This window comes from Elephas maximus, chromosome 4 (assembly GCF_024166365.1).
Source record: "Elephas maximus indicus isolate mEleMax1 chromosome 4, mEleMax1 primary haplotype, whole genome shotgun sequence".
Classification (NCBI taxonomy): domain Eukaryota; kingdom Metazoa; phylum Chordata; class Mammalia; order Proboscidea; family Elephantidae; genus Elephas; species Elephas maximus.
In genome coordinates this window covers 183,317,223-183,388,481 of record NC_064822.1, presented here as the reverse complement: position 1 = coordinate 183,388,481, position 71,259 = coordinate 183,317,223, and the positions used below count along the sequence as shown (strand labels likewise).

At 49.2% G+C, this 71,259-nt stretch overlaps 1 protein-coding gene across 2 annotated transcripts; it reads right to left on the bottom strand.

The window, feature by feature from the left end:
* Positions 1-12,518: 12,518 nt before the first annotated feature.
* TAB1 (TGF-beta activated kinase 1 (MAP3K7) binding protein 1) lies at positions 12,519-50,185 on the bottom strand. Of its 2 annotated transcripts, none has more exons than XM_049885196.1 (11): positions 50,130-50,185; positions 27,703-27,839; positions 27,228-27,381; positions 26,177-26,263; positions 25,526-25,664; positions 24,407-24,520; positions 23,227-23,338; positions 21,314-21,458; positions 18,627-18,849; positions 16,449-16,611; positions 12,519-14,328 (listed from the first exon to the last, which is right to left on the bottom strand). In XM_049885196.1, the coding sequence occupies exons 1-11, from the start codon at positions 50,160-50,162 to the stop codon at positions 14,121-14,123; spliced, it is 1,515 nt and encodes a 504-aa protein (XP_049741153.1). In that variant the 5' UTR covers positions 50,163-50,185; the 3' UTR covers positions 12,519-14,120. The 2 variants fall into 2 exon arrangements, with proteins under 2 accessions (XP_049741153.1, XP_049741154.1); XM_049885197.1 differs by having other exon boundaries at positions 16,449-16,605.
* Between the last annotated feature and the right edge of the window lie 21,074 nt (positions 50,186-71,259).

Here is a 71,259-nt window from a genome sequence, read left to right as displayed (position 1 = left end):
CGTTGGTGGTCACTTGGCAGACCCCCAAAGCTGCAGGAGGGGCGTCTGTATAGGGCTCACGGCTCTGGGAGATCCGATGGGACAGGGCGCCACTGGACCTGGCTACATTTGTGTTTGCAAACAACTGTGGGCCGCTGGTGTTGCCAGTCCTGTTCCCCTGTCCCTAAGCCTCCAGGCTGTCTGCAGACACTGTTCTCACCATCAGCCCCAGGGCTGAGCCCATTCCACAAGTAGAGAAACTGAGGCTCAGAACTGGCAAGTGGCCTTCCCAGACGGCACAACCATATAATATGATGGGCGAGTGGGTCAGAGAAGTGGGTCCCAGCCCCAGCCCACCCCCAAGCTGTGCTACCGTGGCCAGCCACCTCCCCCTGAGCCTCTTTCCCCATCTGCAGAAGGCAGCCAAGCCAGAGGCCACTCTGAGTTCAAGCTTTTCCTGCTGCTGCTGGGGCCCTCGCTGGGGGCCGGGGGGCTGGGTGCAGACCTCCGCATACATAGCCCTGGATGGCCTGACCAAGGCCCTCTGAGAGGCCGGGGCTAGACCAAAGCGGGGATCCCGAGAGAGCACGGAGCGGACCTTTCCCTCCCCTCACCGGTATTCCTTTTTTTCCCTCCAGGTGCTTGTTACTTGCTGTTTGTTATCTGATACACTTAGGTTTCTTTCCTTGTTTGCTGTCTCCGGGCTGCATCCCAGCACCTAATCAGTGCTGGACACTTAGGGTGCTTAGTGCGAATCTATTGAACAATTACACGCCCAGCTGCTGGGCTGCAGGTGGGTGCCACAGGCGAGATGGGCGAGACCGGGGCGGGGAGCGCAGGGAGGGTCGTGGTGTCGGGGAGAGGTGGTGGTGGTGTGAGGTTGCAGACAGGAGCTGGGGCTGGGATTGGATTTAGGAAATGAAACCAATGGCTCTGGTGCTGTCGGGTGGCTCCAAGGTGTCTCATGGGTGAGGTGGGAGCAGGAGCAGCGGTCAGAGCCGGGGGAGCAGTGAGGGGCTGGGGGAGAGTCAGGAGGCTTTGGGTGATGAGATCTGACCAGCAGTTAGAACTCTGGAGAATCTTGGGTTGTGGATGGTAACAGACCTGCCCTGGGGGTGCAGAGTACAGGTGAACAGAAGGGAAGGGCTCTACCTGCCCACACCTCCTTGGCCACCTACCCCTGACTGTCAGGTGAGACATCGCCAAGCAGAGCTGGGGCTTGGTCACAGTTGCCCTGAACACCCCACTCCTCAAACTCCTACTTCCCTTCCAGGCCCAGGTGGCTTCCCTGATTCTCCTGCTCCCCACCCCTCTTAATGCCTCCCTCCTCGACATTTGTAAGGTCCTGGTGGTTCAGTGGTAGATTTCTTGCCTTCCATGCAGGAGACCTGGGTTCGATTCTCAGCCAATGAACCTCAAGTGCAGCCACCACCTGTCCGTCGGTGGAGGCCTGCATGCTGCTATGATGCTGAACAGGCTCCAGTGGAGCTTCCAGACTAAGGCAGACTAGGAAGAAAGGCCTGGCAATCCACTTCTGAAAATCAGCCAATGAAAACGCTATGGTCTGATCTGCACTAGATCATGGGGATAGCACAGGGCCGGGCAGTGGAGCCACTGGGGGTGGGGTCACCATGAGTGACAGTAGTTAACCACATTTGTACTCGTCCACTTGCTTAGTTTCTCACACAAGAGACAGTTCTGCCACAGGCCTTGGACTCTGGCCCTGCCTTGTGGGGACACAGAGATGACCCTGCCTCACGGGAGACAGGCCCAGAGGTCAAGGCACAGCATTTCTCAAAGCCAAGTAATGGAAGAATGCTCTTTTAGGGGAAAAACCCTCCTGGGTACTGGGGAGTCTTCAGTCGTTTTTATGACACTTTCTTAAGTGTGCGCAGACACAGAGCCAGGTGTGAGGCGCTTAGGCTTATGTTTGCTTCCAGTATTAAAGCCAGAGCACATTTACAAAACAAATATGAAGAACAGAGCAGAACCAATATAAAGTCAAATCGCAACAGGAAGGGACATGACCGGCGCTCACCACAGACCGGGAGGCCAGCGTCTAGGGGCCTAAGGAGGGGCTGGGCAGGCTCGACCCCAGTGTGGTGACCACGGTGTGGTGGCCGAGCACTGCCTGCACCTTCCTCTGTCCCCCTACCCCCACCTCCACCCTTTGTGGCCCTGGCAGGGACATTGGCTGGGTAGCACACAGCCATTTCAGGTACCCGGACCTCCAGTGGGCACTTTTCTCCTTAGTCCATGGCTATTCAAATCTTAACACCCCGTCAACACACAGTCACAAACATGGGAAGAGAGGGGTGACTTTTAAGGCAATAGTCCCCACTGTTGGCCGTTTAGCTGACTCTGACTTGTGGCGACCCCATGTGCATCAGAGTAGAACTCTGCTCCGTAGGCTTTCCAATGGCTGAGTTTTCGGAAGTAGATCGCCAGGCTTTTCTTCCAGGATGCCTCCGGGTGGACTCGAACCACCAACCTTTTGGTTAGCAGCCAAGCGCTTAACCATTTACGCCACCCAGGGACTCCAAGGCAACCATGCCAATGATCCTAAGTCGGATTATAACCAATTTCTTTTTAATTCATAGACTCAAAACCCACATTTAAATATCCTCATACTCTTCAGATTATGTCCAGAGACCCCAGTTCAAGAAACCCTAAGGCCACACTGTCCAGTATGGTGCCCACGAGCCACATGAGCGTCCGAAGCCCTGAATGGAAAGGGAATGGTCAGGAAAAATAGTATTAAAAAGAAAAAGAAAAAAAAGAATAGAAAATATCTCATTAATAACTTCATGATGGTTATATGTCAAAATGAGAATATTTTGGCTGTATTGGGTTGAATAAAAATATTACATTAAAATTAATTTGTTTCTTTTTATTTTTTAAAACGTGGCTTCTAGAAAATCTAAAATGACCTATGAGGTTTGCGTTCTCTTTCTATTTGACTGTTAGCTCTAGGCAGTCCCTGGTTGATACAAATGGTTAAGTGCTGGAAGGTTGGCAGTTCAAACCCACCCAGAGGTGCCTTGGAAGAAAGGCCTGGCAAGTTGTTCCTGAAAGTTCACAGCTGTGAAAACACAATGGAGCAGTTGTACTCTGCACACACGGGTTGGCCTTGAGTTGGAATTGGCTGGATGGCAACTACATTAGCCTTGGGGGATTAACCCAGGTGCTTCCAGAGTCCAGAGGAACTGCCTGGAGCCACCTGGAAATCTTCTCAGAGGAGGAAGCCTTGGGCTGCTTTTTGTTTTGTTTTTAACATTCGCCTTGTTTATGTATCAAAGTTCTAGATACACATTATTTAAGAGCCAACCTGTTCCTCAGGGTTTTCTAGGACAGACACCTGAGCTTCAGTAAGAGGAGACCTGGGGTTCCCTTGTTGGGGACCCCCCCATGCCAGTATTTTTGGGGATCAGATTGTCCTGAGAGGGTCCTCCAGAGTCTTGCCTGGAGGTTAAGGAGCAGAGCAGGGGAGCGGGCAGCCCCCAGCACTCAGAAGTCCACAGCACGCACTGAGCCCCTGCCCACGCCAGGACCCCCTGGCTTACTGTCACCAAGAAGACTCCAGTTTTCTGCCAGGGTTGGGGAGGGCAACCACCTAGCTGTCCTGAGTGGGGTACTAGGGCTCTGATTGTTCTTTATTTGGCCCCTACCCATTACCCCCAGTCGGTGCTACCGGCTCCAGGCTGAGCCTCCGGCGCGCTGCACACTTAGGGTGTGGCTGGTCTGGGGGGGTGAGGTCAGATGCCGTTTGTTTCCTGTCCCTCCATCCTTGTCAGTTTATACCTTAAAAAAGAAATTGCTTTCTGCAGCCTTTTTTTCTTTTTTTTAATGTGGTGAAAATATACACAACAAAACATTTGCCAATTCAACATTTTCTACGTGGAGAATTCAGTGGTATTGATTACATTCTTCCTGTAGTGGGACCATTTTCGCTCTCCTTTTTCCAAATCACTCCACTCCCATTACCATAAACTCAATGGCCCCTAAGAAAAACTGTACCTTTCCCCTTCCCTCCACCCCTGTCGTTGTTAGGTGCCCTTGAGTCCATTCCGACTCATAGCAACGCTATGCACAACAGAACGAAACACCGCCTGGTCCCGCACCATCCTCACAATCGTTGTCACGCTTGAGCTCATTGTTGCAGCCGCTGTGTCAGTCCACCTCGTTGAGGGTCTTCCTCTCTCTTGCTGACCCTCTACTTTACCAGACATGATGTCCTTCTCCCGGTACTGGCCCCTCCCAACAACATGTCTAAAGTATGCGAAACGAAAGTTCTCGCCATTCTTGCTTCAGAGGAGCGTTCTGACTGTACCACCCTGGTAATCTTTTGTTGTTGTTGTTGAGAATATACACAGCAAAACACACATCAATTCAACCATTTCTATGTGTACGATTCAGTGACATAGATCACACTCTTCGGGTCGTGCAACCATTCTCACCCTCCCTTTCTGAGTTGTTTGGTGAGCTGCCAGCTATCTACAGAAAATAGCCCTCTGGAAACCACTGAAATTGTGCCCCTGTAGGGCCTTGTTGTTGTTGTTCTGTGCCGTTGAGTCAGTTCCAAATCCTATTGACCCTATGCACAAGAGAACGAAACACTGCCCGGTCCTGCGCCACCCTCACTATTGTTGTTATGCTTGAGTCCATTGCTGCAGCCACTGTGTCAATCCATCTGGTTGAGGGCCTTCCTCTTTTTCAATGATCCTCTACCAAGTATGACGTCCTTCTCCAGAGATTGGTCCCTCCTGACAACATGCGAGCGTCCAGGTGCAGTCAGTCTCTAAGTTGTGCCCCTCCATAATTTCAAGGTGAATAGATGTTGATAGCGGGTGACCCGTGTGGCGTGTGAGCAGAAACTCCTTCTTCCGTCATGTCCAGCGCATCAGTCAGGCACCTTTTATATTTGTGGCGCCTCAGAATGTCATTCCATGCCTCGTCTGGTGCCCCCTTGGACTTGTGCTCGGGAGCAAGTGCCCCTTTTGCCACTTACCCCCCCTTGCTATGCCTCTGTGTCTACCATGCTTGAGGAAGGACATTGGGCCATACAGGGTTAACAGAACCTGCTCAGTGAGGTCCCCCAACCTGCCCCCCCTTTAAGTGGCACCCAGGGCACATGCCATACCTTAGGGACACCTCTGCCTTGTTCTTCCCCCATTAACACAAACGCCATCTCCCCCTAAGGTCCCTATCTAATCTTTCCAGTGGCCGTTATCACTTTGATCCCATATAGATAGTTCTTAAGAGAGCGTGATGCTCAAGGCAGACCTTTTTTTACCACTTAAGCTAAGCTACTGTTTGGTTTTATGAAGACTTCAGGTGATATTTCTGATTTAAGTTTTAAAGATTATCTCAGAGCTATAGTTTCAGGTGTTCATCCAGCCACCATTAATCATCTTCAGTTTCTATACGTTTGCTTATTTCATATAAGGGAAATCATACAGTAGTTCTCCTTTTGCGACTGACTTATTTCACTCAGCACGGTGTTTTCAAGGTTGGCATGCATCAGGACTTCATTTTTTTATGTCTTAATATGTTTCATTGTGTGTACATACCACATTTTGTTTACCTTTCTGAAATCCTTATTAAGGGAATTTTAGGGGGCACTGATCACCCTGAAGACTAAGGTGCGCCTGACCCAAGCCACGGTATTTTCAATCACACCTCATATGCATGTGAAAGCTGGACAATGAATAAGGAAGACCGAAGAAGAGTTGACTCCTTTGAATTGTGGTGTTGGCGAAGAATATTGACTATACCATGGACTGCCAAAAGAACGAACAAATCTGTCTTGGAAGAAGAGTGGCCAGAATGCTTCTTAGAGGCAAGGATGGCGAGACTGCGTCTTACATACTTTGGACATGTTGTCAGGAGGGATCAGTCCCTGGAGAAGGACATCATGCTTGGCAGAGTATAGGGTCAGTGGAAAAGAGGAAGACCCTCAATGAGGTGGATTGACACAGTGGCTGCAACAATGAGCTCAAGCATAACGACGATTGTGAGGATGGCTCAGAAGTGGGCGTGTTTCGTTCTGTTGTGCACAGGGTCACTATGAGTCGGAACTGACTTGATGGCAACTAACAACAACAACAAGGGGCATTGGTGGTTCAGTGGTGAAATTCTCACCTTCCATGCAGGAGACCCAGGTTCAAGTTCTGGCCAACGCGTCTCGTGCACAGCCACCACCTGTCCAAGAGCAGGTTTCAGTGGCGCTTCCAGGCTCAGAGGAACTAGGCAGAAAGGCCTTGTGATTTACTTCTGAAAATCAGCCAGTGAAAACGCTATGGATCACAATGGTCTGATCGGCAAATGAGCATAGGCACGGTGCAGGACCAGGCAGTGTCTCACCCCATCGTGCATGGGGTCGTCATGAGTCAGGGGCCGGCTTGACAGCGAGGCTTTAGCGGGTGGAGAAATTCCGTGCATGTTTTTAATCTGCCATCTTTACCCTGAAGTCGTAGGGCAGTCCCAAGAGCCCCATAGCCTCCTCGTTTTCCAGAGCCTGGTGCTAACCCTAGCTGCTCTGGGAAGCTCCCCAGAGGCCAGCAGCCTGAAGGAGTCTCCTCCTCAGTCCAGGTCCCAGGGCCTGTTCCGGTTTGAACTCCAGGTGCTGCTTTATGTTCGCCAGAGACTGCAAGCTCCAGCAGCCAGGCATAGGCAGAGTCATTCCTGACAGATCCATTCTCTTCTCCCTCCCAACCTCAGCCCTCGCTCAGCTTGGGGCTGGCACGTGGTCGGTCAGCTAGCTTTGTTGCTATTGGGTGGGGGAAGGGACAGGCACGCGGGGAAGGAGACACAGTCTGGGCAGTGGCTTGGCGATGGGGGAGGATCAGAGCGTGCCAGGGACAGTCCTCTGCTCTCAGCTTCTCCCTGTTCTTGTGTCTGTCTCTGGTCTTACTCCCGGGTCTGTGACGACAGGGTACTTGGGGTTTCAGGGACCTCAATTGCAGGCCACCCCTTCCACTAAGGGGAATTGGCTGAGGCCCTGCTTGTCGCCATGTTTTGCCGTTAGGTGCTGCCGAGCCAATTTCTGCTCATAGTGACCCCGTGTGACAAAGTAGAACTGCCCCATAGGGTTTCCTTGGCTGTAATCTTTTTTTTTCTCAGTTTACTTTTTTTCTATATATTTTTTTATTTTGTCGTTGAGAATATACACAGCAAAACATATACCAATTCAACAGTTTCTACATGTACAATTCAGTGGTGTTGATTAGATTCTTTGAGTTGTACAACATTCTCACCCTCCTTTTCCGAGCTGCTCCTCCCCCATGAACACAAACTCCCAGTCCCCCAAGGTTCCTAGCTAATCTTTAGCATTGCCGTCATTACTTTGATCCCATACAGTTCTTAGAAGAGCATACTGCTCAAGGCAGAAATTTTTGACTAGTTAAGCTAAACTATTGTTTGGTTTAAGATGACTTCAGGGATATTTTGGGTTTAAGGTTTAAAAATTCTCTCAGGGCAATAGTTTCAGAGGCTCGGCCACCCACCACGGCTCCAGGAAGTCTAGAGTCCGTGAGAATTTGAAATTCTGTTCTGGGCTGTAATCTTTACGGGAGCAGGTCATCAGGTCTTTCTCCTGCAGTGCTGCTGGCTGGGTTTGAGCTGCCAACCTTTAGGTTAGCCTTGAGTGCCTAACCATTGCACCACCAGGGCTCCTTCATCCCCACATGAGAGGGACTTTTGCACTAGCCACAGCCAGGCCCACCTGACTTTTACGGACCCCTAAAGTTATTTTACTTTCTTTTAAAATCAGAAGAAAAAATACACTTTTAGCTTGAAGAAAATGTGTTAATATGTAATACAGTAAAACCTGCAAAAGCCAGCACCTGTTTAAGGTGGAAAGCTGTCAGAGAAGGAAAAATGCAAATATTTTCAACTAAATAGAGAGCATTAGACAAGTGGTAAGACCGCACCCTGTTACAGGTGGAAAGCTTTTGAGACCGGGGAAAACAAGGCAGTCGCTTCGAATTCCAGTTCTCACAGGTCTCACTGTATTAACATTAATTTTTATACCAATGTAGTTGTGAGATAGAATTTTAAATATTTTTTTATGGAAAGCAGCCATGAAATTCACGATGTGTCCTTGCCCCATGCCCAGGGCCACCCACTTTCTTACCCTGGGGTGGAGGAATGGCCTGTCCTCACTGGAGCCAAGGAGCTCCTGAGCGAGGGGAAGGAGACGGCTTCCCCGGAGAGGGAGGTGCTGCTGAGCTGGGTTTTGAGGGATGAGTAGTTCTCTCCCTGTCCCCAGACAGCTGGGAGAGTTCTGCAGAGACAGACTTAGGAAGGGGTCTGGCCTAGTCCCATGAGGGTAGGGGTCTGGTCTGGCTCTAGAAGGGTCTGCCTGGGTGGGCAAAGGTGAGGGGCCTGATGGCGTGCCCATTGTGAGGTCAGAAAGCGCTTCTTTCCAGCACCTAAAATGCCTGCCAACTTCAAACCCCATCCCCAGCTGTGGCCCAAGTCCTGGAAGCTTCTGGTTTGGGCATCATTTCCCAGGCCCTTCTCCGAGGCCCGCCTTCCTGAGGCTCAGCCTGAGGGTCAGGACCTCTGGAAAGGACTGGCGCCAACAACCCCCCACCAGCTCCAGACTCCCCTCCCAGCCCTTCCTATCCGACCCATCAGCCCAGCCCCACATTCCCTGCTAAAAGCTTTCACTGTCTGCGCTGCCCCGGGTTGGCCTGACCCCCATGCTGCCCCAGCCCACTGTCTTCCACACGCAGGCCAGTGCGCTTCCTGCAGCCCAGAGCTCCCTGGCCTTCCTCCCTCACCAGTTGACTCCTACTTGTCCTTCAAGATGCAACTCCAGCCTCACCTTCTCCAGGCAGCCTTCCAGGAGTCCCCCAAGTCTTGGTCAGGGCAGCCCCCAGGCTGAGCTCCTCCAGGGCATGACCATGGCCAACTCCTCTTCCTTCTCTGAGTGCCCAGAAAGGCTCAGTGACCAGACTTGAATTAGGGCGGTGGGGTTGAGGGTGGGAAGGGGAGAGGGGAGTATGCGGGAGGGATTCCATTCACCGGACACCTGTTGCACGCCTGGCCCTGTGCCTTGTCCTATGTGCTGGGCACACAGCTGGGCAGAAACAAGCTGTCGCCCAAAGGGTCCCCCTGTCTGACGGGGGAGAAACGAACCCAATGTTTTCTCGAACATGTTCTAAGAGCTCTGAGGGAACCTGCCCAGGGTGCTGGGGGCAAGGAGAGGAAGTGGTCAGAAAGGTTCCAAAAAGGAGGTGAAAGAGGAGGTGACACCCAGGACCAAGACTGCAGTGATACAGTGGCATCAGCCGGATGAGAGGGTGAGGGACCAGCGGAGCAAAGGTGGGGTGTTGAGAAACCAGGCAGCCCTTGGAGTTGGGCATGTGGGAGACGTGGGGTGTGGGAAAGGAGGAGCTGGAGGGGAGAAACAGCAGCTGGAGGGGTGGTTGGGCTGCATCTATGGTCTTGGGGTCCACAGAGTGCTTTAGCAGGGAGTAGAGGCACGTGGTGCAGTGAGAGGCTATGGGGGAACTGGGAGAGGAGGGAGGTTAGACCCCAGGCTGATGTGCAGGAAGTGACAAAACCCACGGAGCACTGGCTATGTGTGGGTTGGGGGTCACAGAAGGAGGAGGGAGACACAGGTCTTGAGGGGGAGGTTACTGGGCAGATGTGATGTCCTCATGCTGGGGGGCCAGGAAGGCTGGCACAGTCCCAGACCTGGGGCAGGTGGATGGCGAGATCCAACTGGAACCAGGTGGGTTTTAGGTACCTGTGGGATATGGATGTGAAGATGTCTAGGAGGTCGTTGGGGCTCTGACGTGATCTCAGCAATTTGGGGGCCCTAAGCCTGTCAGGACACCCAGGGGTGTGTGTAGCTGAAGAGAAGGAGGAGCTGAGTAGGAGGAGGCAGCCCCAACAATGGCCTCCTTGAGAAGGACTGGTGGGAGGGGCACAGGGACCACGTGGTGAAGCCAGGTGAGAACGTGGTGCCTGGGAAGGATTGTTTAACCGCCATCCCCGGTGCGGAGCCCCCTTGGTTTTTTTTTTTAATAATTTTTATTGTGCTTTAGGTGAAAGTTTACAAATTAAGTCAGTCTCTCATACAAAAATTTATGTACACCTTGAAAGTTTACAAATTAAGTCAGTCTCTCATACAAAAATTTATGTACACCTTGCTATATACTCCTAATTGCTCTCCATCTTATGAGATAGCACACTCCTTCCCTCCACTCTCTCTTTTCGTGTCCATTTCGCCAGCTTCTAACCCCCTCCACCCTCTCATCTCCCCTCCAGGCAGGAAATGCCAACACAGTCTCAAGTGTCCACCTGATCCAAGAAGCTCACTCCTCACCAACATCCATCTCCAACCCATTGGCCAGTCCAATCCATGTCTGAAGAGTTGGCTTCGGGAAGGGTTCCTGTCCTGGGCCAACAGAAGGTCTGGGGGCCATGACCCCCGGGGTCCTTCTAGTCTCAGTCAGACCATGAAGTCTGGTCTTATAAGAATTCGGGGTCTGCATCCCACTGCTCTCCTGCTCCCTCAGGGGTTCTCTGTTGTGTTCCCTGTCAGGGCAGTCATCGGTTGTAGCCGAACAGCATCTAGTTCTTCTGGCCTCAGGATGATGTAGTTGCTAGTTCATGTGGCCCTTTCTGTCTCTTGCAGCCCCCTTGCTTTTTAACAGACATGGCAGGCAACCTTATTGTTAAGAGGTGGGTCATATTCTCATTTTAGAGATGAAGAAACAGGCTCAGCAAGGTCAAGTAACTTGCCCAAGGTCACACATTCATTCATTCGACATGTATTTGAGGGACTGATCTGGGAGCTGCAGAAAAAGGGGCGGACGTGTGAGTGGACGAGACAGACAAGAACACAGGTGAGTGTGCGGGAAATGCCAGGCAGTGAGTTTCCATAAAGGAGACAAAATGGGGGTCGGGTAGGCGTGGTGGGGGTGTCAGGAGGAAACATTTGCTCTGAACAAGAGGAAACCAGCTGCGCAAAAGGCAGACGCAGGTGCAGAGTGGCCGCGAAGCTGCGCCAGAGAGAGCTTGCTGCCACCACCCCAGGGACTGTCCCACCGATTAGGGCACCGGGTAGGCTGCTCGGCAGCTTGGCCCTGGAGCTGGCCACAGAGAACTGAAGGACCAGATGGAGCACTGGGAACTGGCTCGATGGCCTCCCTGCCTACCCAGCTCCTGAGGGCCCAGCCCCACCTGGTCTGACCCAGGCCAGGGCCCCAATCAAACCTGTGACTGAGTCCGGATCTGGGCGGGCTGGGCGTCTTTGGGGCAAGCAGGCAGCAGGCAGGGGTGTTTCCTGGTTCTGCCTGCCTCCACCTGAGAGGGAAACTGAGTGCCTTCCACGGAGGCTGTGGGGAATGGTTAAAGTCAGAAGAGGGGCCACCGCTGGACTGTCAGAAAAGGCTGTCCCTGTGTCAGAGGCCTCTGGGTAATGGGCTCTGGAAGGGCTGGGACTCGCCTGTGGCCAACAGCTTTGTCTGGCTGTGTAGGTTCATTTTCTGTTGCCCTGACCCGTGGCCCATTCTTGTGTCCTAATACATACTCTGAGGTCTCCCGCTCTTTCTGCTTCATTAAAGGGGACCTGGGGGCTGAAATGGTATTCTTCTTGCCTCCATATGCCCACAGAAGACAGGTTCAACTGGAGCCAAATGTCACCAAGGCTAGGGGACAGGAGGCACAAGGCAAACAGGGAAGTGCCCCTCCCCCACACATCTGGGACAAAGCAGGTGCCCACTTGTGACCAGGACTATGCCTGCAATCAGTCCCAGATGGCTCAGTTACTCAGGGTGGCTGGGCTGATGCAATGACTCCAGACGTGTTCAGGGCCAGCAGTCCAATGTCAGGACCTCCAGAGGGGACACGCTCATAGTCCAGACAGATCCTGAAAGTACCATGGAAGGGGTCCTTCTACCTGGAGGAGGGAAGCGCCTGGGAGCTGGTGACCACACCACCTGGCAGGAGCTTGGCTTTTGTCCTAAGCAGACAGTGTTTCCGTTTTAGCAGCAGACGCTCTCATTAGAGGGATGCATTCTTGTGTCTCAGAAAGCAGGAAGAGGCACTTTGTGGACCAGTATTCTTTACCAAAAAACTAAAATAAAGCAAAGGAACACTAAACAAAGGTCTGCTAATCAGTGGGAGGGTGACGACTGCTCTGGTGACCCAGTGCCACGGGGCTGACAGACAGGAAGTGGGAGCACAAAGCTCTGCCCTGCCCTGTCCATGGGGGGCAGGGAGAGAAACAGCCCTCTCCTCTCCAGACACGCAGGGGCCCGGTCAGCTGGGACCTGAAGGGACGCCAAACCACCCAGCGTTTTCGCCTCAGGGGCTGGCGGTGAGGGCGCAGCTCAGAATTCAGTCAGGGCCTTGGTTCAAACTCCAGCTCTGCCCCTTCCAAGCTGGGTGACCTGGTAATTTAACCTCTCCAGGCCACCCTTCCCTCACCTGGAGGACAGGTGGCACCCACCCCCCAAGGCCGCTTCCCGAGTACAGGAGCCATGAGTAAAAGCACCGTTAAACAAGGTATAATACCAACATTTATTATTTCTTTACTGCATTAAAAAAGTGATTCTATTCCTAGAGACCAAATAGCATCACCAAGTCGTTTTTGGAAGGGAATTCCCTTCGCTCTCAAGCCTCCGTGGCGGTGACTGTCCATCACAGACGAGAGATGGCTTCCCGGGGAGGGGAGTCTGGGCCCTCTGCCTATGCTGTGGCCTCCCCCCAGCACTGCTGCACAGCACGGCACAGGGCCCTGCTCTGCTGCAGGGATGCGTACTCCTGGAACCCAGGTGGGCAGGGGCTGCAGCTGCCTTTCACTTGAGACCCAGCCGGCTGGAGGCCGCCCAGCAGCCAGCAAGGCCTGGGGCTGTGTCTGGGCGTCGTGGGCCAGAGGCTCCACCAGAGGCCTGGCCGTTCCCTGTCTCTCTGGGCTGGCCTCCTCCTCTGAAAGGGGGATCCCAGCCATAGCCCTGGGCCCCTCAGGCAGAGAACACAGTGAAATGGCCTCCCTCAGGGCCGAATGGATGCTCCCTAAGTGGTTAGAAAACAGCGCCCTGTCCTAGAGCCCTGGACCTCTTGTGGAGCCCAGCCCCAAGGAACCTTTTCCTGTCAGCTGCCCCCTGCGCCCCACCCCCCCACCTGGCTCACAACCTTCTCCTTGTGACCTTGGCCAGCAGGCTCATCAGCACTGGTCAAGATGGTCTCTCAGGTGCTCCCCAGCCTGTGATCCTCCCAGCTCAGTGAGGAGAAAGCAAAGCAGCACCGGCGCCCTGATTCAGGGGACCCTCACCTCCTGGAAGTCCCTGAGAGGCCCCTACCCAGCTCCGTGTGGGCAAACCCCCACCTCTCCTGTACCCCTCCTGTGGCCCCACCTCTGAGGAAGCTCAACCCCGTCTGCCCACCCTTCCACTCTCCGTCTGCAGGCCCCAGGAGCTCATTAGTGCTGTCCTCGGACTAGTCCCCATCTGTGCCTTTCCACCTGACCTGTCCCCTCTGCTGATGCTTCCCTGGTCCTCCTGAAGGTTTATTGACAGGCCTGGGGGTGAGGCCCAGGGATGGGGGTAGGCTTTGAAAGGGCCAGCAGGTGCCAGCCCAGGCTCCACCCTGGACTGGAGAGCACAGGGCTAACTAAGGCTGGAGAAGGGGCAGCCAGTCCAAGGTGGGTGAGGGCCACCAGCGGCAGCCACGGGCTAGTCCAAGAAGTGGGGTTTGAGAAAGCAGCGCCTGCTGAGCCTGTTGCAGGTGGGGTCACAGGAGAACCCCTGTGCAGTCCAGGGGCTCTGGGTTGGCCCCAGGGGTGGAAGCAACCCTTGGTGGGGCTCATAGGCCAGTGCAGTGCCGACCTCAGGGCCTTCCTTTGAGAAATGGCGACGGTCCTGGCTGAGGCTGCCGGCGGGGAGAGGCCAGCCTTTGCCTCCTGTGCACTGAGGAGGTACCCGCGGCAGCTGTCTACACTCAGCCCTCAGCAGTCTCTTCTGCACTGAGAGCCATGGGGTCACAGTCCAGCACGGGCCGAGGACGGTGGCCCCAGTGGCAGAGGTAAGTGTCAGGAAAGGGCTAAAAGCCCATCCTGCCCCAGAACCGGGCCCTCTCGTCCCCCTGCAAGGCCCGGGGAAGGCTGCACCCTCTGGCCAGACCTATGGTCCCGTCATCACGCTCTGCTCGCCGTGGTCCACACTCCAGAGGCGGTAAAACTCAGCAAAATCCACGTAGGGCTCGACGCGGCCATCCTCACCTGGTGGGAGCGAGTGGGCGGGCCGGGAGCGGAAGAGGCCCCCGTCCGAGCTGGAGCTGCTGCTCTGGGTGTGCGTGTTGGTGGACTGTAGGGTCAGGGTCGGGCTCTGGCTGCGGGGAGGAGCGAAGGAGTCAGCTGGGTCAAGGCTTCCAGCCTAGAGACAAAGCGTCCCCCGTTTCCACAAGCCCCTCTTTGACCCAGCCCCCTGGGCAAAGGTGACTACAAGGCTGGCCTAGCCAGATGTTCTCAAGGGCAGAAAAAAAGTCAAATGTATCATTTAAGATCTAACCACATGTAGCTATTGAAATGAACCAGAATGGAAAAACTCAGTTCAAGTTTACCTGTGGCTAGTGGCTACCTCACGGGACAAAGCAAACCTAGTAACATTTCATCACCACAGAAGGTTCTACTGGACAGCGCTGAGCTACAGGCCATCCATTCCAATTCATTCCAACCCAAACCCCTCTTGTCACCTCTCCCAGAGACCTCCTTGCTTCCCTGCCCTCTCCCTCTCCCTGGTGTCCACACCCCTGTGCCCCCTGCTCTCTCTCCCTGGTGTCCACACCCCTGTGCCCCCTGCCCTCTCTCCCTGGTGTCCAGATCCCTGTGCCCCCTGGCCTCTCTCCTCTCCCTGGTGTCCACACCCCTGTGCTCCCTGGCCTCTCCCCTCTCCCTGGTGTCCACACCCCTATGTCCCCTACCTTTTCCCCTCTCCCTGGTGTCCCCCGCTGGCATAGAGCAGATGGCCAGGACTCCCTCTCTAGCCCAGCGCCTAGCACAGGGCCCAGCCCCCGGTGGGGCGAACACTACTGCTAGATGGAGGGAGGAGGCTGCTGAGGACCCAGGGCATCTGAGGCAGAGCTGGCTGGCTGGACTTCCTGCCTCACCAGGGACCAAAGCTACTGGCCTCTGCCTTTGTAGACACAGCTGGTGGCTTCCTCTGGGCAGTCCTGCAGGGTTGAGAGGCCACCTCGTCATGATGGAGGGGCCTGCTGCCCACAGCTGCCCAGCAGGCCCTTCAACCCAAGGCAGCCACTGCAGCAGCCAGCACAACCACGTGGGCCGGGAGACAGGAAGGCCCCCTGGCGACGCAGGGGGAGACAGGGCCGCTCCCCCCGACGGGCTGCCGGCCTCCCGTCCTAGGAGCGGCCGGGTGTGGCATCTCTGTTATTCCCTGCAGGCCTGGGATGCTGAAACCAGATCCCAGCCCCGGGCTGGCTGCAGGGGGGGGGGCACACATTCCACAGAGGGGAGGGGTGGGGTGGACCCCAGAGCTGCCAGACAGGTCTGCCACCGGAGGGGGACTGCCTGCCCGGCCCCGGGCTCCAGGCCCCCTGCTGCCTCCCCTGCCCGGGCTCCAGGCCCCCTGCTGCCTCCCCTGTGTCCCCACGTCCACGCCTTAAGCTAGAGAACTCTAGCCTAACTGGAAACCTTCAGAGCTAAACAGGATGTTTTATTCAGAAAGTCCCGACTCATACAAGCCAGTACAGGCCAAATCTCCCCCAGGTACAGGCCAAATCTCCCCCAAGCAGGTTGACATCCGACATCCGGGGAGGCCCGCATATCACACACCCAAAATGCGGCTAGACAAAAAACAGTAAGAGAACCTTCCCATTAAATGAAAATTACTACGCAGGACCCATGAGAATCGTGGCCAGGGGCAGTTCTACTCTGTCACAGACAGCTGCTATGAGTTGGAAACAACTCCAAGCACCCGACAGGCCTGATCAAGGAGCCCTGGGGGTGCAACCGTTAAGCACTCGGCTGCTAACAAAACGGTGGGTGGTTCAAGCCCACTCAGTGGTGCCACGGGAGAAAAGACCTGGCTAACTGCTCCCACAAGGACCACCGCCTAGAAAGCCCCATGAGGCAGTTCTGTTCTGCTGCACGGGGTTGCTGTGAGTCAAAATCGTCTTGATGGCACCTAACAACAACAGGCCCTGTCAACCTCAGCCACCTGAATGGAAACCTTGCCCTGTCCCCTCCCCACCCGCCTTGCCCACTCCGTCCCCCAGCCTGCACCCCAGGCCCTGGCCCAGCTTCCACAAGCTGCCTGCCTCATCTCCCTGGAGACCTCTCTCGCCAGGAATGGGGCAGGGAACTTGAGGGGGACAAGACCCAGGGCAGCTCCTCGAGGTTTCTCAGCCACAGGACTCGGCCACATGGCCATTTCTGCCCAGACACCAAGAGCTGTCCCTAGGCCAGTGTAGCCGGGGTGGGTGGGGCTTACTTGGTGAGGGTGGGTGTGGCTTCATCCAGGGTGGACGAGCTGTGGGCCCCGTTGACCATCTGGCCCTGGGAGGGCATGACGAGGGAGAGGGTCACGCTGGTCTTGCTGGTGCTCTGAGCGCTCGAGTAGGGTACAGACACGGGGTACACGCGGCCTCCTGCAGCTTCGGGAGAAAGGACGAGGTAGGCACGGGCACAGTGGGGAACAGGGCTGCCCCAGAGCCTGATGCGGCAGGGCTGAGGGGCTGAGAGGGCAGGGGTCAGCCCTACCTCGCTCCCCAGCCCCAGCTTGCCCTCTGCGCCTTGGACTGTTCAGGAGGATCCTTGGTGGAAACTGCTAGGCCAGGTAGGGGCCTCCTTCCCCTAGTGCTCAGAGCAGTGACAGACTCGAGGGCTTGAGTGGCCTCAAGGAAAGGTCACTGCCCAGCCTCCCTCGCAGTCTTTAATCCAGGGAGCACGTTTGCTCCTAGCTGAGGTTGGCCCAATAAAAATATGGTTACAATAACAAGCCAGAGAAACTCCAGTGACCCTGGTGTCTGAGGAAGAATAAACGCCATCTGGGGACGCTTGAGCCCTAAGGTCTGCTTATTTAAAAAAGAGGAAAAAAAATGTAGCCCTCGGGACCTGAAGTTCTGGGCTGAGGCAGCCCTGGGAGGGAGAACAATCACTCCTCTTCCTGAGCAGCTTGATTTCAGAACAAAAAAGGTAGAAATTAAAACCTCTCACCCCACTTGAGAAATAGTTTAAACAGAGAAGAATATATTCTTTGATGGTTACGAGAAGAGGAAGGGAGGGAGGGAGGGAGAGGGGTATTCACTACTTAAATAGTAAATAAGAACTACTTTAGGTGATAGGAAAGACAAGACACAATACAGGGGAGGTCAGCGCAACTGGACTAAACTAAAAGCAAAGAAGTTTCCTGAATAAACTGAATACTTCGAAGGCCAGCGTAGTAGGGGCAGGGGTTTGGGGACCATGGTCTCAGGGGTCATCTAAGTCAACTGGCATAACAAAATCTATTAAGAACACATTCTGCATCCCACTTTGGTGAGTGGCATCTGGGGTCTTAAACACCAGCAAGTGGCCATCTAAGATCCATCAACTGATCTCAACCCACCTGGAGCAAAGGTAATTACGAGCCCAAGAGACAGAAAGGGCCACATAAACCAGAGACTACATCAGCCTGAGACCAGAAGAACTAGATGGTGCCCGGCCACAACCGATGACTGCCCTGACAGGGAACACAACAGAGAACCCCTGAGGGAGCAGGAGAGCAGTGGGATGCAGACCCCGAATTCTCATAAAAGACCGGACTTAATGGTCTGGCTGAGACTAGAAGGACCCCAGAGGTCATGGTCCCCAGACTATCTGTTAGCCCAAGACAGGAACCATTCCCAAAGCCAACTCTTCGGACAGGGATTGGACTGGACAATGGGATAGAAAATGATGCTGGTGAAGAATGAGCTTCTTGGATCAAGTAGGCACAGGGGATTATATTCGCATCTTCTGTCTAGAGGGGGGATATGAGGGCAAAGGGGTCAGAAGCTGGCGGAATGGACACGAAAAGAGAGTGGAGGCAAGGAGTGTGCTATCTCATAAGATGGAGAGCAATTAGGAGTATATAGCAAGGTGTACATAAATTTTTGTCTGAGAGGCTGACTTGATTTGTAAACTTTCACTTAAAGCACAATCAAAAAAAAAAAAAAAGAAACCTCTCACCCCTGCCCCCACCGTGGTCCAGGGATACAGCCCACCCAGGCGTGGGGCCTGACCACCTGTCCAGATGCATAACCTCATCTAGGTTCCCGCCTTCTTGAGCCCCTGCTTCCTCTTCTGTAAAATGGGGGAGCCAGCTGTCTTTAGGATTGCTGATAAGGACCAGGCACGCAGAAGGCACTGGGCCAGGGGAATCCAGCCCCCACCATGAGGCCCTGTGGCTCTCAAAGGGCTTTCTCGTGCACTCAGGTCTGTGGGAGGTGCCAGGGCAGGCTGTACCCTGATTTTACAGGCAACACACAACTCAGAGGGGCTTAAAGTCGAAGAATGTATCGAAACCACTGATCCAAGCCTCCCAGCCCCGCCTCTGCCCCAGGCTGCGAGGCCCACTGGCCTCAGCTGCTCAGCACAGGTCTCCAGCCCCAGGGGAGCTCTCAGTGGCTGCCTGTCCCAGCATGCGTACCTGGGGATGGGGTCGGTGTGGACTGGCTCATTTCGCCCAGTGGGTAGCCAAAGTTCCTCACCAGCAGGGTCATGTCCTCGTGCCGTGGGCAGAACTTGGCACGCTCCCCGCCACTGGCAAAGGTGTCGCTGTGGATGCGCCTCACGCGGTCCACCACGGCCTGGGCCACGGCGTCCAGGGAGGTCTGCTTGGCAAACTCAGTGTCAATCATCGCTGCAATCTCCTGTGGGAGCAGAAAAGCTGGTGAGGGTCACGGGTGGCCACAGGATTGCAGGCTGCAGTTCCAGAGCCCTAAATAGGATGCTTAGGAGTCACAGGCCAAGCAGGTGAAGGAAGGCCCTGCCAGCCAAGCCTGCAATCTGAGCTTTTTAAGGCATTCAGGATAGGATTACCCTGGAACTTTCTCATTAGAAAAGCTGTGTGACCTAGTGATTGCTCTGATTGTTCGCTTCCTCATCTCTGTGATAGGGGTCATACCCACCTCACGGAGTTAGTAAGAGGATTAAATAACATAATGGACGGGAAAGCACTCTGCAGACTAAAAAGCCCAGTATAAATTATCATTGTAAGCAAGCTTTCTTTCCTGGAGCAAACTTATGGTAGGTTATGTGTGCCAGGCATTCTGTCAGGAGCTGGGGGTAACAAGAATGAATGAAGACAGATTCCTGCCGTCAGAGAAGTCTCCTGTCCAGTATATTGTAGAACTTAGTAAAAGCCACTGGATAATTCTACCATGAAGGCTCCCATCCCCCCATTAAGATCACATTGTCAAAAAGATCAAGAGCACAAACACAAAGTCCTCCCCACACGCCGGCTGACAACAGTCTCTCAGGGTAGGAGGGCGGGGCAGGCAGCACGACAACCTGGGCCCTGGTCCTGGGGAGCGCAGGTCAGCTCTATCACTAGCCAGTGATGTCACCTCAGGCAAAGGCCTGAACTCTGAGCAGAAGAGAACCCCCACCCACCCCTGTTACAAGGCTACTGGAAGGAATGGTAAAATAGGTGGAAAACTCTCAACACAGGTATCACACGATAGTTAGGCATACAAGGCGTTTTCATCATAATTTTTCATTAAAAAGAACAAAGTTGGAAGGGAGGGGTGGGGATGGAAAAACACTTAGTAGACAATATATAAGGTGAAACTTTGGTGAAGGGTAAGACAGTACACAATACTGGGGAAGCCAGCACAGCCTGTACAAGGCAAGTTCATGGTAGCCCCATAGGCACATCCAAGCTCCCTGAGAGACCGAATTGCTGGGCTGAGGGATGTGGAGACCATGATCTTGGCGAATATCTAGCTCAACTGGCATAACACAGTTTACAATGGATATGTTCTACATCCTACTTTGGTGAGTAGCGTCTGGGGTCTTAAAAGCCTAGGAATGGCCATCTAGGATACTCCACTGGTCTCACCCCTCCGGGAGCAAGGAAGAATGAAGAAAACTAAAGGTACAAGGAAAGGATCAGTCCAAAGGACTAATGGACCACATCTATCAGGCTTCCACAGCACTGAATCCAGTAAAACGAGATGGTGCCCGGCTCCCACCACTGACTGCTCAGACAGGGATCACAATAGAGGGTCCCGGACAGAGCTGGAGAAAAATGGAGAACAAAATTCTGACTCAAAAAGAGAGACCAGACTTGCTGACCTGACAGAGATTGGAGAAACCCTGAGAGTGTGGCCCCTGACACCCTTTCAGCTCAGTAATGAGGTCACTCCTGAGGTTCACCCTTCAGCCAAAGATTGGACAGGCCCATGCAACAAAACAAGACTAAAGGGGCGCACCAGCCCTGGGGCAGAGACTGGAAGGCAGGAGGGGACAGGAAAGCTAGTAATAGGGAACCCAGGGTAGAGAAGGGAGAATGTTGACATGTTGTAGTGTTGTTAACCAATGTCATAGAATAATGTATGTACTGTCTGATGAGAAACTAATTTGTTCTGTAAACCTTCATCTAAAGTACAAAAAAAAAAAAAAAAAAAATGAGAAACTTAAAAAAAGGACAAAGTAGAAAAAGCTATCTTCATACAAGAGTTATACACAAGAAGAACTGAACCTGACCTACTGACCCATCAATTCAAGGTCAGGTAAAGACAGCTTCCCCCCAAATTTCCGTGAGAGCCTCCAGGTCACGCTTTAGTGCCCACTCTCTAATGTGTATGCTCAGAGATGGCTGAAGACTTCTGTTTATCACATGCAACCCTCACCACGATCCCACAAAGGTAGCCCCATCTCAGAGATGAGAACTTTAAGCTCTCCGCAGCTCTCAAAGGGGAAGTGCAGGCGAGGGCCCCTGGCCAGGAAGTGGTGGAGCCGGGACTCTGATGCTGCTCGCAGGACTCCTTGCCTGCACTCAGCCTTTCTGGGCTCTCCTCCTTGGCCCAGGCCCCTTCTCGGGAAGTCCCCAGAGCAACACTGAGTCCATGGAAATTCGCTTCCACCTTACCCGCCCTTTTCCCTTCAGGCCTTGCTCCAGGCTGCTACTTCAAGCCCAGAACTGGGGGCGTGAGGCTGTTTGAGAGGATGACTGTCTTGAGAGCTCTGGGCTTTTTCCTCCCCAGCTTTGAAGCCAGCACTTGAGGGTCTGAGCTCCAGATCCCTGAGCAGGAGGACGAGTTCCCAAGGGCATCGCCTGCAGGCTGGCCAGCTCTGCTTTGGAGCCACCTGCTCTGCCCAGGGCCAGCTCACCTGGTTGGCCTGCCCAGGCCCATGGGCTGCTTCCAGGGCCTTGTAGAGCCCCTCGGACATCAGCACCAGGAAGCCGGTCACCCCATCCAGTGGCTGCCCACCGTGGACTTCGGGCTCCGCGATGATCGGTTTGGACTTGGCTGCGCTACGGGAGGAGAGTGGAAGGGCCAGTTTTCCTTGGAATGATCCCTGGGTAGACTCTTATTCTGCTGAGGGGAAGATTCTACATCCAGAATGTAAAGCAAGACACACAAACTGACAAGAAGGAAACCAACAGCGGGAGAAGAAAACCAGGAAAACGGACCCGTGTTCTGAGGGTAGCTATAAAATGAGGTTCAGAGGACCAGAAAAGCTGGCAGAGAGCTGGGTCATAAAAGCAAAGGTCAAATGCGCAATCCTGGCCCAGTTCTGTATCCCCAGTGGTGGCAGATGGAGGCGGGACAGCAAGATGTAAGGATTACCTTTTAAAGCCCACTCCTCTTGCTATTACTTGATCTCCTCCAAAACAGGAGTCTAAGCCAAGTAAGACCCCCCTGAATACAAGCTCTATCTACTCATGGGTCATCTACTGACATGGTGCTAAGAGTCATTAAACGTGAAAGAGTTCCAACACATGTATGTGTACACAGAGACATATATACAAGTAACATTAAAAGACAAGTACATAAGGAACGTTAATGTTGCCATTCATGACAACATTATTTCGAAGAGCAAGGCCTGGAAACATCCAGGGTGTTGACCTACAGGTCCTGGTTGGAGAGATGCTGACAAGGTCACACAATGGCACCCAGGCAGCTGTTGCAAAGAATACCATCAGCCTGAATTCAAAGTTACAGAGGAGTGGGCATCTCTAATGAAGAAAGTGAGGTGCAGGGCACTAGGGAGGGGATGCCAGTATTTGTGGGTGCTCTGAAAAGGATTCCACCCCCCCAACACACACAAATACACAGGTACATGCATATGCGCACAGAAACTGGGGGGCAGGACACTCAAGAAGCTAGCAGTCCTGGCTTGGGGTGGGAGGCAGACACACTCTTCACTGGATACTCTTGGTGCTACCGGAATTGTTTTAAACCACAGAAACATACTTTCTGATAAGGCAAACATAACCCCACAAACCAGGGACAAAACTCTAACTGCCTCAATCTTGTGCAGGTAAGGCGTTTTAACGTGCTCTTGCCAAGGCTCGAGGTCTGGCATCTGCGGATAGAGCCTCTGACATGATATCCCCACAGTTCTGGCCGTGACATTACACGCTGGAAGGCCAATCGCACACACACACGTGCGCGTTTTCCCAACCCATGTTCTCACATACAGGTGGGCTGGTTAAGGGCACGAGCTCTGAAATCAAGCTTCCCAAGTTCAAGTCCAGCCCCAGCCCATCGCTAGCCCTCTGACCAGGGTAGGCTCTTGCTTCGTTTCCATACATGTAAATGCCTCCCGGGCAGTAACAGTACCACCTCACACACCCCGAGTGAGGGCTGAATAAGAGAATGTACATAAACAGCTCCATACAGTATGGCATGATAAAGGCTCACAATTATCGCTATTACTGTTTGTATTGCTGCTTCTGAGCCCTGGAGACACACAGAAGGGAGAAGGGGACATGTAAAATTCATCCTGCACCTGCCCCAACCATGGACAGTGCTGACCAACAGGCCTCTGTCTCTCCATCCCTATCCATGCCAGGCAGCTCATGCCTACTCTGTCTTCCTGCCAGGCCCTGTGGCACCAGTTGCTGCCCTTGGTGTTGGTCCACCTCCCTAGCTTGACCCCACGCTAGCCAAGCTCTACAGGACCCGACTCTTGGCCTGCTGGGCCATCTCCACACCAGTCTCTCCTCGGGCTCTGAACTTCAACTGCACTTCTCGCCCTGCTAGTGCCTAAAATCTGCTTCTGCACCAGCCACCTACCTGAGCAGTTCAATGTCAGTGTAGCCGTACTTGACCTTGTAATCCCCAATGCGCCTGGTGCTCTCCTGGCCACAGATGATCCCTGCTTGCTTGATCTTTCCTGCGTCCAAACCTACCAGAGGGAGAACAACTCAACAATCCCATCCCTTGCACATAAAGAACACAAGAGGGGTACTGAGACATACCCACGGATAAAAGGCAACGAGGACCCACTGAGCAGAAAACGAAGTCAACCTGAGCGCACATTGGAAAACAGCTAACCCGAAGTCCCCCGGGGTCCTAAGTTCCCACCCACCCAGTCCCTCCCCCTCCACAAACACTCCAGCCCTGCCTGGCACAGCCCTCTGCCCTGTCACAGAGCCACCTTGGCAGTGCTGACCTCTGCTCCCACACCTCCCCAGGGAGCTCGCCGAGAAGGGGAGTGACGTGGATGAATTGTGTCCCCCCCACCCCCAAAAGCTACGTCCAAGTCCTAACGCCGGAACCTAAGCGTGTGGCCTTACTTGGAAACAGGGTCTTTGCAGACAAAATCAAGTTAAGGATCTCCAGATGAGATCGTCCTGGTTTCAGGGTGGGGTCTACATGTGATGGCTATGACTGGTGTCTTTAAAGAGGAAGGAGAAGGAGACTGACAGAGACACACGGGGACAAAGCTGTGTGAAGACAGGGGCAGAGACTGGAGTGATGAGCTATACATGCCAAGGAACTCGGTTGAGGCTTGCCGGCAGCCTCCAGAGCCAGGAGAAAGCCACGGAATGGATTCTCCCTCCGAGACCCCGGAGGGAACCTTCTCTCGCTTCTGGCCTCCAGACCACAGTTTGTGGTCATTTGCTCCGGCAGCCCAGGAAACTAGCATGGGGAGGAGGAATAGCCCCGGTGGCAGCTGGAAGGAAGCTCGGGACTTCTCTGGCTTCTGCTCCTTCTCCGCCAGTAACAGCGAGCACCTCCTATGCGGCAGGTACTCCGGGAACCATCTTACATGTCTTGAGTCTCTCAATCTTCACAGATCCCTAGGGTGGGTGTCATTACCCTCATTACACAGGTAAGAAAACAGAGGCAGGGCCCATGCAGGCTGGCCCCACAGCCAGGATCACAGCCCTCTATGACATACCTCTCTCAACACAGCCACCAAAGGAGGGGAGAGGGTGAGCCCCCTGGGCGGCCCCCCTCCACCACTCACCCAGCTGCGAAAGGCGGAAGAGCTCGTCCTCGTTCTCCGTGGTGTGGGCCACGTTCAGCTGTGTCACCTGTAACCCATCTGCCGTGGATTTGCACAACAGCGCGCGGTTCGTACCTGTGGCCGAATTTGACCAGCTGAGCAATGACCGTGTGTAAGGAGAAACAGGACACATTGAAACGACAGAGAGAGAGAGAGAAGGCAGACCCCTCACATGTGGAAATGTCTGAAAAGGGCAAATAAAACAGGCTTAGACCACAGGGGTAAGTCGCCAGTCAGGGGCAGCTGATGATACGAAGGAATCGGGTTACATTTTGAAAGTGTGCTCCCAGGAGGATGACCACCGTAAAGTCCTTTCCTCTAGAAATGTATACTAAGGTATTTACAAGTAAGGTGATAAAATGTCTGGGATGTGCTTCACAATAACTCGAGGACAAAGCAGCAGGTGGGCTCCAGAGGGAACAAGACTGGCCAGAAGCGGGTCATCGCTGGGGCTGGGTGACAGGTGCATGGGGCTCATTCAATACTGTGGAAACCCATTAAATACTACTCAGTTTATTGCTTTGTATTTTTGAAAAATGTCTATAATGAAATCGTAAGAAAGGGAAGAAGAGAGGGAGGGACATCCCCAGTGGGGTCTGAACACGTTCCTGGATTAATCTGCACCCTGGAGCTCCCTCTGGTTCCCAGACAGTTCCTACTTTGCCCCCAAATCCAAACATCCCTGCGCCTTCCTCTCCATCTCACCCAGCCCCCACCTCGCTGCCATTCATGGTGACACAGATTGGGTCCCCACAGCCGGGCCACCCTCTTGCAGGAGAGGAGCCACTGAACCCCACCTAGTGAGGGACACGACTCGCTCCGGGTCACCTGGCCAGTCAGGGACAGAGAGGGGACTAACGCCTGCCTCCCGACCCCTCCTCTTTCTCACTTCAAAACTATCCTTCAGCTTGAGGGTGACATTTCTACAGAGTAAGAGAGAAAAATATCCAAATGGCTCAGAAGACTGGGTCTAAAGCCTTGTTCTATGTGTCTGGAAAGCAGACTGCCCACCTCCCAGGCTAGCCTCCTCTTTGCCGCCCTCCCCCAGCCCTCCCCGCCAGGGACAGGCAGGAGGCTCACCAACATTGGCCACGTAGAGCTTGTTGTTGAGAAGGACCGCCACGACAGCCATAGCTCCTCCTGAAATCTCCTTCTCCAGTGTCCTGAGTCTCTCAAGGATCTTCTGATACTGAGGAGGCAACTGGTGCTGCGGGACACCCTACAGCCCAGCACCAGAGGGGGTCAGAGCAGGACAATCTTCGGAGACCATCACGCAACCCGTTCCTCCCTTAAAAAGCCAGGAGCTGAGGGCCTGGAGGACCACAAGCCTTGGCATTGCCAGGATGGAGTTCCTCTAGGAGAGCCAGAGGAGGACCTAGCCCGTCCTGTGGGCACTGGAGCTCTGAGTTGGCTCCTCAAGCACGTGTGGGTGAGGTGAACAGGTGGAGGTGACAAGGCTGTGGACAGGTGCAGGTCGAAGGACTGAACCGGAAAGACCTTTCCTCACGCCTTTTGCTGCCCACCCACCTGCTGCTGAGCTTCAGGGTGAAGCTGCCAATGGTGGCCCAGGGGGAACACCCATCACCACCCACCAGAGCCATGCCATCAGGAACTGTTCCTGCGGCTCAGGCCCAGTTGTGTCAATGACCTGGGGCGACATGACAGACGAGTCCTTGCTCCCCGCAAAGCTGGGCCTTGACTGGCTCCCCTAGGTGTAGGTGGGGAGATTACCTCTGGCAGCTGGGACTGGAGGCTCGCCTTCTCAGCCAGTGCATCGTCAATGGACTCCAGGAAGCTCCTTTCCACCACGTCAAAGGCCTGGAGGGGCACAGGACAGGGAGCTGCTTCAGGACAGTGGCTGCTTCAAAACATCAGCTGTCACTTGATGCTAAAACGGTATACTGACTGCAGGTCCTTAATTGATGGGGTCACTTCCTACTCGGCACTGTCGCTCCCTCCAGACACTTGGCCCCTGGGGGCCGGGAGAGCAGGCGGGTGGAGCAGAGGTTCTCAGCGCAGGCTGGGACTCAGCCCCTGGGGGGATTCCAGCACTGCCGCTTCCCAGTGGAGCCACCTCAGTCTCCTCCCGTATCGGATGAGGATGCAGCAGAACAAGCTGTTAGCGCTCGGCAGGTCCCTGGCTCAGAGTGCACGCCAGACCGATGACCACTTGGGCCAACACCGTGACCGCTTCCTAGGGAGGCTCCATCAAGTCTTTTGCTGGCCTCTGGACACTGGTGAAGCCGACGCCCTCCCCCCAGTGTGTGAACTGCTTATGGCCGTGGTGGGTGCTCAGGTAGGAAACGGCTGGGAACACTGTTCCCGAGGACCGTGAATTCTCCCTCCTCATCTAAAACAGAAGAGCCTCTAGATGCACGTCTGAAAGATGCCAGGAGGAGAAAAGCCCAAACGGCAGCAAGCAGAAAAGCAGACTGGCAAACCAGGGCACTAGCCAATCAGAAGTGGGGGGCAAGGCCTGTTCCCGAAGACCCAGGGATACTTTCTGCAGCTGAGGCAAAGGATCTACGTACGCCACACTGAGGGAAAGGGACCATTCCCAATGACCTTCCAGCCCCTTCCAGCCATGACTCTAAATCTCTCTTTCTCCAGGGGCATCTCCTCGAGCCGACCCTGCAGTCCTGAGGAAGGACTGCTGCTCGCTGGCCTGTCTGGGTCCCCAGGAGATGCTCCCAGAGCTGGTCTTCTGAACTCTCACAATTTCTAGCTGCAGGGCCCGCGTTTCAGGGGCACGATTCCGACATCGCCTGTCCCGCACCAGTACCTGTAGCAGCACACGCCGCACATCGGCCTCGGTGTGCTCGGCGCTGAGCTGACCCAGCAGGAGCTCCGCCGACAGCCGCTGGGCCACGAAGTTGGTCACCCGGTTGCCATCGTAGCCGTTGAAAACCCCATACAGGAAGCAGTTGTTCTCACTCCTGACGGGGGAGAGGGTGGAGGGAGGCCTGAGACCCAAGGTACACAGAGGCGTGACGCTCGTCCCAGAGTGGAGAGGAATGGGGGAGATCAAGACGCCGCAGCTGCAGTGTCAGGTGCCTGCCTGGGCCCCCCACTTGGACCATCACTTCACTCCCGCCATGCCTCTAGTCTGAAGACTAGATGTGGAAAGGACAGAGCAGAGGTCACCATCACACAGGCTGCACCTCGCAGGCAAGCCCCACGTGAGACAAACGACAGCTGGGTGCCTCTTCCCGCTCGTAAATGACTCTGATGCCCAGGACAGCAGGTAGCGCACTCACCTGAACTTGAGCCAGCTGTCCTCTGGCGGGTGGCTCTCGGTGCCCTTGCCATCTGCAGAGTAGCTGCGGTTGGAGGCTGAGCCAACCCCAGAGAGGTGGCAGAGCGGCAGGTCGTCCGTCCAGCTCGGCTGCTGCTCCTGGGGAAGGACAGCAGGACACCATGAGGGGCCACCTTCTCCCCCAGCAAAGATGCCACCTCACCCTCCTTGTCTTCTCCAACAAAAACCTAGCAGGCCCAGAGCCCCCACAGAGAGGATCCTATTTCCTTCTGGGAAACAATGACACTCGCATGAGCAGACAACTGCGGAAGGGCTTGCATGCTTCTATGTCCAAACTCGTTCCCCAGGAAACCTGAAAAAGACTACAGAGCTCCCAGATGCAGGACTTGGTAATGGTTTCCAGTAGTGAGAGATGTTATGAAACATGAGCAAACCACACACACACGAATCAAACTCTAGATTGAAAACTCTTAGCTGTTGCCATCTCTCCAGAGTACAAAGGAATTCTTGGCCCTGGTTAAAACTGCTGATTCTAGGTGCTGCCTTCAGAATGTCTGATCCTACATGTCCCAGGTGGGGCCCAGGATACCTGCATCTTAGGCAGCACCTCCCAGGAGATTCTGACTCAGTGGTCTAGGACCACATCTTAGGACTCTGACTTACAAGCTAACGTCTGTCACTCCCCAGCCCCTGGGGCCCCCACCACCTGTCCTCTACCCCGACCCTCTGTTCTGGTGTCTTTTCCCATCTGCCCCACCCCATTCTCCTCCACCAGGACCAAATGCTTGCAGTGTTCTGTCCATACCCTGTCTTTCCCTCTATGTGGAACACCCTCTTTCTCAGAACTTCTCGTCTAGGAATTCTCTACCTCCTTTGGGATTCTGGCTCAGGTGTTACCACCTCCAGGAAGTCTTTCTTCAGGAAGACCTCCCTGTTGCTGTTGTTGTTCTTAGGTGCCCTCGAGTTGGTTCCAACTCAGAGCGACCCTGTGTACAACAGAATGAAACATTGCTGGTCCTGCATCATCCTCACAATTGTTTTAATGTTTGAGCCCACTGTTTCATGCACTGTGTCAGTCCATCTTGTTGAGGGTCTTCCTCTTTTTCTCTGACCTTCTACTTTACCAAGCATGATGTCCTTCTCCAGAGACTGGTCCCTCCTGATAACATGTCCGAAGCATGTGAGATGAAGTCTCACCATCCTTGCTTCCAAGGAGCACTCTGGCTGTATTTCTTCCAAGACAGACTTATTCGTTCTTCTAGCAGTTCATGATATAGTCACTATTCTTTGCCAACACCGTAATTCAAGGGCATAAATTCTTCTGTTTCCCTTATTCACTGCCCAGTTTTCACAAGCATACGAGGTGACTGAAAATATCATGGCTTGGGTCAGGTGCACCTTAGTCCTCAAAGTGACATCTTTGCTTTTTAATGCTTTAAAGAGACCTTTTGCAGAAGACTTGCCCAACGCAATAAGTACGTCATTTGATTTCCTGACTGCTGCTTCCCTGGGCGTTGACTGTGGATCCAAGTAAGATGAAACCCTTGACAATGTCAATCTTTTCTCCATTTATCATGATGCTGCTTATTGGTCCGGTTGTGAGGATTTCTGTTTTCTTTATGCTGAGGTATAATCCATACCGAAGACTGTAGTCTTTGATCTTCATCTGTAAGTGCTTCAAGCCTTCTTCAGTTTCAGCAAGCAAGCTTGTGTCATCTGCATATCACAGGTTGCTAATGACTCTTCCTCCAATCCTGATGCCCGTTCTTCTTCATACGGTTCAGCTTCTTGGATTATTTGCTCAGCACACAGATTGAACAAGTATGGTGAAAGGCTGCAATCCTCAGCATACCTTTCTTGATTTTAAACCATGCAGTATCCCCTCTTGCTCTGTCTGAACAACTGCCTCTTATTCTATGTACAGGTTCCTCATGAGCACAATTAAATGTTCGGAATTCCCATTCTTTGAAATGTTATCCATAATTTGTCATAATGTACACGGCCTGTCTTAGTCATCTAGTGCTGCTATAACAGAAATACCACCAAGTGGCTGGCTTTAACAAAGAGAAGTTTATTTTCTCACAGTAATGTAGGCTAAAAGCCCAAATTCAGGCTTTCTCTCTCTGTAGGCCCTGGAGGAAGGTCTTTCTTCTCAACCTTCTCCTAGGCTAGGAGCTTCTCTGTGCACGTGCTCTGCTCCTGGTGCTTCTTTCTTGGTGGTATGAGGTTCCCAACTCTCTGCTTGCTTTCCTTTCCTTTTATGTCTTGAGAGATAAAAGGAAAGGGAGGTGACCTGAGTAAGGGTGGTGTTATAATCCCACTCTAATCCTCTCACCATAAAATTTCAATCACAAAATGGAGGACAATCAGACAATACTGGGAATCATGGCGTAACCAAGTTGACCCGTATTTTTGGGGGGACACAGTTCAATCCATGACACAGCTGAATGCCTCTGCGCAGTCAATAAAGCACAGGTAATTCTCTTTCTGGTATTCTCTGCTTTCGGCAAAGATCCATCTGACACCAGCAATATCACTCGTTCCACGCCCTCTTCTGAATCCGGCTTGAATTTCTGGCAGTTCCCTGTCGGTGTCCTGCTGCAACCGCTTCTGAATGATCTTCAGCAAAATTCCACTCGCGTGTGGTATTAATGATGTTGTTCGATAATTTCTGCATTCTGTTGGATCACATTTCTTTGGAATGGGCACAAATGTGGATCTCTTTTAGCTGGTTGGCCAGGTAGCTGTCTTTCAAATTTCCTGGTAGAGATGAGCACCTCCAGCTCTGCATCCATTTATTGAAACATCTCAATTGATATTTCATCAATTCCCAGAGCCTTGTTTTTCGCCAATGCCTTCACTGTAGCTTGGACTTCTTCCTTCAATATCATCAGTTCTTGATCATATGCTACCTCCTGAAATGCTTGGTCTATTCCCTCTTTTGTGCCCCTACCACACCCTGGTGCCATCACTCCTGCCTGTCTGTGTGTCTGCCTCCGATTCCACCCAGCAGGATCTCAAAGAGGCTGTTGAACCAGGCGGAGCTTTAAAAATACACACACATACACACAGAGCTGTTCAGGGCCCAGTCCAAACACTCTGATTCTGAATTTCCTAAATCTCCTTGGGGTGCACCCTGAACACCTGTATCCTCCCCACACACACCCACCCTGATCCAGGGACTGTGCCTCATTCTCAAGGGCATTCCCAGGAACACTGTGGTGGCACTTGAGGGAATATCTGTTGAACTAAAGCAGACAAAAGTAATTGGGAGGATCAAAATTGAATTTCAAGGAAAATAATTAAAACCTAGATTAAAAGCTTTAAGGAAATATTAAGCAAGAATCCTGTGCATGACTTCTTTCAAGTTCGCAGCAACAGCTTCAGAAGAGGATATGAAACCACTTCAACAGGCATCTGCAATCAGATATGTAAAAAGGCCGTGGTTGGCCTTCGCGGCAAATTTCATCTTCTTATTTACATCCTGACGGGGGTGACTTTTTCTTTAGAGATTTTTTTTTTCTTGTTTTAATTGCTTTTATACTGCATTTATCTACTTTACCACTTAGTTCTGTGCTTTGCACCCTGGAGCAACTTCTGCAAGGTGTAGGAGTTTTTTATTTTTAAATTAACATATAGTAAAATTGACTCTTTTGGTGTGGAGTTCTATGAACTTTAACACACATACAGATTGGTGTCATCACCACCACAGTCAGGGTACAGAACACTCCCAATATCCCCCAAACTCCCTCCCGCTGCCCTCTGTGGTCACACTCTCCCCCACCCTCGCCCCTGGCAGCCACTGACTGTTCTCCATCGCCAGCTTTGTCTTTTCCAAAAATGTCATATAAACGAAATTATACAGTATACGTATAAGCTTCTCTCACTCAGCATAATGCCTTTGAGATGCATCAAGTCGTTTCGTACATCGATAGTTTGTTCCTTTTTACTACAGAGTAGTATTCCATTACGAGCTCTGGTGGTACAATGGTTAAAGCGCTCGGCTGCTAACCAAAAGGGACAGTGGTTCGAAACCACCAGCTGTGCTCTGTGGAAGAAAGATGTGGCAGCTGGCTTCCATAAAGATTTACAGCCTTGGAAACCCTATGGGGCAGTTCAATTCTGTTCAATAGGGTTGCTATGAGTCGGAATCAACTCGATGGCAATGGTTTTTTGGTTTTAGTATTCCATTGTCTGGGTGCAAAATAGTCTGTTTAGCCCTTCATCCACTGGAGGACGCTTGAGCTGTTTCCAATTTTTGACAACTACGGACAGAGCTGCTATAAACATTCACATACAGGGTTCTGTGTGAAAATAGCTTTTCATTTCTCCAGGGTAAATACCTAGAAGTGGGACTGCTGGTTCAAATGTTTATGAGAAACTGCCAAGCTGTCTTCCAGAGTGCCATTCTAATAGGTGTACAGGAGCCCTGGTGGCACAATGGCTAAGCACTTGGCTGCTAACCAAAAGGTCGGCGGTTCAAACCCACCAGCCACTCCGTGGGAGAAAGCTGTGGTAATCTACTTCCATAAAGATTTTGTCTTGCTGTGTGAAACAAGTCAGTCACAAAAGGACAAATACGGTATGAGACTACTATAAGGGTCGCTATGAGTCAAGTGACTCAGTGGCAAGGGGTTACTATTACAAGAACATAAGAAAAGGTTTACACACAGAAAACGTCATCCTTTGGTGGTAAGGAGGGTGAGGAGGGAGGGGAAAGGGAAATCACTAACTAGATAGTAGAAAAGTGTCAACTTCGGTGAAGTGAAGGACAACACAATACAGCGGAAGTCAGCACAACTGGACCAAAGCACACGCATACAAGTTTCCTAGACACATCCGAACACTGAGGGACCAAGTAGCTGGGTCTCGGGCCTGGGAACCATAGTCTCAGGGGGCATCCAGGTCAAACAGCATAACATACTTTATAAAGAAAATGTTCTATATCTCACTTTGATGAGTAGCGTCTGGGGTCTTAAAAGCTTGTCAGCGGCCATCTAAGATACATCTATTGGCCCCATCCCACCCAGAGCAAAGGAGAATGAAGAAAACCAAAGACACAAGGAAAATACTAGCCCAAAGGACTAAAGGACCACATGAACCAGAGACTCCACCAGCCTGAGACCAGAAGAACTAGATGGTACCTGACTACCACCAATTACTGCCGTGACAGAGAGTCCCAGACAGAGAAGGAGAAAAAAGAAGAATTCAAATTCACGTAAGGCCAGACTTAATGGTACGACAGAGTCTGAAGGAACCCCCTGGATGCTCTGTTAACTCAGAACTGAAACCAAATGAAACCACTTTTCAGACAAAGATTAAACAGGCCTATAAAACTAAAAAAATTAATACATGTGAGGAACCTGCTTCTCAGTTCAATCAAATATACGAGACCAAATGGGCAGCTCCTGTCTAAAAGCAGGTAGAGAAGGCAGGAAAAGATAGCAACTGGACAAATGGACACACGGAACCCGGGGTAGAAAGGCGGAGCGTGCTGTCACATTGTGGGGATAGCAACCAATTCACAAACAATATGTGTAGGAATTTTTCAATGAGAAATTAACTTGAGCTGTAAATTTTCACCAAAAGCACCATAAAAATAAGGATAATTATATACAGCAATAAAAACGATAAAGATTTACAGCCTTGGAAACCCTAGTAAAGCCCCAGTTTTACTCTGTCCTATAGGGTCGCTAGGAGTTGGAATCGACTCAACCGCAACGAGTTTTGGAATAGGTGTATAGTGGTATCTCCTCACAGCTTCAATGTGCTTTTCCCTAAGGATTAATGAGCATCTTTTCCTGTGCTTATTGCCATCCATATATCCTCTCTGGTGAAGTGTCTATTTAAGCGGTACGCCCGTATTCAACTGGGTCGTTCGTCTTCTTCTTGTTGAGTTTGGAGAGTCCTTTCTGTGTCCTGGGTAAGAGCTCCTTGTGACCTGTAAATGTTCTTCCCAGTCTGTAGCCTGTCTTCTCATGCTCTTAACAGTACTTTTGCAGAGCAGAAGTTTTTAATTTTGATGAAGTTCATTTACCCATTTTTTTCTTTCATGGTTCATGCTTTCGGTGTCACGTCTGAACTCTTTGCCCAGCCCCAGCTCGAAAATATCTTGTATGTTTTTTCTAAAAGCTTTATAGTTTTACAGTCAGACCTGTGATCAATTCTGAGCTCATTTTTTTTGTAAGACAGGAGGCTCAGGTCAATGTTCTTTTTTTTGTGGGGTGGAGGGGGGCAAATGGTTATCCAATTGTGCCAACATCACTTGTTGAAAACACTATCCTAAAAAAAAAGACATCTTCTCTCCATTGAATTTCCTTTGCAACTTAGTCAGAAATTAACTAGACAGTCTTCAACAAATGGTGCAGGGACAACGGGATAACCACATGCAAGAGTACAAAGTTGGACCTCTACTTCACATCATACACAAAAATTACCTCAAAATGCATCAATGCCCTAAATGTAAGAGTCAAAACTATAAAACTCTTAGATGAAAACATAGGGGTAAATGTTCATGACCTCAAATTTGGCAATGGATTTTGAGAGTTAACATCCATAGCACAAGCGAGAAAAGAAAAAAATAAATGGCTTCATCAAAATTAAAAACTTTTGTGTATCAAAGAACATCAAGAATGTGAAAAAACTCCACTAGACTGAGTCCAGCACAACTAGTTGGTGCCTGGCTATGATCACCGACAGCTCTGACAGGGATCACAATAGAGGGTCCCAAAGAGAGCTGGGAAAAAATGTAGAACAAAATTCTACCTCACAAAAAAAGACCAGACTTACTGGTCTCACAGACCGGAGAAACCCCGAGAGTATGGCCCCTGACACACTTTTAACTCAGTTACTTTGGAGGTTCACCCCTCATCCAAAGATTAGACAGGCCCGTAAAACGAAACGAGAGCAAATAAGCACACCAACCCAGTGGCAAGGAAGAGAAGGCGGGAGGGGACAGGAAAGCTGGTTATGGGGAAACCAAGGTTGAGAAGGGGAGAGCGTTGACATGCCGTGGGGTTGGCAACCAACATCACAAAACAATGTGTGTTAAGTGTTTAAAGAGAAACTAATTTGCTCTATAAACCTTCATCTAAAGCACACACACACACAAAATATGAAAAAACAATCCACATTATGGGAGAAAATATTTTTAAATCATATTAACTGATAAGGGTTTAATACCCTGAATATATAAAGTACTCCCACACCAAGTAACAAAAAGACAATCCAATTTAAAAAATGGACAATAGACCTGAACAGATATTTCTTCAAAGAAAATATACAAATGGCCAACAAGCACATGAAAAGATGCTCAATATCACTGGTTCTTAGAAAATGCAAATCAAAGCCACGAGATACCACCTCATACCCACTAAATCCATTGCCATCAAGGTGATTCCAACTCACAGTGACCCTATGGGGCAGGCAGAACTGTTCCTTAGGAACAACTGTTAATTAAGGGAAAAAAATGGAAAATAACAACTGTTGGCAAGGATATGAAGAAATAGCAACACCTGTACGCTGCTGGTGAGAATGTAAAATGGGGCAACCACTTCGGAAAACAGTCTGCCAATTCCTTAAAATGCTGCTGTTGTTAGCTGCCATCTAGTCAATTCCAACTCATGGCGACCCTATGTGTTAAACACAGAGTTACCATGTGATACAACACACTCCCAGCTACACTCAAGAGAAATGAAAATGTACGTCCACATATAAACTTATACATAAACGTCTATAGCAGCATTAGTCATAACAGCCAAAAGATAGAAACGACCCAATGTCTATCAGATGAACAGATACTGTGGTATATAAACACAGTGGAATATTTTTCAGCCATAAAAATAAATGATGTACTGATGCATGTTACAACTTGGATGACCCTTGAAAACATTATGCTAAAGTGAAAGAGGCCAGGCACAAAAGGCCACATATTGTATGATTCCTTTTATTATATGAAATACCCAGAATAAACAAATCCATAGAGACAGAAAGCAGACTGGGGAGTAATTGCTTGCAGGGTATGAAGTGTTCCCCTGAGGTGATATAAAAGTGTTGCAACTAGAGAGGTGATGGTCGTACAACATCGTGAATACACTAAATGCCACTGAATTTCACACTTTAAAAGGGTCAATTGTACGTGATGTGAATTTCATCTCAATTTCAAAAGAATTGGCCATATTTGTGTGGGTCTATTTCTAGACTCTGTTCTGTTCCTTCTACCAATACCATACAGTTTTGATTTCTGCAGTGATAAAGTCTTTTTTTCCCCCATTGATGATGACTTTTATGTTGATTACATGTTGAAATGATAACATTTTGGATATGTAGGGTTAAACAGAAACATTTTTAAGTTAATTTCACCTGTTTCTTTTTACTTTTGTTAATGTGGCCACTGTTGTTATTTGCTGTCCAGTCAATTCCAACTCATGGTGACCCCACGTGTGCAGAGCAGAACTGCTCCACAGGGTTTTCTTTCTTTCTTAATTTTATTTTGTTGTTGTTAAGAATATACAGAACAAAACATACATCAACTCAACCATTTCTACACGTACAATTGTTGTCGTTAGGTGCTGTGGAGTGCGTTCCGACTCATAACGACCTTGTGCACAAAAGAATGAAACACTGCCGGGTCCTGTGCCATCCTCACAATAGTTGCTATGCTTGAGCCCACTGCTGCAACTACTGTGTCAATCCATCTTGAGGGTCTTTTCGCTGACGCTCTACTTCACCAGGCATGATGTGCTTCTCCCGGGACTGATGCCTCCTGACAACACGTCCAAGGTATGTGAGACGTAGCCTCACCATCCTTGCTTCTAAGCAGGATTCTGGTTGCACTTCTCCCAAGACAGATTTGTTCATTCTTTTGGCGGTCCACGGTATATTCAATATTCTTCTCCAGTACCACAACTCAAAGACATCAATTCTTCTTTGGTCTTCCTTATTCATTGTCCAACTTTTGCATGCATATGAGGCCACTGAAAACACCGTGGCTTGGGTCAGGTGCACCTTAGCCCTCAAGGTGACAGCTTTGCTCTTAAACACTTTAAAGAGGTCTTTTGCAGCCAATTTGCCCAATGCAATGTGTCATCTGATTTCCTGACTGCTGCTTCTGTGGGTGTTGACTGTGAATCCAAATAAAATGAAATCCGTGACAACTTCAATCTCCATTTATCATGATGTTGCTTACAGGTCCAGTAGCAAGGATTTCTGTTTTATGTTGAGGTGCGATCCATATTGAAGGCTGTGGTCTTTGATCTCATCAGTAAGTGCCTCAAGTCCTCTTCACTTTCAGCAAGCAAGGTTGTGTCATCTGCATAACGCTGGCTGTGAATGAGTCTTCCTCCAATCCTGATGCCCCGTTCTTCTTCACAGAGTTCAGTTTCTTGGATTATTTGCTCGGCATACAGGCTGAATAGGTATGATGAAAGGAGACAAGCCTGAGGCACACCTTTCCTGACTTTAAACCAGGCAGTGTCCCCTTGTTCTATTAGAACGACTGCCTCTCGGTCTATGTACAGATCCTTCATGAGCGCAATTAAGTGTTCTGGAATTCCCATTCTCTGTAATGTTGCCCATAACACAGTCAATACAATACAGGTGAACATCTTTCTGGTATTCTCAGCTTTCACCCAGGATCCATCTGTTCACATGTACAACCAGTAACACTGATTACGTTCTTTGAGTTGTGCAACCATTCTCACCCTCCTTTTGACCTGTTCCTCCCCCATTAACGTAAGCTCGGTCCCTCCTAAGGTTCCCATCTAATTTTTCCAGTTGGTGTGTCAATTTGATCCCATATACATAGATCTTAAAAGAACATACTGCTCAAGGCAGGTATTTTTTACTAGCTAAGCTAAACTCTTGTTTGGCTGTAAGAAGGCTGCAGGGGATATTTTTAGTTTAAATTTTAAAGATTATCTCAAGACAATAGTTTCAGGGGTTTATCCAGCATCCATGGCTCCAGAAAGTCTGGAGTCAGTGAGAATTTGAAATTCTGTTCTGCATTTTACCCATTTTGATCAGGCTTCTTCTATAGAGTCAGACACCATCCAGCTCTTCTGGTATTGTGACAAGGGAGGCAGCTGTTCCCGGAGGCAATAAGCCAAACATTCCATATCCTCCTATTCCTGACTCTCCTTCCTCTGTTTATATAGTATCTTGAAGTCAGGTAGTGCGAATCTTCCAACTTTATTTTTTTTTTCAAAATCATTTTGGCTATTCTAGTTTTTCTATATGAATTCTAGAATCAGCTTGTCTGTACCTATTAAAAAAAAAAAACTTGCTGCAGTTTTGACTGGAATTGCTACAGATCTATAGATAAATTTGGGGAGAATTTACATCTTCACTATATTGAGTTCTCCGATCCATAAATATGGTATGCCCCTCCACTTCTTTAGGTCTTTTTTATAGAATGTTATTTCTTCATACAATTTCCTCACGAGGTCTGAAAAGCTACTAATGCCTACTAGGAGCCTTTGAAAACAGAAAATATGACTGAACTCTACTGATGGGAAAAAAACAGCAACAGGAACTGAAATTCTGCTCAGCTCCTGATGATACCTGGCATTTAACAATTTCAGATCAAGCGAGAACAAAAGAAAAACTGATTCACAATAACACAAAATTGTTTCTAGTTCAAATTGTGACCTATCCTATCCTAAAGCCAAATAAAGCAAATATGTCTTTTAACATAAACGCAATTAATATAATCATTTGTTGTTTTTTGTGAGCTGCCGTGGAGTCAGTCCAACTCTCAGCAACTCCACGTACGGCAGAAGGAAACGCTGCGTGGTCCTGCATCACCTTCCTGATCAGCTGCAGATCAGAGTTTTCGATTCATTTATCCGATTTCACTGGTATTCACACATGCATTCAATGAATATTTTCTAAGCATTTACAGCAGTCTGACGTCGTTCTAGGCGCTGGGGATACAGCGGAGAAAACATTAGATGGTTCATGTTTGGAGCTTCCCTTGTAGAGGTGAGAGAGACTTCAAACGTGTAAGATGATAAATAAACAAGGCAATTTCAAACAGGGATATGTGCTATGGAAGAAATACAACAGGGTAACAGGACAGAGAGTAATGAGGTGGGCTCTCTTAGACAAGATAGTCAGAAGAGCAGGCCTTGGGGGAGGTGACCTCTGAGCAAGACCTGAATGACTACAGAGCAGTGGTCACTCCAGAAGTGAGGAAGGGGCCTTCCTAGCAGAGGGAGCAGCACGTGCAAAGGTCCTGAGGTGGAAGAAAGCATGTTAGGTTTAAGGAAGTATGAGAAGGCCAGTGTGGCCTCTCTGTAGTAAGCACAGAGGAAAGTGCCTCCCTGCTGTGTTCGTGCATAGGCATGCATGTCTATCTACGTGGGGAGGATAATGTAAGGTCTTCTAGGCTACGGTAAAGAGTTAATTGCCAAGGAAGGAACTATTTTTCAAGGAACTGATTTGTTATCCATCAACACCTATCAGTACACCTCCACTGCCAGGGACCTCCCAAAGGTCTCAGAAGACCAGGCAAATATGCCTGGACAAGCAGCTCCTTTTTGTAGGGTCTGTCTCCAGTCCCCAAGTGGAATGGAATTAAGCATAATATTAAGCAGAAAAGCAAATGCATCTCCCCAAATCAGGAGCATCCTACGTCCTCCTCCTGAAAAGATGGGACAAGAAGTCGGTATTTGTACCCCAAAGTGCCACAACTGTTTCAAGGCATGGGGGAAATGACATCCATCCATTTTAGAATCCTGTCTGAGCTTAAAAATTAGATTAAGATGGACTGAACTCATCCTTTAATATGAGACACAGAGTACAAACGTGTCACTCATGATGGGAAATCAGTAACTGATGCTGTAATCACAGGGCTTCCTCTGCCGCTGCCAGCTTCCACAGGGCACAGACATGGGCTGGCAGGTACTCGAGTCTTTCTAACAAATTCAAACTTTCCAGGAACAAATACGTATTACCTAAGCAACATATGGGCCCAGTGACCATGGAGAGATACACTATTAAAAAGGCTACTGAAATGGTCTCTTACAAGGAAGGAAACAAACTCCATTAGGTGACTGGGGAACTTGCTGTTTCAGCGTGTCGTGGGTACAGAAGCAATTCTATTTAAAAGCAGTTCATCATGGGACCCCACAACACTGATACCATCTACGGGCTGACACTGTCCTGGCCGTGGTGGCTGTGCTCGCTTGACGTGGGAATAGCACACGCACCCGAATTAGAAAACCTCTGTATGACGGCATTCAATCTACTTAACCTTGTTCCTCATAAAGTATTTATGACTAGTGTCTGGGTGCTTCTACATTAAGTGCTTTTTTTTCGAAATTTGATTTTCATAATGCTGAGCTAGTGATATTTTGGACGTTTATTATTTTATTTTGTTCATTGCAATGAACTGGCAGTTGGTGTTTGGGACAATGGGTATGGACTCCAGTTCTATTGCTTATTTAAGGATAGTCTTTGTTCATTCCCGATAAAAACACTCAAGGAAACTGAAACTGATGGACACTTTTTTTAAACATGCTATCATCTGTATATCGTTGCTGTGGTTGTTATTTGCCGTCAAGTCGATTTCTATTCATGGCAGCCCCATGTGTGCAGAGTAGAACTGAGTCCATAGTTTTCAAGGCTGTGAACTTTCAGAAGCAGATCGCCAGGCCTATCTTCCAAGGCACCTCTGGGTGGGCTTGAACTGCCAACTTCTGGCTAGTAGTCGAGCGCTTAACTGATTGAGCCATTCAGGGACTCCAGTTCTAATGCCAGCATCTTACTCAGTGGGGCAGCCCCACTAAGATCAGGAACATGGCAAGGATGCCCATTATCTCCATTATTTAACACTGAACTGGAGGTATCAGCCAATACAATTAGACAAGAGAAAAGAATGAGAGCATAAGAATCGGGAAATTAGGAAACTAATCTCTTTTTGCAGTTGATACAATGTACGCCTGCCCTTACTTATCAAAAGGTTAGGTTCCAATAACCACGTCATTATGCAAAAATCAGCATTATGCAAAAATACAGGACTTTTTTCTGTTTTCTGACCATCTGTCCGATTTTTTTTTTTTTTTAAGAAAATATGATCAAAGAAATAATAACAGTTAAGATTTACTAACATGCTCACCACTGTGACCACCCAGTTATGGATTATTCCTCTGTGGAGGAGGCTTGCAGGAGACAAAGCTGGATAAAGCGAGGCTGTGTGAACAGAGGGCCCACGTTTACCAATTCACCTTCCTCCTGTGCTAGGCCAGAGCTTCCCCTCCAGGAGCCGCCTCCAGGACTCCACTCTCTCTCACCCCTGCAAGCCCTGCATTCACCATCCCTGAGTGTGCTCTACCCTCTGGGCCTGGCGAGTCACTGAGGCTTGGGGCTTCCTGAGAGGGTGCTGGGAGCCTGGCCACCCACCAGGCCCCAAAGAGGCGGAGCACTTTGGGATGTCATTAAACTTGTACAAATTTCTTCCAAATACTCTCTCCAATGCCTCTTTCTTTCCTCCCTTCCTGCCCCACAGCAATTTTGAGCTCAGGGCCTCAGGCTGCATAGGTGCTGGGACCCTAGAACAGGTGCCCACTAGCTTCGGGCTGCCTGTGTGGCTGCCCAGAGGCTACAACCACAGAGGCAGCCCGCCTGGCTGGCAGGAGGCAGTGGAAGGTGCCAGGCAAGGGGGCCTGGCTTCCTGGAGGCCACCTGGAGACCCTCCTCAAAAAAGGGGATGCTCCACAGCCACTCCACCGCGCCTGCCACCTTGTTAATGCGCAAAATTGTGGGATAGCAGATTTTTTACTATTGTCATAAATGCAAAATGTCGGATAACGAGATAGTCGGTAAGTGAGGAACAGGTGACGGGGATCGATTACCCAATAGGCAAGGATGCAGCGCTGGACATGCTCACTCGTCTATGCCAAGAAACTTGGAAGACAGTTATCTGGCCGACCAACTAGAAGAGATTCATATTTACGCCTATTCCCAAGAAAGGTGATCCAACCGAATGTGGAAATTATAGAGCAATATCATTAATATCACACACAAGCAAAATTTTGCTGAAGATCATTCAAATGCAGCTGCAGCACTAATTGACAGAGAAATGCCAGAAATTCAGGCCGGATTCAGAAGAGGAGGAGGAACCAGGGATATCATTGCTGATGTCAGATGGATCCTGGCTGAAAGCAGAGACTACCAGGAGGATGTTCACCTGTGTTAAAGATATACTAGAACCAAACAAAGTCTTCCTCTGGATATCATCAGATTTGAAAGAGAACTGGAAAACTGACCTTCTCAAATTGTAACATGAATTTTATTTACTACCCGTTTGGCGCACACCAAAACAACCTGCTTGTGTCCCAGACTCTGGGAAAACACTGCCCAGGGCCATGGGGCCCTTTCCCTGAGAAATCCACCTCAGAGGTCTCGCCCTGCGTATTGGGCAAGCAACTCACTGGCCATTAACCATGGGACCTTGTGGGAACCCTCATCCTGTGGCCTGGGGGTGTTAACTACCTTATCTCCCCAGTTCTAAGGCACACATTTTCCACATTTCCACATCTCTTAAGTCGGTGCCTTACAAGTTAATTAGAAGCAGGTTTTCTTTCTGGTTGTTGAACTGCCATCAAGTTGGCCCCCACTCACAGCAGCCCCGTGCACAACGGAAGGAAACACTGCTTGGTCCTGTGCCCTCCCAACGATCAGCTGTGGATCGGACCATCGTGATCCATAGGGTTTTTTAAAAATAGTATTTTACTGTGTTTGCAGTGAAAGTTTACACACCAAATTAGACTCTCATTTGACAATTTCTATACCAACTGTTCAGAGCATTAGTTACATTTTTCACAATGTGGCAACATTCTCTTTAATTCCGTTCTCCTTGTTCCCTTTCCATTACTCTAGTTTCCCTGACCCCTTACCTCCTCATCTGTGCTTTAGAGTAATCGTTAACTTTTGGTCACATATAGAATGGTTTTTTAATGGAGCACTGTACTCATGGGGGATAGTCTTTATTTTGTGTGCCAATCTGTTATTTCACTAAAAGTTGACCTCAGGGGAGAGTTTTGGTTCAGGACAATAGTCTCAGGGAGTCTCAACTGGTCCAGTTAAGTCTGGACTCTCGAAGAATCTGAGTTCTGTTCTGCATTTTTCTCCTGTTCGATCAGGGTCCATCTATTGTGGCCCTGATCACAATGGTTGGTAGCGGTAGCTGGGCACCATCTAGTTCTTCTGGTCTTAGGGGAGATGAGGTCGTGGCTTGTACAGGCTATTAGCACTAAGGACTAGGTTCTTTTCTAGGACTTTGATTTCTATCAATCCATAGGGTCTTCTTTTCTTTCTTTTTTATAGGATTTTCATTGGCTGATTTTCAGAAGTAGATCGTCAGGCCTTTCATCCTAGTCCACCTTAATCTGGAAGCTGTGTGTGTGAGATGCACTGGCTGAGAAATGAACCTGGGTCTCCTGCATGGAAGGCGAGAATTCTACCACCAGCGACACCCCCTTCTCTTTTCAGTATATATAAAATAATGATGTGTCCTGTAATTAATGGATCCGATGACATACGGATACTTTCTCCGATACCTATGGAAGCTGCCTGAAATGCAGTCTCTACAGCACCTCAGGGATTCAATCAATAACGAGTGGCTGGAGAATTCCAGGAGGTTCTACCAGCGTGGGGAGTCCCTGGGTGATGCAAACAGTTAACACATTCAACTATTAACTGAGAAGTTGGAGGTTCAAGTCCACCCAGAAAGACCTGGTGATCCATTCTGAAAAACTGAACCACTGAAAACGCTGTGGAGGAGAGGTTTTTGCTCAGGGGCATTGAGTTCATGTTAATGGTGGTGGAATAATTCAGAAAAGGACAGACAGAATAGCTCCACAACTTTAAAAATTTAATCGGGTGTTACTGAATTATACATGTAGAAATTGTTGAGATGGCATATGGTTTACGTATATTTTCAACACAGTTAAAAAAAAAAAAAGAAAACCCTGTGGAGCACCAGGTGTACTCTGACACACATACGGCTGTGGCTGGTGCTACCAGTGCGGGAATGGAAGAATATGTGATCCTCCCTGGTTTCGGCAAGGGCCCCGAATTCATCTCCTACTGCTGTGACTGGAGGAGCTTCAATCCTATTCTCCAATTCTCTCCATCTCCAGCTGGCATTGTCCATACCAAGCACCCACTGCTGATCCTAACAAAACCTACCCGACTGCCAAGTCTCTTGCTTCCTTCCTCCACATTTCTGAATAATTTTCAGAAAGGTCATGTATTTTCTATTCACACAAACCACCCACCTCTCCACCCCTGCACACACTGATGCATACTTTCTCCTACGCCCACAAACTCCAGGCCCTCCAGCAAGGGAGCACTTGGCGCCTGAGCACCGGGAACTGAAGTTGGCTGAGAAGCTGAGAAGGGGGTGTCTCACGCTCAGCACAGCCTCATCACAGACCCACTTAAACACATACAACAGTGAACACAGAGGATTTTAACTCTTTGGTAAGTTAAAAATTAATTTCTCACAGGAAATTTAATTAAAAAAATGATAGAAGGCTGTTTCAAAAAGCCTAATTGTGACTTGATTTTGTAAGGGAGTTTCCAAAATTCATATTTTGGCAGGAAAACTTTCTATCATGATCCATTTATATGTAACCCCTTATGGGGTCTACAAACACCATGTGCACGTATCTGTAAGAATTAGCCCCTCAAAAACATATATGACCATGTCACATAAAAACTGTCCATAAAAGCTCCCACAGAGACCCATCTCAAACCCCTGGGCAGCAGAGATGGACAAAGCAGAGCTCCAGATTCAGGCCACAGCTTGAATATCAAATTATAGGATGAAAGGCTGAGTGTTTTTGTGGTGAAAGCATCCGAATTCCTTAGAGGAAGCTCAGAGAGGGAGAATAATGCCCCAGGAAGATGGCTCAGGGTGGGGGACAGCAGTTCTTTCTCTCTAAAAAGCTTAAAACGCCCTGATGCCTCCCGCCATCTCTGTCTTTCTGGATGACCCACTTCTCTGGGACCAACTCCACTCCCTACTCCCTCCCCTTCCACTAGGGTTTTAATCAAAGGATCTCTATGTTTCCATCACAAAGATGCTCCTAATACATCCTTAGAGGGGCTACCAATAACTGTGGAGCACTACTGTGTGCTAGAGCAGCTGGACTAGGCTACTGACAGCATACAAGATGGCTGGAAGCAACCGTCTGATGGATGCCTTTCTTTCAATGGCCATCACCTATTTTAATGTACAAAAGAAAAAATGTATAGCTAGCACCTATGATTCCACAAGTAAAATTGCTCAGAGCATGTCTAATTAAAACAAAATGATTTCAAGTTAATGTCTTTTTATAATTAGGTAAATGATGTTGTTGTGTGCCACTGAGTCGATTCCAACTTACAGTGACCCTACAGGACAGAGCAGAACTGCCCCACAGGGTTTCCTAGGCTGTAATCTTTGCGGAAACAGACTGCCAGGTTTTTTCTCCCACCAAGTGGCGGGTGGGTTTGAATCACTGACCTTTCAGTTAGCAGTCGAGTGCTTAACTACTGCGCCACCAGGGAAATAACAGTATAGGCAAAATCAGACTAGTGATTCCCTCTGCCCTCAATGTGCTTTTCTTCCTGGGTTCCCCAACTCAGTGAGTGGAGCCACTAATGTTCAAATGGAAACCCTGAAGTTGTCCTTGACTCTTCTTCCTGTCACGCACCCCAGGTCTGATCTACCAGCAAACTATACCTGTTCTTCCACTAAAATACAGTTAGGAGCTGATATTTCTCCCCACTCCTCTGCCATCACCCTGGGCAAGGCACCACGATCACCTCACTCCTGGATGACTGTGAGAGGCTCTAGCGACTCAGGCTCACCACTCGAACGGAGTGTGCTTTCTCTAATCACAAATCTCATCATGTCATCCCCTATCTAAAACCACCCGAGAGCTTCACATGACACTTAGACTCCTAAGTCCGTACCAGGATCCGCAGGGCCCCCAGCTCCCTCAGACCCTGGCTACTACCACTTTCCTCAGGGCATTCCACTCCAGCCACACCAGCCTCCTTGAGGCTCCAACAAGCAGATCTCTGCACCCCTGCTCCCTCAGGCAGGCCCACTCTCCCTCCCCACATCCTGACGCCTCGCTCCCCCACTTTATCAGGTCTCCAACCAAATGCTAAGAGGCATTCTGCTACCACCTGGTCTCAAATGGCCCCTCTGCCATTCCCTGTCTTTGAAGCCAGCCTATTCTTCCTCGAGCACCGCCTGACTACATACAGATACTATTACATTACCTGTAATCTTCATTTGTTCATTGTCTCCCTTGCTAAAAAATAGGCTCCAGGAGGGCAGCCTCCTCTGCACCTGCACTGTACTTGCCAGGTAGTGAGCGCTCAGTGACTTTGGAGGGAATGAAGAGTTGGAGTTGATTGAGGGCAGAACTGAAGTGGAATTTCACGGCTGGAGTTGGACCACATCACTCCAGGAGTGTAAGGTCTTAGTTCATTTTATACTAACAACACTCCTGGGAGTCCTCTGGGAGACACTGAGGCTGAGGGATAGATATTAAGTAACTTGCCCAAGGCCATATGGGACTCACAGTCTATTTTATTTGGCTACAAAGGGCCCAGGTTCTTTTTTATTTTTTGTTATTGGAGAATGTAATCGATGTCACTAAATTGTAAATGCAGAAACTGCTGAATGTGCGCATGCTCTGCTGTGTATCTTCTCAACAAGTTGTGCCGCCATTCTCTCCTTTTACCAACTGCTTCTCCCCCATTAATGTCAACTCACTGCCCCCATATTTCCTTTCTACTCTTTCCAGTTGCTATGGTCAAGGGGCCCAGGTTCTTCTGAACACGTGCTGTCTTCAAAAGCTCCTTTTCTTGGAAGGACCCTCTAAGGTGCCACATTACCTGGAGATGAAAGGTGAAATTCCGCATGATGGCATTCCCTGACACACTCTGCCATCTGGTTCCAGCACACCCTTCCCAGTCCTTCCGGAAAGCTTCCTGAACCACTCAAATCAGGCCACTCCACAGCGCCTCAACTTACAACCTTGCAGTACTGTCCTGGAAAGTTCTTCCTCTCCTCTGCCTGGCAAACCCCTACCTGCCTTTAAAGCTTTCTGCTGCCTCCTCAAGACTCCACATGATGTCCACTGACGCCAGCGTGCCTAACACATTGTGAAAGAGGCACACGGCTCCTTCTCCCAAGCTGGACTGCCAGTGCAGTGAAGGTGGGGACATCGTCACCTTCATATCCTCAGGCCCAGGAACCGCAGACAGCAGCCCTCATGACCATCTGCTGAATGAAGGCGTTTCAGCTGCTCTCACCAGACTCAGCAACGGAGGGCAGGTCAGCCAGCCCTGCTCACTGCCTGCCCCTCTCCTCTGCGGAGCACGGATGTCCAGATCATCACTAGAGAAAGTCGCAGGAAGGGGCCTTGTATGGCCTCTGTCTTTAAATACATATGTATTTAAAGCTAACTTTATCCAATCTTTAAAAAGTACAAGGAAAGATTCCACAACTACCCTCAAGAACACATACGAGAGCTAGTGAAGCTCACCTTTTATCTAACCCAAGTTCCTTGGGCTCCATCACGCCTAGAAGGGAGCCACCCACCCTCTGCACAACCCAGGCAGCCGCTCTCTCTTCAACAAGACAAGTCTACCTGTAGCACTTATCACTTCCACAGCCACTCTCTCAACATCATAATCCAGGTAGTAAGCGTTTCCGGAATGCTTACTACAATGGGGACTGCCCTCCAGGAGCTCACAAAGCAGAGGGTACCAGCCATACCCAACCAACTTCTCAACAAGCCAGACTTGAGCAGCAGTAAAATAAAACCCATTGCCATCAAGTTGTTTCTAAGTCATAGAACCCTATAGGACAGAGCAGAACTGCCCCATGGGGTTTCCAAAGCTGTAATCTTTACAGAAGAGACTGCTATCTCTTTCTCACTGCAGAGTCGCTAGTGGGTTGAAACCGCCAACCTTTCAGATACCAGCTGAATGCTTAACCACTGTACCACCAGGGCTCCTTAGTAAAATAAAGGGGCAGCCAGTGCCCTCTGGTGTGGAGGGGAAGAGAGCTGTCCCCACCAGGGAGCAATCTGGAACAAGGCTCTGCTTCCAGAGAATCTACACAAAGCCTGCCATTAACATGCAACAGTGAAGGTCACCCTCACACCCAAATCCCCATGCTTCAAGACCCTCAATGGCAGGAGGGCCAATGTCTGCTGCATATCCGTAAGGCCAAGGCTAAGCAATGGGCCAGGCTACAAATGCTTTACTCATTTTTTCACCAATTTTTATTGAGTACCCGGCACACAATAGTGTAGATGCTGTAACAAAAGTAAGCAAGGGGTCCCAAGTCCCCATCTTCAAGGAGTTCACTTTCCAGTATGGGACCCAGAGAGGTCCACAGGCAACTACGAGAATGCCATAACTAGGGCAATGGGGAAAGTGGTGGTTCAGTGGTAGAATCCTGCCTTCCACGCCGGGGACCTGGTTCGATTCCCACCCAATGCACCCCGTGTGCAACTATCACTCATCTGTCGAAAAAGGCTTACGTGTTGTTAGGATGCCGAACGGGTTTCAGTGGAGCTTCCAGACTAAAACAGACTAAGGAAAAGGGCCTGGTGATCTACTTCTGAAAATCTGCCAATAAAAATCCTATGGATCACAACAGTCCGATCAACAACCGATCACAGGATGGTGCAGGACTGGGCAGCGAAACCACTGTGCAGGGGCTGCCATGAGTAGAGGGCTAACCCAACAACAGCTAACAATCCATGACCCGTAACTTAGGAGTTAAAATTGGAGCCATTATTCCCTGTCCTTGAGTACAAAGAATGTGGCCCAGATGAATTGGACTCAGAAGGACACATCAACTGGGCCTTGAGGTACAAAAAAAATAGCTAGAACAACCTTGAAAAACATCTTTTAGTGACTCTTTTACATATTCGGAGCACAAAAGACCCACCCATTTTCCACTCTTACTTTTTCTATTAGCATTTAACAAACAGTAACATTTGTTGGACCAGTGAAGACCCTCCTGTCATTACCGAAATTTGTACCAGTAGCTATTAAGAAAGTCAATTCAAAATGCAGAATCATGGTGATTTAGCAGTTTTTAGTCAATGTGTGAAAATGTGAAACTTTTAATGATTTTACCCACTGTAATGTTAATGTTAATATATACTGATGATTCTGTAACATTCCTTGGACTCGGGCAGACGTGGTTCTGGCAGCGTGCTTGTCCGTTTCCTACTTTTGCCTCTTGGAACATATGCCAAATAAAGTCTTTCTCCTTGCTCTACTATAACTTTGTGGTGATTTTACCCTAGGACACTGGACAGGACCCAGAGGATGCTTCCCAGTCCTGGCAGGTGGGAATAAGCCTGTGTTGCCAATGTGAGCACATATGCATCTGTGAACATGCATCTCAGGAGGATGCCCGGGGCTGGAGGGCAACATCACCACCAAACCCAGGAGTGTCCAGGCTGCAGGAGAGGGGGGATCTCAGGACAATCCTCCCACTCCAGGTCTGCTCTGCTCTCTGCTTACAGATAAGGAAACTGAAGCTGAAGGAGGCACAGTAAGTCAGAGTCACGACCAGAACTCAGGTGGCCACTATCTCAGTCATGCCTTCATTATAGCCTAGAGTTTAAGAGGGTTTCCCAAAGGTCGGCAGTTCGAATCCACCAGGTGCTCCTTGGAAACTCCATGAGGCAGTTCTACTCTGTCCTACAGGGTAGCTATGGTCAGATTCGACTCGACGGCAATGGGTTTGGTTTTTCTTTTTCTGGACTCAGACCGCAGATTCGATTCCTGCCTCTGCCACTGACCAGCTGTGTGGCCTCGGGCAAATGACCACCTCTCTGTGCCGCAGTTTCCTCAACTGTAAAACAGGTCTAAAAATAGTACCTTATCGGTGTACTAAGAAAATTAAATTTACTAACATAACGCAATGAGCACAATGCCTGGGACGTAGTGAACGGTATATGAGTGATGCTGCCAGGATTATTACTACTATTGCACGACTACCCCGAGCGGCGGGTGGGCTCACAACCCGGGCTCCTTCCGCTGCCGCGCGCCTCACTCCCCGCCGGCTCCGAGAACGGTCCCACCGTCGACGCCCGGCCGGGAGCGCCGGCAATGCAGTGAGGAGCCCCGGGGCCGCAGGCGCTCTGACCGGGAAGGCCGTGACCCCAGCCGCCGGCCGGGCAGGACGCACGCGCGGGACGCGCAGGACCGAACCTCCAGTGCGCGCCCCCTGCCCCGGGAATGAGGGGGTCGGCCGCGGGAGAGGGGAGGGAAGCGGCCACACCCCGCCCGGGAGAGGAAGGAGGTCCAAAAGCGGAGAGGGAGTCGCTCCTGGACCAAACAGGCGTCCCCGGACCCCCTACCCCCAGCCCAGAGACCGGGTCGGTTCCTCACACTCTGCAGCAGACTCCTCCTCTGCGCCGCCATCTTGGAGGGACCCCCGCGGGCGCTCCCGCCTCCCGGCAGAGCAGGCGAGAAGAGCGGCTAGAGCGGCCTGAAGGAGGCGAGGACGACTGCATTGCCAGGGAGCATGCGCCCAGCGCCACCCTACGGCCGTTGTCAGTTAGGGCCGTGGCGGACCGTGTGCGCAGGCGCACTTGCTTTCCTACTTTTTTCCCTCCGGGGGAAATTTAAAAGAAGGCTTTATTGTACCCCTACATTTTACAAACCGCCCTCCCATCCTTATATGATTGCCTCTCACCCGTCTCTATTTGCGCACTTTCTCAGGGGTACCTTTCAAATGAAACTTCTAAATCCCTGGATTAGGGTCCCCGTATTTTGTGAATCCATGTAGTATACCCCCTTTGGAGTCCTTGGGTGGTGCAAATGGCTAAACGCACACTACTAGCCAAAAAGTTGGTGGTTCGAACCCACTCAGAGGCACCTCAAAAGAAACAACTAGCGATCTGCTTCCGAGAGGTCACAGCCTTGAAAGCCCTATGGAGCAGTTCTACTTCGCACACATGGGGTCTCCAGGAGTGGGAACCAACAGGATGGCAACTAACAACAACTGGTGCCTTTGGGAATTTTATCCAAAGTCACAAGCATCCTTTGGCTTTTATGATCTCCATAGTGTAACTTCTTATTGCATTACCTTTTAAATCTTCCTTTAAAATGCTTGTTTGTAACTGTTATAAGCCTCCTCCTGAGGCACTGGTGGTTTAGTGGTAGAATTCTCGCCTTTCACGCAGGAGAACCCATCTGCATTTTACGCACAAACACCACCCATCTGTCATGGGAGCTTTGCATGTTGCTGTGATGCTGAACAGGTTTCAGCGGAGCTGACAGGCTAGGAAGAAAAGCCTGGTGAACTACTTCCAAAAATCAGCCGATTAAAGCCCTATGGATCACAATGGTCTGATTCACAACTGACCGTGGGGATCGTGCACAACCACGTGGGCTTTTTTTCCATTGTACGTGGGATCGCCATGAGTCAGGGCCAACTGGACCGACCACAGCTAACAACAACAACCTGAACACAATAGCTGGAACAGGGGGTACATGTTCATTCATTCACTCAACAAATACTCCTTGAGTGATCATGCCTGGCATTATAGTGGGCACAGGGCATAACACAGCAAGCAAAACAGGCCATCAAAGCTAACATTTTAATTGGAGAGGACAACATTTTTATACATAAGTTACTTCAAATGGTGTTAAGTACTAGGAAGGAGATGTTTATGGATAGTGCCGTGGGAGTGTGGGGCAAGGACCCGGTCTGTGGAAGCCATGCTTGGGCTGAGATCTGAACAGGTGTTAACTGCTAACAGGGAAGGGCTGGCCAGACAGAGGGGACAGCTAGTGCAAAGACCAAGGAAAGAGAGAGCGCGTGGGCCCAAGAAACTGCCAGAAGGCTGGTGTGACTAGAGCAGAGGTGGAGGAGGAGTGAGGTGATGTGGTGGGGGTGAAGGGGCAGCCTCTGGGCATGCAGGCCCCAGGCAGGAGTTTGACTTCTCATCCCCAGGACGTAGTTGCTGACTTCTGAGCAAGCCAGTGACATGATTCTATTGGTAGAAAGATCCCCTTGACTACTGCCTACAAGACATATTTTTAGGGAGATTGGAAGGAGGCAGAAAGGCCAGTTAGGGGAATATTGTAATAGCTCTAGGCAAGAGATGTTAGTGGTTCGAAATGGCTGATGGCAGTGGGTGGATTTTATTTAGGAGATGAAATTGTCAGGGCTTGATGATGGAGTAGTTGTGGGTGGTGATGGGAAGAAATGTGTCAAAGATATCTCCCATATTTCTGGCAAGAGCATCTAGGTTTGGGGGAGTGAGAAGGGAATGACCATGAATGAGTTCTATTTGAACTCATTGAGTTAGAGGTGTTTTTGAGACATGTAAGTAGAGAAGTCAATTGTTGGATAGAGGGGACTGGAGCTCAGAGCAGAGGCAAAGACATGGTGAGGAGTGTCTAAGGAGGGTGTGGGCAACAGCGTGAGATGCTTGTGAGAGCTCTAGTTAGAAGAGAGCAGAAGAAAGCCCATTAGAGTTAGTGGTCCAGAGGCCTTTGGCCCAGGCAGTTCAGGTAGGATGTAGGACCTAAAAAAAAACCGTCACTGCTGTCAGGTTTTTTCAACTCATAGTCACCCTGTAGGACAGAGTAGAACTGCCCCATAGAGTTTCTAAGGCTGTAAATCTTTACAGAAGTAGACTGCCCCATCTTTCTCCTGTGCAGAGTAGCTGATGGGTTTGAACTGCACACCTCTTGATTAGTAGTTGAGCACTTAACCACTGCACCACCAGGGCTCCTCAGGATGTAGGACAGAAGCCTAAATCCAGTGAGTTGAGAGATGGCTGGAAAATGGAGACATGGAGACCTAAGAGTAGGTGGTTCTTCCCAGTTGGTGAACTGTGACAAGGAAGAGACAGAAAAGGGAACATGGAAGGGGATGTGGGATTGAGAGAAGGTTTTCTTTTAGTTTGGAAGGACCTAAACTTGAGTCTGTTTGAACGCTGAAGGGAAGGCTTAATACAGAAGAGTTGATTCAGAAGATAGAGGGTAGGGGTGGGAGCGAGCCCAGGGCTGGGATGGTGACTCATCATTTTGCTGTCCTACCAACATAGCACCACATGACTCAGGATGGCTGCTCTAGCCATTTTGTCTTAATTCAGCTAGCAGGTAGGAGGAAGGTAGGAAGATGACACCTCCCTCCCTTTCCTTTTTTTAAAATTAAACATTTATTTGCAAGATGTGTCTCTTTCCTTTTAAGGAGACTTCTGGAGGTTCCCCATGATGCTTCTACTTATGCCTCGTTGGCTACAACCTAGCCCCATGGCCATATCTAGCTGCAAGGGAGGCCAGGAAATGTAGGCTTTGGACTGACCGATAACGTGCCCAGCTACAAATGGGATCTATTACCAGAGCAGGATTGGAGAATGGGAACCAGGAGGCTGTGAGCAGTATCCGCCATGAAGAAGGGAGGAGGAAAAGGGGCAGGTGGTTTGTCTGTTGAAGGAAAGCCTGGAAAAAATAAAGATTTGGAGCTCAACCCCCTCCATTCTAATCCCTGCTCCATATCCTGTCACCTGAGTGCTCTTGAACAAGCAACCTCCTCTCCCTGGGCCTCAGTATTCCCCTCTGTAAAAAGGGAGTATGAGGATTAAATGAGATGCCATGGAAAGACCTGACCTGTGGTAGGCACCAATGTTTGTTATATTCAGACTACAATTTAATTAAAAAAAAAAAAAAACTTTATTGTGCTTTAAGTGAAAGTACAATTTCATTTTCTACAGATTTAATAAACCCACATTGAGCACCTGGTGTATACCAGGTAGTTTTTAACCATGTACTTATTTATGTCTCATTCCAACCTCGTAAGGCAGGTATTATCCCGCTTATTTGATAAAGCAGGAAATTCCAGTTCAGTGAGCCACCCAAAAAATAGATGTTGGGATTTGAACTCAGGTCTTCTAACTCCAAGGCATTTCCTGGCAACCCTGTGAGGTAAGCAGACCCTAGAAGGCCCTTCACAGCTCAGCCTCAGCATAACCACTTATAGTTTCCCAAACAACCATATCATTCCCTGCTTCCATGCCTCTGTAAATCTCGTTTGTGCTGCCTAGAATGCCTTTCCCACACCTGCCCACCTGGTGAACCTCTGCTCACTCTTCAAGACTCCTATCAGATGAAATCCCTATGCCATGAATCACTCTCCATCACCTTTGATTATTTAAAACCGTAACTATGGTTTCAGGGACCAGGACTTAGAAGACTGGAACTGTGGCAACTCAGCCCTGGTCTTCAGGCCCAGAGGAGCTGCTCAGCAAATGTTGGTGGCATCGAACTGGTTGAAGAGTCGGACAGCCACAGCCATTCATGGACACTTTGGTAGATGAGGAAACTGAGGCACAGACAGGCCCAAGGTCTCTGAGTGATTTAGAGGAGAGCTGCAACTCTAACTTGTGGCCCCTGGCCCCATACCCACCCCTTTTTCCATACCTAACCCCTCCCTCAAACAATGCAGTGTGGGGGGCCCTGCCTCCAATATCCCTCTGATCTGGTTTTCCAGGAAGCAAGGGGAGAACACAGAGCTCAGCACCACACAACACTTGGAAGACCAACTGTAAGTCTGTGCCTCCTCTTAGCAGGATGGAGACAGGCAGTCTACTGTGGACACCCCTCCAATTCTCCCCTCCATGGGGATGCCATGCCTGGAAACCAAGCTGTAAAATGGCCTCGGAACAAGCGTGTGTCAGCCTGGGGTCTGCAATCAATCCAAGACACGTCCCCGCCAAAAGAACAAAGATGCCACGACTACCAACCTCGATTACTGTTTAAACAGCCGGAGTGTGCTCTGGGCTGTAGCATGGGTGCCCGGATGGGGGGCAGCCTGGAGTGGGTGAGGATCTCCCATGCACCGCTGTGCACACGCAGCCCAGAACATCAGATATCTCCGCGGCCCTGCACCATGACCTTTCCAAACCCAGGCGCCAGTAGAACACACAGCCTAGAGCGCTTAGTCGCAGGGGTCGGGCCGCCTTCTGGGAGCTGAGAAGGGCCTTGCGCACAAGGCCAGAGACCCCTAGTCATAAAATACCGCCTGATAAGGTCTTCAATGAGGCTTTCTACGCCTGCAGCCAGCGCCCCACAGGCCAGCAGATTCCAGTCAATCCTTTGTTTGGCTGCAGCAGCAACAGCTCTGGCTTGCAGATATCAACTAAAGATGACATAGGATGCTGAAGACTATTTCCAAAGGAGATCCTCTTCCTTTTTGCCCTCTCTGTTCTGGGCGGGTGTTTTTTTCTGGGTGCCGAATGACAGCATGGGCCCCATCTTGGTCCAGACTCTGCCTTCCTAGGTTTCCTTTCCTTGCTCACAAGCATTTTGCCATGTGGCTGCATGGTCTTGGTACGGATGGTTTTAATGGATGCATCATAGCATTTGTCTGGGTAAACCATCCATTTGCAGATAGATAATAAGCTTGTTTCCAGTTTGGGGCTATTATAAATCGTTCTGCAATGAACGGCCATTCATTCGTATAAAGATTCTTTAGTAAATTTCTTACAGAATCACATGAAAATATGCGTGTGGGGGAGGTAGTTTGCTTTACAATTCTTTATCAAAGGAAAAAAAGAAATCTTGCTGGCTGTGGAATCTGGAGTGATGGGTATGCCATTCTCTCTCTTTTGGTGAATGTTTGGACATTTTCGTCACGAACAATGAAAAATACAGATGTCGGACACAGTTCTTGGCCTCAGGGAGCTCACAGCCCAGTGGGGAGAGAGGCAAGGAGCCAGGCTCTGGCAGAGCAGTGCCGTAAGGGCTGGGACAGGGCTAGGAGACCCAAGGGAGGGCCACCTACCTCTGACTTAGGAAATCAGGAAGGGCTTCTCATAGGAAGTGACATCTTAGCTGAGGCCTGAAGGTTGCATAGGAGATGGTCATGTGACATGAAAAGGGAGGGTGTCCCAGGCAGAGGTACCAGCAAGAGCAAAGAGCTGGTGGCGGGCGACAGCGCAGCACGTAAGGGCTCAGAAGTGATGGGATGGTCCGTCTGGCTCGACTGTTGATGAAGTTGGGGGCAGAGGGGAGGGTGTCAAAAGCTAAGGCTGGAGCAGCAAAAGGAGCCAGATCAGTGGCTCTTTGTGCACCCCCACAGGAGTCTGGATGTCCTCCAAAGTGGCAGGGCAGCTGGGAAGGACACGATCAGCTCTGACTTTTAGACGATCACCCCCACTGCTGCAGACAGGATGGACTGTGGGTAGTGCGGAGAGACTGAGGTGTCTTCCCATCCGCAGCTTTTTGTTGCTCCTGAGTTACTCCCTGAAGATACTTTCCAGAATCCTCACCCTGTGTCGTGCCCCTTGATTTCTCTGGGCACTGCTGCTGTGTTCACGTTGGTCTGCTCAGTCTGCCTGTGACCTCCTGGAAGGGGGGACTCGGTTTTCATCATCTCTGCAGCCCCAGAGTTTAATACACAGCAGATGCTACATAAATAAATGAATGAAGTTCATCAGGGGCTAAGTGAATGTCAGGCTGCTCTATGTGCTGGGTCTCTTGCTTCGTATGCTGGGTCCCTGTGTGGATGGTGCTGGTAGGGGTAATTCAGATCTCCGAGCAGCAGACACCAAGACAGGATTTAACTGGGGAGATACCTGTGAAAGGAAGGGGGGAGGAGCATCGTTAGTCCACCATGCAGGCCTGACCCTGTGCAAGAACTGTTTCCAAGGGCTGCTGTGTCAAAGTACCACAAACTCAGTGGCTTATAAAAATAGAAACTTTTTGTCTGAGTTCTGGAGGCCAGAAGTCTGAAATCAGGGTGTTGGCCATGTTGAGTTCTTCTAAGGCTCTGAGGGAGAACCTGTCCTGGTGACACGTGGCGGTCCTTGGTATTCCTTGGCTTGTAGACCGCTCCAATCTCTGCCCCTATCTTCATGTGACCATCTTCCCTCGTGTCTGTCTCTGTTTCTCCTCTTCTTTTATGAGGACACCATTCATATCGGAGTCTAGGTCCCTGGGTGGCACAAATGATTCAAGATTAACTACTAACCTAAAGGTTGGCGGTTCAAACCCACCCAGCCACCCGTGCCACATAAGAAAGGCCTGTTGGTATCCTTCTATAAAGATCGTTGTGGTCATTAGGTGCCACTGAGTTGGTTCTAACTCATCACCATCATTGCTATATTTGAGCCCATTGTTGCAGCCACTGTTGTCAATCCATCTCATTGAGGGTCTTCCTCTTCTTCACTGACCCTCATTCACCAAGCATGGTGATGTCCTTCTCCAGGGACTGGTCCCTCCTGATAACCTGTCCCAAGTATGTGAGATGGAGTCTCACCCTACTTGCTTCTAATGAGCATTCTGACTGTACTTCTTCAGAGACAGATTTAAAGACCCTATTTCCAAACAAGGTCACGGTCACAGGCATCAGGGGTTAGGACATCAACCTATCTTTTTATGGGACACAATCCAACCCAAAACAGGTGGGAAGAGACTCAGATGGTGGATCAGTCCTAGGAAAGTGTTGGTCAAGGTGACCGAGGAGTCCCCTAGCCAAAGCCACTCCTTAAAGGGGCCCTGCATCTCACAGGCACTGGCCACATTAGGCCCTGGTGCTCAGCCACTGGTTGGGACCAGCCCACAGGAAGTGTGGCCTCGGCAGGAACAGAGGGTGGATCCACAAGGCCAGCAACTGGCACACGATCCCCATTTTACAGCCATGAAAACTGAGGTGCAGAGAGGTAAGGTCACTTGCCCAAGGTCACACAGCTAGGAAGGTGGAGCCCCTTTGACTTCAGAGGCTGCCCTTGTGACCCCTACTCTGTACCAGTGGGAACATCTTTAGCAGCAACTAAACATTTGAAGACATCTGAGAATTTGGGTTTGAAGCCACTGCGGGCTTAGCAGGAAAAGCACTGAACTAGTCTTCCTCTGATCCTGGCTCCCCGACTTTTCTTGCTTCATGAACTTGGGGAAGTCACATCCTCCCTAGGCCTCAGTCCCCTCCTCTAAAGTGGGACCATAATACCTACTTCACAAGGTTGTTACGGGGTTTATAATATACTGGAGGATGTGTGCAAAGATGTTTTAACTGTAAAAGGCAAGGTGGTAGTATTATTACAGAGAGGGAAACTGAGGCCCAGGGAGGGGAGATGACCAGCTGGAATGAGGCACAGCCACCATTTGAACCAGACCCTTGAGCCCCAGGTGGATTTGTCTTCTCTGCTGAATCCCTGAAAATTGCTCAGAGGAGCCTCTCCCGCCAAGTGTGAAGAGAGGGCACAGATTCCAGGAGAAGGGGGTTTATATGCTCCTGCCTCCGCCCAATGGCTTGAACATGGGTGGTCTCCCTTCTCAGGCCTGGTTGCCAGCTCCTGTCTGTGGCAGCTGCACTCCAGCCAATGCTCTGTCTCATGAAAATCCATCCCAGCTTATTTCTCTCAGCTCAACCCCCTGGAGGATATCCAGGCAGGACAAATCTGGCCAGCCATCTCTAGGCTGGGGCCCAGTTTTGGCCACCCTTCCAAGCCTGCTCCTCAGTTCTGTATCTGGAGGCCCCTTGTTTCTGAGGGATGCCACAGGGAGGCAGGCCTTTCCTGAGGCCCGCTCAGTGCCTGGGGTTGCCCATCTGCTCGGCAGGCTGCTTCTCCACCTGGCAGCTCGTAGAGACAAGGCCTCTGCTTCCAGACACGCCAGAGCCCTCGCTAGCACCCTGGGCTCCCACCACCTGCCCCAGGCTTCAGGAGCCCAGAGGAAAGGGAGTTTCCTGGAAGACGATCCAAGTAGGCAAATGGTGTCTTTCCTGAGCATCCAGAGAGCTATGGACAAAGAAAGACAAGGGTTTAAGTATCAGCTTGGCCACCACTCATTAGGTCATTCATTCAACAAACTTTTATTGAGTGCCTACTCTGGGTTTTTTTTTTTTTAAACTCTGCAGCAGGCCATTACAGACAGTGATAGAACGTGGACTCTGGACTCAAAGAGACCTGGTTCAATCCCACTCAGCCACTTACTGCCTGTGTGACCTCAGGTGATGCAGGGTAATGGATTTCTCTTTTTATATGGCTTTTTTGGCCATGGTCTTGTAACTCTCACAAAACGATTGGGTAGGACTATGCAAATAAGGCACATGGAATCCTTGTGGGGATTGGACAGTCTGCTAATTCAACTAAGGTGCACGGAACCCTTGTGAGAGATTGGTCAGTTTTGCCATCCCGCTAGGCTTAAAAAGAGCCAATCCTAGGGCTTGAGGGGGGAGCCTCACTACTATCAAGAAGAGTCTGGAGTGAAGCATGTCCTTTGGACCCAGGGTTCCTGTGCTGAGAACCTGCTAGAGCCAGGAGACAGAGAGAGCTGTAACACTGGAGACGGTGGCAAGATGTGAGAAGCGGCTGCAAGCACAGCAGCGTCCAGAGGCAGCGAAATGGCACCAGCAGAACCAGGAGACTGGCACAAGACAGCGGAGTGGGCTTCCTGTCCCACAGACTGAGGGCATTATATAATTTTCTTTTATAAAAATTGGATATTACTTTGCATATCATTTTATAATCTTTTTTCCTCTGAATATGATAATTTGAACATTTTTTTATTTCATTACTCTTCTACAATAAAGTTTTTACTTTCTACGTAGTATCTCATTGTGAAGATACCAGGTAATTATACTGAAATACATAAATTAAAATATGTTTAAAAATTGTGCTATTGTAATAGCTCCTTCAGGATTGCAACTTGAGGCTTGAATTTTTTCTTCAGTTCTTTCGCGTTGAGAAATGCTGAGCGTGTTCTTTCCTTTTGGTTTTCTATCTCCGGGTCTTGAACATGTCATTATAATACTTTACTTTGTCTTCTAGAGCTGCACTTTGAAATCTTCTGTTCAGTTCTTTTACTTCATCATTTCTTGTTTTTGCTTTAGCTACTTGACATTCAAGAGCAAGTTTCAGAGTCTCTTCTGACATCCATTTTGGTCTTTTCTTTCTTTCCTGTCTTTTTAGTGACCTCTTGCTTTCTTCATGGATGATGTCCTTGGTTTCATTCCGCAGCTCATCTAGTCTTTGGTCATTAGTGTTAAAAGCATCAAATCGATTGTTGAGGTGGTCTCTAGATTCAGATGGGGTATACTCAAGGTCGTATTTTGGCTCTCATGGACTTGCTCTGATTTTCTCTAGTTTCAACTTGAATCGCATATGAGCAATTGATGGTCTGTTCCACAGTCGGCCCCCTGCCTTGTTCTGACTGATGATATTGAGCTTTTCCATCATCTCTTTCCACAGATGTAGTCAATTTGATTTCTGTGTGTTCCATCTGGCGAGGTCCATGTGTATACTCACCGTTTATGTTGGTGAAAGAAGGTATTTGCAATGAAGAAGTCGTTGGTCTTACAAAATTCTGTCATGTGCTCTGTGACATCATTTCTATTACCAAGGCCTTATTTTCCAGCTACTGATCCTTCTTCTTTGTTTCCAACTTTCTTGAGTTCCAATCACCAGTAATTATCAGTGCATCCTGATTGCATGTTCGATCAATTTCAGACTGCAGAAGTTGGTAAAAACTTCAATTTCTTCATCTTTGTCCTTAGTGATTGGTGAGTAAATTTGAATAATAGTCGTATTAACTGGTCTTCCATGTAAAGCTATGGATGTAACCCTATCACTGACAGCGTTGTACTTCAGGATAGATCTTGAATTGTTCTTTTTGATGATGAATGTAATGCCATTCCTCTTCAAGTTGTCATTCCTGGCATAGGAGACCCTATGGTTGTCTGATTCAAAATGGCCAATACCAGTCCATTTCAGCTCACTCATGCCTGGAATATTGACGTTTATGCTTTCCATTTCATTTTTGACAATTTCCAATTTTCCTAGATTCATACTTTATACACTCCAGGTTCCGATTATTAATGGATGTTTGCAGCTGTTTCTTCTTAAAAGATGCAGGAAGCATCAAAAGAAGATGGAAGGAATACACAGAGTCATTATACCAAAAAGAATTGGTCGACATTCAACCATTTCAGGAGGTAGCATATGATCAGGAACTGATGGTACTGAAGGAAGAAGTCCGAACTGCACTGAAGGCACTGGCAAAAAATAAGGCTCCAGTAATTGACAGAATACTAACTGAGATGTTTCAACAAATGGATGCAGTGCTGGAAGTGCTCACTCACTCGTCTTTGCCAAGAAATTTGGAAGATAGCTACCTAGCCAAACAACTAGAAGAGATCCTTATTTATGCCTATTCCCAAGAAAGATGATCCAACCTAATGTGGAAATTATCAAACAATATCATTAATATTACATGCAAGTAAAATTTTGCTGAAGATCATTCAAAAGTGGCTGCAGCAGTATATTGACAGGAAGCTGCCAGAAATTCAAGCCGGATTCAGAAGAGGACGTGGAACCAGAGATGTCATTGCTGATGTCAGATGGATCCTGGCTGAAAGCAGAGAATACCAGGAGGATGTTTACCTGTGTTTTATTGACTATGCAAAGGCATTCGACTGTCTGGATCATGACAAATTATGGATAACTTTGTGAAGAATAGGAATTAAAGAACACTTAATTGTGTTCATGAGGAACCTTTACTTAGGTCAAGAGGCGGTTGTTCAGACAGAACAAGAGGATACTGCCTGGTTTAAAGTCAGGAAAGATGTCTGTCAAGGCTGTATCCTTTCACCACACGTATTCAATCTGTATGCTGAGCAAATAATCTGAGAAGCTGAACTATATGAAGAAGAATGGGGCATCGGGATCAAAGGAAGACTCATTAACAACCTGCGTTATGCAGATGACACAACCTTGCTTGCTGAAAGTGAAGAGAACTTGAAGCGCTTCCTAATGAAGATCAAAGACCACAGCCTTCAGTATGGATTGCACCTCAATATAAAGAAAACAAAAATCCTCACAACTGGACAAATGAGCAAAATCATGATACACGGAGAAAAGATCGAAGTTGTCAAGGATTTCATTTTCCTTGGATCCACAATCAACAGCCATGGAAGCAGCAGTCAAGAAATCAAAAGATGCATTGCATTGGGCAAATCTGCTGCAAAGGACCTCTTCAAAGTGTTGAAGAGCAAACATGTCACCCTGAAGACTAAGGTGCGTCTAACCCAAACCACAGTGTTTTTAGCCGCATCATATGCATGTGAAAGCTGGACAATGAATAAGGAAGACTGAAGAAGAGTTGACATCTTTGAATTGTGGCGTTGGCGAAAAATATTGAATATACCATGGACTGCCAAAAGAACTAACAAATCTATTTTGGAAGAAGTGTAACCAGAATGCTCCTTAGAAGCAAGGATGGCAAGACTACATCTTACATACTTTGGACATGTTGTCAGGAGGGATCAGTCCCTGGAGAAGGACATCATGCTTGGCAGAGTACAGGGTCAACGAAAAAGAGAAAGACCCTGGAAGAGATGAATTGAGACACTGGCTGCAACAATGGGCTCAAGCATAACAACAATTGTGGGCGTGGTGCAGGACAGGGCAGTGTTTTGTTCTGTTGTACATAGGGTCACTATGAGTTGGAACTGACTTGACAGCACCTAACAACAAAAACAATAGCTCCTCATCAATGCATTTAATAATAAGCTCTCAAATTAGATCTAATAACTGTGTGATTTTGAAGTAGTGACTCGGGCTCAAGAGCTTTGTAACAGCTGAGTTTTGATTGGCAATAAAGCCACAGATACTGCTAGTTCTACTGTGGTTTGTTGCCTACGTTCCTAAGTAAAGGAAATGCTGAATTTCATTAAGAGGTCTCTTTTTTTTTTTAAAAAACAAAGATGGCATGTTTTGCCCCAGATGTTCCTGGGTCCCTTGGTTTGTAGATGTTCCTCACATGTCATTTGTCCTTTGTCTCCCCCTGTGTGTGTCTCTGTGTCTAATCTGCTCTTTTATAACTCAGAAATGATTAGATTTAGAACCCTCCCTACTCAGTTATGGTCTAATGAACATAACAAATAAAACCTTATTTCCAAGTTATATCCACAGGTATAGGAGTTAGGATTCCAATACATATTTGGGGGGGGGAGACACAATTTAATCCATAGCATGGGGCAACCTTTCTTTGCCCTTAGAATAAACTCCTGGGAGAGGTTTTGTCAGGTCACAGAAAATGCACATTTTTAAGGTTTTTCAATAATAATTGGGAAGTTGTCTTCCAGTTTACAGTCGCAATGTCCAGGCACTCATCACAAGAGGGGCCTGTTTTCTTGCCTTCTATCTGCCGCCGCACTCGGCTGCCAGCTGAAAGGTCAGCAGTTCGAACCCACCAGCTGCTCCACAAGAGAAAGATGTGGTAGTCTGCTTCCATAGAGATTACAGCCTTGGAAACCCCATGAGGCGGCTCTCTACTCTGTCCCATAGGATCATTAAGAGTTGGAATTAACTCGCTGGCAAACAACAGCCTGAAGCCAGGGGTCTACTCTGCTCTTTAACACACAAATGGAAACAGCCTGAGGCCCCAGTGGTGAGACCAGCTTTTCCCAGAGTTTGATTCCCCAGATGACTTCCGGGAATCCCAGAGCAATACTTCCTGTCCTTTGCTCTACCCGGTTGTCACTGGTCACCTGGGCAACCTCCCTTCCTCAGGACCACTGTTCTACTCCCCAGAGATGGGTCATCTCCTGCTGTCTGTTGGCCTCTTCAGCCCCCAGGATGACTTCTCTGGGCTCAGCACCCTCTCCAAATTCCCTGAAACACAATTACGACCAGCCTGGCAGAACCTTACTGATCGTTTGGGGATAGCCCCCAAGACTCCCACTGCTGTCAAATCAGTTCGACTCACGGCGACCCCATAGGGTTTCCAAGGCTGTAATCTCTATGCAAGGAGCCCTGGTACCACAGTGATTAAGAGCTTGGCTGCTAATCAAAAGGTTTGGCAGTTTGAATTCACCAGCTGCTCCTCAGAAACCCTGTGGGGTAGTTCTACCCTGTTCTATAGGGTGGCTATGAGTTGGAATTGACTTGAGGCAAAGAGTTGGGGTTTTTTTTTCAAATCTCTATGGAAGCAGACTGTCACATCTTTCTCCCATGGAGTGGCTGGTGGTTCCTAACCACCAACCTTTTGGTTAGCAGTCCAGCACTTTAACGCCATACCGCCAGGGCTCCTTGAGGAAAACAGAAGATGGATATAAGCTGGAGGCCCTTGCTGCCAAATCCTAAGTCTGGGTTTTCTCTTAGGGAGAGCACCAGCTGTCTCTCTTCCTAGCCCCACTAGCCACAGTGCAGGGACTAGCCCACCTCTCAAGAGCTTGAGTGCCCTTGTCTGTGTCGCCACTCACTAGTGTGCAGACCCCAACACCCTCCACCTCGGGCAGAGCAGAAATCCTGGCCTCTGGTCCAAAGCCTGCTTCAGCTTCTGCTCCGGAAGCGTTGATGGTGGAAATATTCGTTATCTTTGGGGGAGAAACTCACCCCCACCACAGGCCTGGTCAACCTCCTCGTTGCAAGACCTAGGAAGCCTCCCTCCAGTAGTTCAGGAAAGGTCAGGCCTGCCCTCCTGTAGGCAAATGGTGAAATCTCTCCCTCTCTCTCTCTCACACACACACACACACACACACACACACAGTTTCCAAACCTGTTGCTGTGGAGTCATTTCTGACTCATGGCGACCCCATGTGTGTCATAGAACTGTGCTCCATAGGGTTTTCAAGGGCTGTGATCTTTTGGAAGTAGATCTCCAGGCCTTTCTTCCAAGTCTCCATAGAGCTGTCCAAAATCTAGATTATTAAAAAGCTTCATTTCTTTAACTAACAGACCCAGTTTCTACAACGAAACAGAATATTTAGCATTGTAGTCTAAAGCTACTGGCTCCCCAAGAACAATGGGAGGCTCTCACTTCACACCTGCTTAACCGAGGGGGCCACCGAGGAGGCCTTTCTAAAACAAGGGGAGGATCTTCCTCAAGCAAATTCCCTCCTCTGGCCTAGGATGCAAACAAAACAAAAAACTTTCAGTTTTCCCGTTTCAGCAGTTTTAAGATGCATTCTCCAACTGGGCCCGTGACATGATTATTTTCTTAAAACAAATCTTTGATAATTGGGAAGGTTAAAAGTGAGACCTCAATTCAATTTAATTTGCATGTCTGTGATGCCTGGAAACCCTGGTGGCATAGTGCTTAAGAGCTACGGCTGCTGACCAAAAGGTCGGCAGTTTGAATCCACCAGGTGCTCTTTGGAAACTCTACGGAGCTCTTCTACTCTGTCCTATAGGGTCACTATGAGTCGGAATAGACTTGATGGCAACGGATTTGAGTTTGGTTTTATGATGGCTAGAGAAGAACTGTTTCGGATGTATGTATTGACCCACTTGCGTTGCTTCCTACGTGATTTGTCTGTTTTACCATGAACCTATTATTTCTGTATGCTAGCATGTTGGAAATATTATCCCAGGTTTTTCCTTTTAACTTAATTCATTTTTTGACATACTAAAAATTTATATTTTTACTTAGCCATATCTCTCCGTATTTTCCTTTATGGTTTTGGCCTTCAATGTTATGCTGTGAAAGGCCTTCCCCACCCCAAACTCGTGTAACATGAATTTAAATGATGATCTTTTCTCCATTTGGACTTTTAATGCAGTTTGAGGGATCTGACTTTATTGTTTCCAAATGCAGAGTTATTTCATATTAAAAGAATTTATTTAATAGTCTCTTTTTCCTTCCACTGCTTTGAAAGGCTGCCTTTATCAGTTTTGTAAATCTTACATGCCGGTTTCTTTGTTTTGAAAATCCCTACCTCACAGGGAGGCTATGAGGATGAAATGCAGTCACATCTTCAAAGCCATTGGCACAGAACACAGAATGGTGGTTCTCGTTCCTTCCCCTTCTAAAACCCGTCTCCCCCGTCTTCGTGCCATCTGTTTCTGCCATTTGACTTTGGGATGCTGGGAACAGCTCCAGACACACAGAAGGGGCTTACTAAGGCTTCACCGTTAGGCCCCCAAACTGCTTTTTGGCCTGTTATCTCCTCAGCCAAGGTGCCCTTGTTCATCAGGGCTCTGACAAATAGGATGGAGTCCATTACGTGTGAAGCCTCAGGAAGAGGAGAGCACAAAACCAAAACACCAGTTGCCATCAATTTTGACTCATGGCACCCCCGTTTGTGTCAGAAGAGAACTTTGCTTTATAGGTTTTTTTTTTTTTTTTTTTTAGTTTTATTAATTTTGTTGTTGCTGAGAACACACACAGCAAAACATACACCAACTCAACAGTTTCTACATGTATAATTCGATGACATTGATGACATTCTTCAAGGTGTACAACTATTCTCACCCACCTTTTCTAAGTTGTTCCTCCCCCATGAACATAAACTCACTGCCCCCTCAAGTCCCTACGTAATCTTTCAAGTTGCTGTTGTCAGTTTGATCCCATATGGACAGATCTTAAAAGAGCATAATGCTCAAGGCAGATGTTCTTTACTCATTAGGCTAAACCACTGTTTGGCTTGAAGACTTCAGGGGATGGTTTTGGTTTAAGGTTTAAAGATTATCCTACGACACGCAATACAGAAGAGGTCAACACAAAAGCAAAGAAGTCACTGGAACAAACTGAATGCTTCAGAGGCCAGAGTAGCAGGGGCGGGGGTTTGAGGACCATGGTTTCAGGGGACATCTAAGTCAACTGGCATAATAAGATCTATTAAGAAAACATTCTGCATCCCACTTTGGAGAGTGGTGTCTGGGGTCTTAAATGCTGGCAAGCGGCCATCTAAGATGCATTAATTGGTCTCAACCCACCTGGAGCAAGGAAGAATAAAGAACATCAAAGACACAGGTAATTATGAGCCTAAGAGACAGAAAGGGCCACATAAACCAGAGACTACATCAGCCCGAGACTAGAAGAACTAGATGGTGCCCGGCCACAACCGATGACTGCCCTGACAGGGAACTCAATAGAGAAACCCTGAAAGCGCGGGAAGTAGTGGGATCCAGACCCCAAATTCTCGTAAAAAAGACCAGACTTAATGGTCAGACTGGGACTGGGAGGACCCCAGAGGCCATGGTCCTCAGACCTTCTGTTAGCCCAAGACAGGAACCATTCCCAAAGCTAACTCTTCAGACAAGGATTGGATGGAAAATGATACTGGTGAAGAATGAGCTTCTTGGATCAAGTGGACACACGAGACTATGTTGGCATCTCCTGTCTGGAGGGCAGATAACAAGGCAGAGGGGGCCAGAAGCTACCTGAATGGATACAAGGAGAGAGAGTGGAGGGAAGAACTGTGCTATCTCATTAGAAGGAGAGCATTTAGGAGTGTATGGCAAAGTGTATGTAAATTTTTGTATGAGAAGACTGACTTGATTTGTAAACTTTCACTTAAAGCACAATAAAAATTAGTTAAAAAAAAAGATTATCTTAGGACAATATTTTTTGGGGTTTATCCAGCCTCCATGGCTCTAGAATGTTTGGATTCCAGCTCCGTAGGGTTTTCAATGGCTGATTTTTTTTGAAAGTAGATCACCAGGCCTTTCTTCTGAGGCATCTCTAGGTAAACTCAAACCACCAGCCTTTCAGTTAGCAGGCAATCACGTTAACCATTTGCACCCCTCAGGAAAGGACAAGGAGGGGGCAATTAGTTCTGCCAAGGGAACCTGGGAAGACTTCACAGAGGAGGTGACTTTTGAGCTGGGTCTTGGAGGGGTCAGTAATTGAGCAGGCAGAGAAGGGAGAAAGGGCATCCCAGGCAATGGGCACGGCATGATCAAACCTGGGCAGTGGTTGGACAATGGTGAGAAGCAGGGCGGGAGGCCGGGGATGGACGCTTCAGGGAGGGGTGTGCATACAGGAGGGATTGGACTTTCTCTTCTAAGGTTAGAGATTCATTTAAGCAGAGGAACCACAGGACAGGATCCTATTTGGGTTTTAGGAGGATCACGCTGGGCCAGGCTGGAGCAGGGAGAGCAGTACTGAGAGGCTGCTGAGCTGACCCTGATAAGAAGGGGTGGGGCCTGGTCTAGGGTGGTGGCCATGAGGATGAAAGGAAATGGGCGGTTTCAAAAAATATCCAAAGAGATAAAATAGAAAGCCGCTGGTAGTGGACTGGAAGTAGAAGAAAGGGGAGTTGAGGATGGATGCTAACTGGTTCCTGGCTCGGGTAGCTGGGTTGATAGTGGAGGATTTGCTGAGGTGGGAGCACCAGAGAAGAAGCAGGGGTCGGGGCCCAGGGGATGGATCAGGAAGTGTGGAGGATGGAGAGGACACAGAAAAGTTGAAAATATGCAAAATGCAGCACTTTACCGACAGCATTCCAGGCATCAGCCGTAGATGGCAGAACGAAGGCAGGGGCACAGGATGTCGGGAAGTGGGCAGTTTGAGACATATTATAGGAAGTACAGTCAACAAGATCTGGAAATTGCTTGGATTTGCAAGAAGAGAGACAAGTCTGGGATAATACCCAGGGGGAGGCCTGCGGCGGGGAGGGGGGCTGGTGTTGGTACCTTTCACTGAGATGATGAACACAGAGGAAGGAGTAAGTTTGGTGGAAGATCATTCATTCATTCAATTCTCACTTAAGCACCTACTATACTACAGGAAGAAACCCTGGTGGTGTAGTGGTTAAGATCTATGGCTTCTAACCCAAAGGTCAGCAGTTCGACTCCACCAGGCACTCCTTGGAAACCCTATGGGGCAATTCTACTCTCTCCCGTAGGGTCGCGATGAGTTAGAATCGACTCAACTGCAACGGGTTTGTTTGTTTGTTTTATACTATGGGAAGTATAGGAAGACCCTCAACAAGATGGATTGACACAGTGGCTGCAACAATGGGCTCAAGCATAACAATGATTGTGAGGATGGAGCAGGACTGGGCAGCGTTTTGTTCTGTTGTATATAAGGTTGCTATGAGTTGGAACTCACTCGACGGCACCTAACAACTGCAACAACATATGATAGGGAGAAGCCCTGGTGGTGTAGTGGTTAAGCGTTTGGCTGCTAACCAAAAGGTCGGCTGTTTGAACCCACCAGCTACTCTGCAGAAGAAAGATGTGGCAGTCTGCTTCTGTGAAGATTACATACAGCCTTGGAAACCCCATGGCCAGTTCTACTCTGTCCTGTAGGGTCGTTAAGAGTTGGAAACACCTCGATGGCAATGAGTTTTTGGTTTTATATGTCAGAATATGGCGTCCTTGGGTGGTGCAAATGGTTAAGCGCTTAGCTACTAACCAGAAGGTTGTTGGTTCGAATCCACCCAGAGGTGCCTCAGAAGAAACTGAAAAAAAAAAAAAAAACAAAACTGTTGCCATCCAGTCGATTCCGACTCACAGGCACCCTATAGGACAGAGTAGAACTGCCTATGGAGTTTCCAAGGAGCGCCTGGTGGATTTGAACTGCAGACCTTTTGGTTAGCAGCTGTAGCACTTAACCACTACGCCACCAGGGTTTCCCTCAGAAGAAAGGCCTGGTGATCTATTTTTGAAAGATCATAGTCCTCAAAAATCCTTTGGAGACCAGTTTTGCTCTGATACACGTGGGGTTCCCATAAGTTGGAATCGGCTTGATGGTAGCTGGTTTGGCTTTGGTATATGTCAGGACCCAAAAACCAAACTCGTTGCTGTCAAGTCGATTCTGACTTATAGTGACCCTATAGGACAGAGTAGAACTGTCTCACAGAGTTTCCAAGGAACAGCTGGTGGGTTTGAACAGCTGACCTTTTGGTTAACAGCCTAGCTCTTAACCACTGCGCCACCAGGGCTCCACCAGGGCTCCATTCCCAGCCACCTGTCTGTCAGTGGAGGCTCGTCCGTTGCTATGGCGCTGAACAGGTTTCAGCAGAGCTTTCGGACTAAGATGAACTAGGAAGAAAGGCCTGGTAATCTCCTTCCTAAAGTCAGTCAGTGAAAACCCTATGGATCACAACAGTCCAATCCACAGCTGATCATGGGCATGACACAGGACTAGGCAGCGTTTCATTCCACTGTGCATGGGGTTGCCATGAGTCGGGGCTGACTCAATGGCAGCAACAACAGTAACAATCAGGAATTTTGCATTTGGGACGGAACACTGACAAAATTCCTGCCTTCATGGGGCTTACATTCAATGAGAAGAGACTGGCGATAAAGAAATAAGCAAGTAAATATGTGTCAGGTGGTGACAAGTGCTAAGAAAATAAAGTGGGGATGACCAGGGACTGCATTTTAAAAAGGCATGACCAGGGACAGTTCCGTAGACCATTTGAGCAGAGACCTGGAGGAAGTGAAGGCTGGAGCCAAGCAGCAATCTGGGGGACGCGCATTTCAGGCAGAGGAAACAGCAAGACCAAAGGCCCTGAGGCAGCAATGTGCTAGAACAACTAGGAGGCCAGTGAGGCTGAAGCAAGGGGGAAGACAGCGGCGGGATATGGGATGGGAGAAGTAGCAGGGAAGACCCTGTGGGGCCTTATAGGCTATTGAGAGAACTCTGGCTTTCATACTGAGACACACGGGAAAATTTTCTTAAGAGAGTTGAGCAGAGGAGGGTCATAAGCTGACTTGTATTTTAACAGCTTAGTGGTTGAGACTACCTTGGTTTGGACCCTATATCCACCATTTCCCGGCTGGTTGACATTGGGCAAGTCACTTAATCTGTGAGTCAGTTTCATTATCTGTAAAATGGGGATAATAATAATATCCACTTCATATGGCTATTGTGAGGATTAAGTAAGGTTAACATACAGAAAGTTCTTAGAACAATGTTTGGCACATGTTGCTGTCAGGTGCTGTCGAATCAATTTTCAACTCACACTGACCCCATGTGTCAGAGTAGAACTGTCCCATAGGGTTTTGTAGGCATTCCATGGACCGCCAGAAGAACAAACAAATCTGTCTTGGAAGAAGTACAGCCAGAATGCTCCTTAGAAGCAAGGACAGCGAGACTTTGTCTCACTTACTTTGGGCATGTTATCAGGAGGGACCAGTTCCTGGAGAAGGACATAGTGCTTGGTAAAATAGAGGGTCAACGAAAAAGAAGAAGACCCTTAACGAGATGGATTGACACAGTGGCTGCAAGATAAGCTCAAACATGCCTAATACTGTGAGGATGGCGCAGGACTGAGCAGTGTATCGTTCTGTTACACGTGGGGTCGATATGAGTTGGAATCAACTTGACAGTACCTAACAACAACCATCTTTACAGAAGCAAGTCTATAGATCTTTCTCCCAGGTGGGTTCGAACTGCCAACCGAAAAGTTGGCAGTTGAGCTCTTAACCACTGCACTACCAGGGCTCCTGTCTGGAACATACTAAGCGCTATACCAACGTGAGAAGTTATTACAATAACAACTGTTATCATGGCTACTTGTGTCGAGAATAGCCTGGAGGTGCGAGGGCGGAAGCCGGGACACCAACCGGGAGACTACTGCAGTGGTCCAGGAGATGGATGAGAGTGGCTTGGACTGGGGAGCCACAGTGGAGGTGGAGAGAAGTGGTCAGAATTAGGAACAGTTGACAGGATTTACCAATGGATCAGATGGGAAACATGAGAGAAAGAGGAGCCATGGATGACTGCAAGGATTTTGCCCTGAGCGCATGGAAGATGAAGCTGTCATTTACTGAGATGGGGAAGGCTGGGGGAGGAGCAGGTTTGAGGAGGGGTGTCAGGAGTTTGA

What these genes read in the sequence shown, in the direction of transcription:
- TAB1 (XM_049885196.1), bottom strand. Translation starts at nt 50,162, where the DNA reads ATGGCGGCGCAGAGGAGGAGTCTGCTGCAGAGT. An exon ending in GGAGGAGTCTGCTGCAGAGT is followed by an intron (nt 27,840 to 50,129) that starts GTGAGGAACCGA and finishes GTCCTTCCCCAG; the next exon opens with GAGCAGCAGCCGAGCTGGAC. An exon ending in GCCACACCCACCCTCACCAA is followed by an intron (nt 14,329 to 16,448) that starts GTAAGCCCCACC and finishes TCCTCCCCGCAG; the next exon opens with CCAGAGCCCGACCCTGACCC.